Source organism: Sturnira hondurensis, unplaced genomic scaffold (assembly GCF_014824575.4).
Source record: "Sturnira hondurensis isolate 20B ecotype Veracruz unplaced genomic scaffold, ASM1482457v3 Scaffold0013515, whole genome shotgun sequence".
Taxonomy (NCBI): Eukaryota; Metazoa; Chordata; class Mammalia; order Chiroptera; family Phyllostomidae; genus Sturnira; species Sturnira hondurensis.
Window position 1 is genome coordinate 1 of NW_028086146.1, and position 56,574 is coordinate 56,574.

Below are 56,574 nucleotides of genomic sequence, written 5' to 3' on the forward strand. Positions count from 1 at the left end.
AGAGGTGTTTCCAATTGGCGGCGGACAGAAGAACCCTATAGATATTAGAGTACCGTCCTTGGGAGGGGCCCCTGTTTTCTGCAGCAGTTTTTGGCATCCCTCGGTGGGCCAAGTATTGCCCCCCCCCCGGACCCTTTGTTCGGCAACAGCCTCACTTGGGGAATTCTTTAATTTCCGCAGTCCCCAGTGATATGGCATGTAATTTTGCCTTTCAGCTCCAGAGTCCATTAGATATTATTATAATTGATCTATTTTGTCTGAGTTCTATCATGTTATATTATGTTAAATGCATATATATATATATATATATGATGTTTTCTTGAACTATTTTTTGACAATTCTTCAGATATTTTGGAGAGTTTGTATTTTCTAGTCAATTCAAATGTTACCTTCCCAGAGAGGACATGTCTAACCTAGCTAAAACCCTCTATGACAACATTCTCAATAGTTTCATTCCTTTTTAAGTTTCTTCAGGGAAATATGTGTAAAATAATATCATATTACAAGTAGATTAGCACTACCTTAATAATTGTGCTATGCCTTTACTATTGTGTCTTAACTGCAATTCTAAACTTCTTTATTGCATTCAAACTCTTTTGAGTGCATGGATTTTTTTAAGTCCGTACGGTGCATGGAAGGGTGTTAAATTAATAGTCACAAAAATAGTAGCTTGTGTTTACCTAGCTCTTACTACGTGCTCTGCATTTTTCTTAGGGATTTAAAGACATTAACACATTTAGTTCTTACAACAATGGTTGCTACTATTGTTCTTATTCTCTACATGAAAAGTTACAGCTCAAATATAGTATCTTTCTTGAGGTCACAGAGTTTGTAAACAGCAAAGCCAGAATTCGAACCAACCGGGTCCAGAGTCAGTGATTTCTCCCACCATGCTCTACTGCTTACTGAGTGCTTCTGAGAAATCAAACAATCTAATTATATACATACGTGTGTGTGTATAATTTTATCACAGTATGATATGATTTGAGGTACATTTCTCCATGTGCTTCTATATCTAAGTTCTAGATCTACACTCTTGAATGAACCACATGAGAACACAGACTGGGTATTAGTGAATCCTACCAGATGAATTAAGAAGTGCATTTGCAAAAATATATAATCCCAGAGCCTATAATTCCTCCTGAGATAACACTAATCATTAACTAAGATCATATTTTAAATAATTTTTGAGAATCACAGCCAAGTTTTGTGCTTGTTGAATATTTTTATTTAAATGTTCTCTTCTATATGCAATGTATAGTGGATGCTAGGAAAAATACTTGTGAATTTAGAAGCATTCTCATGTTTAAATGCATAGTTGCCAAAATAAACTTCTCAGACCAGGAATGACTATTTTATCAAAAGAGATAATTATTCCTCTTCAGACATATTATTTTTAAACAAATATAAATTTCTTTTATTTCCTACAGGGTATTAATTTCATATTTCAAAAAGAGAGAAAACAAGAGCTAAGTACAAATTTTAAGACAAAACCTGCCATTTCTTCCATATTCTTGACTACAACTATATCATGAAACAAAAGTAATATTTTCTAAAGAAGGAAAAAACAAATGTTTAACAACAATAACTACAATTAGCAACTACTGTTGAACCAAGCATGTATATGCATCACTAAGAGCTATCTTTAGATCCCTTTGTTAGATAAGTCCATTCATGAGAGAAAATGCATAATAGTCACCAGAATAGATACTGCATTAAGAGTTACTGAATAATTACAAACAGATCTATTAGCAAGGCATTGGAATTTCATGAGGACATGAAGTACTACTTTTTAAATTAAAAAGGAGTAGTTTCTTACCCAAAGCATATGCAGGAAATACTATATATATTTCCTGCATAGAAATTGATAATAATCACAGAGTATAAAAGAGAGATATCAAAAACTGTCACAAGTGACTCAGAAGGACATTTTATTGTGATAAAAAGGTTGAGAAAGAGTTAAAAACCATTGAATGCTAAGAATGCCGAAGGATAAATGTCCTTTGTGATTTTTATTTTCTCATGTCTTCTAGAATCAGCAGATATTCCATTTAAGTCATTTTAAAATGTTACAAAATTCTATCAAAATTTGGGAAATAATTCTTTATTGGAGAGGATTAGCAATTTAAATAGGAAACATATAACCTGAAAACCATAACTCTTGTCATTTCAAGGTTTGTGGTTTTTAGCATTAAATAGCAGCATTCAGTTCAGCACCTCAGTGAAATAAATAGTAAGTTCATGGTGCCTCTATTAAAATGTGTCTATGAAGTTCAAAAATGTTTCAAATCATGTCTCCAATGACACCAGAATACAGCACTGTTTCTATAATCTGCTACAACAATAACAACAGTGAGGAGTGGTCAGAATTCACCTGACCCACACAGACATTCACATTTATTCAAAACTGACCCGAATAACATCATTTACCCACAGAAACAATTGCAGATATTCTATAAGAAAGAATAATTCAAACAAGAGAAACCTGACTTCTCAAAGACTAAAACCCCAAGTGTTTTCCATTTTAACTAAACTTACCTAAAAATTTTGGGTAGGTAACAAAGATTCCCTCCTGGGTCTAAATCCAATTACATATTTCCAGGCCCACAATGATCACATTCTTTCATGTTTCCTCAAAAACAGGTAGAATAAGTACATGCATTTGGAAAAATAGATACAAATCAATGCATAGATGTGAGCATCATTACCCATGCTTGCCTTCTCATCCTTGCCAGTCTTATGTCAGAGAACAGGATGTTCTTCTGGGTCATTTTTTTCTCCATCAGGAAATCAAGGCTTAAATTTCTTTAGCTCATGCTGGAGGAGGAACCCCAGCTAACAATTTTTGATCATTTCCTTAAAATTCCAGAACTTTCACTTGACCAGACTCATTACGTAGAAAATAACATATCCTTGTCTTCAACAAACTCCATTTCAAAGCAGTTGTTTTGGGGGGAAACAGATGAACAAACAAACAAAAATTTCAGGCAGAACTGATGTTTGGGCAGAGAGGAAAAGAGATCATCTGAATTTAAATGGTACGTTTCCAAGAGCAAGAACACAGGCACGCCTTCTCATCCTCTTCCTGCTCCTCAGGCTGATACTGAGATGAGGATGGGACTCCTTCTTCCCAGTTAGTAGACTCTAGCCATGGAATTCTGTCTTCTGAATATGGGTATGGGCTCCTAACCTCTGCATGTTGAGGCAGTTCTCTCATTTCATTTGTGAGTACCTTCACAGAATGGAAAAGGATACATTTTAGCTCCGTGACTATATCTGATTTGGGGATGGGTGAGTTGAGGTATAAGGGTTCACATTTCAAAAGAAAGACAAAACAGCTTACAGACAATTTTACCCTTATTGGGGACCATTTGGGACTCCCTACAAACTCCTCCTGAAATAGCTGATACTGACCTACTTCCTTTTGGGACACATTTATTGTGGCCATTTTTTTATGGCACTTAATTGAGAGATCTTAAATTAGCAATGTTGCTTGGCAACACAATGGCAACCCCCACCCCCCAACCTCCATCCCGACTTTTTCACTTTGACTTACTTACATTGAAATTCTAAACTTTCAGAAAGAGTACAGATGGTTTTAAGATTTAGCATTTAATATTTGCAAAGAGAAAACACTCAATTCTAATTTATTCTTCTAGCACAAAAAAACCTAAGTTTTTTGTGCTAAGCAATTCCATTTATAACTATGTGAAAAGTCCCTGCCATTTCCTCCAGTCTCCATCCCAGCTGTTCTCATCACCACCCACACTCAAAAATCCTCTCCCTGCATTCATTTTTGAATGTGCAGTAATCCAAGTAATGCTCAGCCTAACACCATAACATGATTGCCAAAAAGAGAAAGAAGGAGAGAGAAAAAAAAGAGACAGGGAGGAAGGGAGGCAGGGAGGAAAGAAAGAAACAAGGAATGAAGTCTGCACCTGACCTGTCATTGAAGAAATTGCCTTACTACATGTGACAAACCCTATTTTTAAAGGGACTTACATATATAAGGAATGTGTGTTTCTCCAAAACATAGCATATCAAAAAATTGTGAATCATTTAAAAGCTATTTATCATAGTGTTGACTCATTAATATAAGTTATCCAAAATGAGGGAATGTTTTATAATAGTATATGCAACAAAGATATACTAACATCCCATGTGAACAATAACATTGATTTGTGGATTATTTAATGACAAATAAATGTGCTAACAGTACATTAGAGTGTTAAGTGTAAAAGCAAGTTTCAAAAATTGCATGGAGAACATGATCCCATGTTTTGCAAAGACAAAAATGTGTTTGTGCATGCGTAACAAGTGCAGAAGAGGTACCAACATTTTTCTATAAAGGGCAAGATAATAAGTGACTTTCACTTTATTATTTTTATATATTTTATTCAATAAAGGCATACTACTTTTATTGTAAACAAAATAAGCCAGTTCAAGTTGCTTTTCCACATACCGTTCAGTAGACGAAACTATGATCAGTTTCATACAGGGCGGGTTGGTTACTGGCCTAAGGCATAACCTCTCCAAACCCATCCTCCTGTGTTCTGCTTGGTGGTGCTGAAGATCCTAGTATTCAAATACTCCTTCTCTTTTCCAGCTGGATTCCTGTTAGGTCCTACCTCTAGGGGAACAAGAAGAAACTGAAAGGCAAACATGGGGAAGGAACATGCCCTTTCTATGTGCTTGTTTCTGTGGGTGTCATCATCCCAGCGGTGGCCTGTCACACTGTGGGCAACCGCAATTTGTTTCTCTCACGAGCTACCTTCAGCACTCCTTTGGTAATACCATCATAAAGTAGGCAGTGTTCTCTTCCAGAGACTACAGAGTCACCTGTACGACCATAAAGTTTGGGCAGGACTGAACAAGAGAAGGCCCTGCAGCAAGTCCAGCCTGCAGGGCAAAGTGTCCTTCCACTTACAGAACCGCAGCTGCAGAGCTTAAGGTCCTAAGTGTCTAAGACGGGAGGGGCACGGCAAGGGATCGCCATGGGCTGCAATAGGAAGATCACAGTGTGGACCTCTGGGGTTTGGGGCAGACCTCTGTTCTCTGACATACTCTTTTCTTCTGTGGAGTCATAGAGACTGAACTCCTGAGCTGCAATATGAAAAGAATCATTCCACTTGAACTGGCCCTTGGGAAGGGGGGGGGGGTCAAATGGCTCACCAAAACATGGGTTTGGGCAAGCGGTTAATTACCAAGTGCATAGGCTTTTAAAAGATGCATGTGAGACGGTGACTTGATCCCTTCATTTGTCCTTCAGTGTCCTTCTTTGACACCTACTGCTGCTTTATTGTTTCCTTTCCCTCAATCCAAGGGACTTCCCGTGACTCAAAGAGAAAAACTGGAGCTCAATTTACAGAGAGATGGTTAGAACTCAAGGAAGAAATAAAACTTTCACTTGGCCACTTTGAGCTCCTTACGGCACTGAACCAACACAAAGAAAGACATGGCTTCATGGGCTGGGGAAATTAGTGTCCATGCAGGTTTCTGAGGATTCAGATCCTTCATTAATAAAAATTTAGATAAGCCCAATAGTAAAGAAACCCAGTCAACTGAGGACAAATGGCACACCTTCAGACTGGCATATTCTATTCGCTATGTAAGATGAATTAGATGGTGGCTGTATTACAATTTACACCTTCAGGTTTATCTCCAGGTAAAACTAACAAAATTTGAGGAGTAATGCACATCACCTAGAGGGGGATGCTATGACTCTTCCTAAAGAGGGACACTCTGTATCTCCCCTTATCCAGAGAGAGGGGAGACCAAAAGATAATTGAACAATTGTATCATCTATCTAAGCAAGAGCATACCTTTTGCTTTATGAAAGTTTAAAAATATGTACAGATGTGTATAGATGCAGAGTAATAAAAGGGGGAAATATACCAGCTTATTAAGCTATTTCTTCTCAGTTCCTAACTCTTCATTCTATAGTCAGCTGAGATTCTGAGATTTACATTTCCCCTCTGCTAGACTGTTTTTCTAGGTTCTTCTTGTGGGAGGCACTAGAAGGAGAATGGAAGGCAGGAGGGAGGAAAAACACTCCATCCTACCTGCCTGCTGGTCCCTCGGCAGGTCCTACGGCAACAGCCTTTTCCCCTGGCAGCAACAGAAACAGCCCCCCTACCAGATAACAGTGCATGATGAGCTGAACCCTCTCCCAGCTCAGTGGGCCCTCCTCCAGGGCTCTGATAAACCTTTCCCTCACCTTCCTGTGTTCTCGCAGACCTACAGGTATAGCTGCTTCCCACAGTCAATTTCTCTGTTCTGTTGATGTTCCCTTTCTACTGCCTTTTCAGTCATTCCCCATGTTCATTTCTTTCTGTTAAAATGATGTGTGGTTTCTGATTTCCTGGCTAGACTCTGGTAATGATAGTTCTTATCAGGTACTGTGTTTTAGACACATTGTTTTCCTTACTCCTCACAACAAACCTGTCAAGAATGTGCTAGAATCCCGTGTATTGTGGCTAAAGAATGGAAATTTAAGCCTTATTTCTCTCAATTTAGCAATGGTCACAAAGGAAATGACTATCACAACCTGGATTTAAACCCAGATCATAATGACCTGAAAGTCCATCAACTGATGAATGGAGAAATAAAGTGTAGTGTATCCACACAGTGGAATATTATTCAGTAATAAAACAGAATGAAATACTTATACTCTTACAACAGAGATGAACTGGTGAAATCATTATGTGAGAGAAACCAGACAAAATAGGCAACATATTGTTTGATTCCATTTATATGAAATGTCCACATTAGGCAAATCTATATATACATAAATACGTGTATGAATATACTGTGTATAAATTGCATAAAGATGCATAATGAATTTAACCAAAATGTTACAAACGGATATATAAAAGTAGCAGAACTTGAGAAATTTTTTCATCCTTTCTTATAATTTGATATGTGGGGGAAAGCCCCAAAAGTCTAAATTCAGGATGGATTAAAACGAACTGCCTTGTAGCCTCATTCAAATTCATAATAACTGTAATTAAAGAAACTCACATGCAAAGCAGCTGTTCACTCCCAGTGGTGGCTTGCCAGGGAGAATCCACAACCCCTCCCAGGACCAGGTCCCTTTTTAAAAGGGGTTAATAGTAAAACCATATGGTGGGTAGTCTCATAGCTCACTAGAAAAAAAAATGCATTTCTAAGCTTACAGATAACATCAGGCAGTAGTTGCATGCTATACATTCATTAACCTCCCTGACCACTTATCTCTGGGGGGCATTCCAGTTTTCTGGGTAATCAGCAAAGCCCAGGGCAATGGAGAGTTCAAAATCCAAAATTTCCTGGACACTCTTGCTGCTGGAGCCATATTGCAGCTCAGTGAGTTTCCCTACAAATAAATTCTGTAAAGTTTTATAAAAATTGTGCCTTACAATTCAGAACAATTGATTAGACTCTTTTCAATGGAGAAAATAGATAATAACATAAACAATATTTTTACTATTTTTTTAGAAGCATCGAACATAGAATACCTCTGTTAATTTGTAGGTTCAGAAATAATGGTACTTTGAGAGTAGCTGTGTTGGAAGATGACCTCTGCTAAACTGGAAATAAAAGTTTCCACCTAATGAAGAGTATAAATCCCGCATTGAGTAAGGGCCGTGTGTTGCTCACAGAATGGACAACAGTTTTTGAAATCCCTAGACTCCCTCAATCTGAGGGTGTGGCCTCTTGAAAATGGAACTGCTAAAATCCAATATATGGTCCTTGCTCTAGTATTAATACTTAATGTTTAATGTTTAAGACCCTTTTCTGGGTTTCTGATCTGAAAAGTGGCTTGGACTAGATTTTCTCCAGACTGTCGGTGAATAGACTTACCTAGGGTGAGATCAAACACAATGAATCAGAATGTTTAAAGCTGGGACTTAGAATGCTGTATTTTTAAAAATTCCCAATGTCTAAAATGTTGAAAAACACATGGAACTTCATGTCACATCGGCCATAATTGTTTTAAATTTCTGCTTTTTTTTTCCTGTTGACCAATACTCATGACATGCACTAGTCTTGCTATAGTTTCTCAAGGTCTAGAGAAGAGAGGTGATGGCTTTTCTTTCAGTGTTACGTGGAGTTAAGGTTAATGAGGGTTAGCAGGTAACACCTGGTACAAGAGAAATCTTTTAAAGAAAGATTCTTTAAGAGAAACTTTTAGAGAAACTTGCTGTTGTTTCCTGCTCTTAGTGGCAAAAACTCTCTTTCCTTGAGAAGAAATGAATTGGATTTTTTATATTAGTTGATCTGCCCCTAACAATTAATGAGATTTTTTGAAGTACAAACAAAATGTAGAAAACAAAAGAGGTGAAATTTTATTTTTTGTTGCAAAAATAACATTCTGAAATAAATCAAGTTAAACCACTCTTATTAAGGATCTGAAGGATTCAGTACATTGTGTGTTTCAAAAAGGGAGAAGATAGGTGTGCTAACTGCTTCCTATATTCTAAATAGCATATAGAGGTAAAACTTCATTATATATTTCATAGAGGGTGCTTTCCAATGTTATTACATAATATCTTTTTGTTACCTTCTCTCATATAGCTGAAAATTTAATGTGATCAATTGAACATTTATTACTAGGGATGAACCCTTAGAGATATACCTTTTCATATACTTTATGCTTCTATGACTAGTTTCTTTTTTATATCTTTATTATTTTTATTATTTTCCTCAAGGAACTTTATTTCATTTTTCATAAAATATATTTTATTGATTATACTATTATAGTTGTCCCCCCTTTGCCCTCCTCCACACAACAGCCCCCACTCCCTCAGGCCATAAGCACACCATTGTTCATGTCCATGAATCACGCATATAAGCTCTTTGGCTGCTCCATTTCCTATACTGTAATTTACATCCCCATGGCTATTCTTCAACTACCTATTTGTACTTCTTCATCCCTTCAACCATTCCCCCACATCCTCCTCCCATCTGGCAACCATCAAAACACTCTCCATATCCATGATTCTGTCTCTGTTTTTATTATTTGCTTAGGGTTTTTTTAGATTCAACTGTTGATAAATATGTATTTATTGCCATTTTATTGTTTGTAGATTTGACCTTCTTCTTTTTCTTAAATAAGTCCTTTTAACATTTTATATAATAATGGTTTGGTGATAATGAACTCCTTTAGTTTTTTTCTTGTCTGGGAAGCTCTTTATCTGCCCTTTGATTCTAAATAATAGCTTTGCTGGGTAGAGCAATCTCAGCTATAGGTCCCTGCTTTTCATGACTTTGATTATTTCTTGCCAATTCCTTCTAGCCTTAAAAAGTTTCTTTTGAGAAATCAGCTGAAAGTCTTATGGGGATGCCTCTGTAGGTAACTAACTGCTTTTGTCTTGCTGCATTTAAGATTCTCACTTTATCTTTAAACTTTGGCATTTTAATTATTATGTGTGTTGGCATGGGACTGTCTGCATCCATCTTGTTTGGGACCCTCTGTGCTTCCTAGACTTGCATGTCTATTTCCTTCAACAAATTAGGGAAGCTTTCTTTCATTATATTTTCAAATAGATTTCCAATTTCTTGCTCTTTCTCTTCTCCTTCTGACACTCCTATAATGTGAATGTCAGACCTCTTGAAGTCATCTCAGTGGCTGCGTACACTATCCTTGTTTATTTGGATTATTTTTTCTTCTTGTTGTTCTGATTGGTTGGGTTTTTTTTTTTTTTTTTGGTGTTTTGATTTGGTTCCTTATGTTCCAAATCTTTGATTTGATTCTCAGCTTCATCGACTCTACTGTTTTCCTGTAACTTGTTTTTGACCTCAGTTAGTGTATCCTGTTTCTGACTGAATCTTTTTTATGCTACTGAGGTCCTTACTAAGTTCCTTGAGCAACCTTATAACCAGTATTTTGAACTCTGCATCTGATACATTATTTATCTCCATTTTGTTTAGTTCTTTTTCTGAAGCTTTGATATGTTCCTTCATTTGGGCCACATTTCATTGTCTCCTCATTTTGGCAGCCTCCCTGTGTTTGCTTCTGTGTATTAGGTAGACCTGCTTTGACACTATGTCTTGGTAGGATGGCCTAATGTAGTAAGTGTATTATAGGGTCCAGTGGCATGGCCTCCCCTATCACCCAAGCTGGGTACTTGAGGAGTGCTCTTTGTGTGGGCTAAGTACACCCTCATCTTGTAGTTGCGCTTGATTGCTGTTGGCAGATCAATGGGAGGGATTTATCCAAGCCAGTCATCTACAATGACTGGCTTTGACCACTTATCACCACCCTCCACCTTCCATGGAGGATCAGCTCTGCGGGAGCAGGGTGGTGCTGCTCCAACATGGTCTGCAGCTGTCCACTGGGTGTGCAGGCTCTAGGGTTTCCTGGGTGGTGAAGACAAAGGTCTTCCCCAACCTGTGTTCTGCCCGGGGCCACCCTCCATAAGCTATAAAGCAACCTGAGATGGCTGCTACTTGTGCTGAACTTGGACATTCTCAGGAGAAGCCAAGATGTGAATCTAGGCTGGCTGCTGCTAGCACTGGTCCTGGATCATTTAGCAAGAGGTACAGGGGCTGGGGCTTGTTGAAGCCAGCTGTTTTGTTTGATAGGATCTAGGAAGTTATGAAGCATGAGCCAAGATCAGCCTTTCATATGGAGAAGCCAAAGTTAACAATTTAGGTGGACCTATAAGTTTCATGGGATGAAGTCTCAGGGGATCTCCAGGGTGGGGCAAACCGTGTTAGCTAGATTAATGGAGCATCAGATATGACACCCACTTGCCAGTTCTGTGGCTCTGGGTGGGGGAGGACTCAGCAAAGGGATAATGATCTTTGCCAGCCATTCTGTCTGAGAGAAAGCTGTTCTCCAGCTCTCATCTTGATGCCAGACACCTCAGTTCTTCCCCATTTGCCACCGGTGCCTTTCAAGCTGCAACCCCAGTGCTGCAGCTCAGAGGGAGTGAATCTCAGTAGGTGAGTCCATGTGTGGGTTCTTTAAAGGGTTTTGCTTGGGACTTCAGAGGTTTCTTCCACTGACTCAATCCCTGATGGTTTTTGTGGCCAGAAGTTGTGTTGACTTATCTTCCTGGCACTGGAATCTTGGGCTGGGAGGCCTGGGGTGGCATTGGAACTGCTCACTCCTGAGATATCTCTCCTTATTTTCTATCCATTACATGTGGATGTGGGATCAGCCTGTTCCATGTCTCCAATGTTTATGCCTGTCTAGATCTGCCCCTCCTACCAGTCTGGCTGGTAATTGTCAGACTTCCACTCAACTCAGTTTCTGATGGCTCTGAGTGATGATTTTACTATATTTTAGTTGTAATTTTGACATAGTTGTGTGAGGAGGTGAGCCATGTTTACCTATGCCACCACCTTGACCAGAAATCTGGTTTGTATAACTAATTTCAATCTGTGAAAAAGAAGTCTATGCTGTCTGTTAAAAAAATGTATTGCTACCATTCTAAAACATATCGCCAAGACAAATGGTTTTATATGTGTGAAGCCTTAATTCTATTCATCTTTTAATTCATTAAATATTTTTAATGAAGAAATTAGTATGCTTCAAGGATTTTGTGAGATGTTGAAAACATTTCCTAGACCTTTGATTCAGCTGTATCACTGGTCACTTAAACAAAAAACTCTGATAAAATGTGATAAAATGGCCACAATAAAAGCATATAAAAAGGCATAGAAAACATTTTACTTCATTTATAACTTTCAATATTTATATTTCCAATAATATAATAAAGTACAATGATATATTTAAATGCTTTGATATGTTTGTATACCTTTAGTCACCAAATACAATGTATTTTAATTTAACTTTTAATCCTGTTATTTTAAGAAAAGGTCACTTATAAAAATGACAAGCTTTAGATGAATTGCTTGCTAATTTATAAATATTAATATTTTAAAATGAGAAAAATATATAATTAAATATATATATTTAATAATATGATCAAAGAATAAGATATGTTTAAATGTAAAATTACATATTTTTCTATTGGAAAACTTTTTAAATACTCTCTGAAATATTATTTTCTTTTTCTCTTTCTTCATTCCTTTTTTTACTTTTTTTCTTTCTTTGGGGTCAGAATTATATGACAGCAGGTGAGGTATTAAAAATGTTTTTAAAGAAATAATAACAACAATAACAAAAAGGGGGAAAAAGAAAGTCAGAAAAACAACATTAACAAAATGTATATTTAACCAAGTCTGGGAGCTCAAGCCAGACAGCACTTGGTAAATACTCTTTGAAGACAGTAATGCTAAAAGGTTGTGTTTGCTGTTGTGCTTGAAGTTTGCTTTGCGTGGGATCTAAAACAGCAGATGACCAGTAATCTCACTTGCCCTTTCTTTTTCCACTCTCTAAGGGCTCTGTATACACCTCCTTTCCCCTGCAGCTTTGCCTGCCCCTGGCCATCTCCCAGCTCACTTGTTCTTCTAAAGATGTCTGGGATGGTTAGGATTCAGCAGGTCACACCTTAGCCTGTCAGGACCTGGCGCCTCCTGTGCCCAGCATTAGTTCATCGCTTCATTTCCCCTCCAAAGGGCCTAGTGACAAGCCTGCCCTGTTAAGACACAAATCCCAGTGAGCCCTAGGCAGCCAGCAGTTTCTCATTTGGTTACCTGTCACATCTCCTTAGGTTTTGGCAGTCTGAAACACCCCCAGTTCTCAAGCTCAGCAAGGGCCATGCCAAGGAGGGTGCACAGTAAAAGACAACTTCATTCAAGGCTTTTAGATTTAATCTGCACAAGGTCAGCATTTACAAACTGCATATGGTTAGGCACAGATTCATGACAAATACTTTAAAATTTTAGTTTAATTTAACTTACCAATCATTTCTTAAAGCTATGCAAGCAGAGGGAAATAGTATGTGGTAGTTAAGTTTAAAAAGTTTAACTTATTGCACATTACCAGTTTTAATCTTCACAACAATCTGCAAGATAGATGAGTAAACATTTCTTTCACTCCATTGCATTCCATTCTTTTAGGTATTCATTCATTTATTGAACTTTTTTTTTTTAGTATCTACCCTGTAACTAGCACTGCTCTTGCAGTGGCTGCAAAGACTAATAAAATACTGTCCTTATTTTCTGTGGACTACCTGTGTTATGAGAGAGGCATAAAATTAGGCAAGATACTACATATAGTAAATGCAATGACAGAGCTAAGCTAAGGACCGTACATCCAATAAGGTGAGTTAAGAGGGTATACGCAAGGGCTGGATGCTTAAAAGAGGGAATGCCTGAGTTGAACCAACCATGAAGAAGACTTTGCCAGAAAAACAGAAACACTGGCATATTTACCCTTATTTGATACTTCTATAAAACCCTATAAGGTTCTCAGTCTCATTATTGCCTCTCCTCAGATGTTTCATTCCAGATTTAATAGAATCTAGGCAAAGTGAATTAGCAAATAGTGGGCAGAAATAAGACAAATCAAATTCATTCTGTCTGACTCATATGTAGAGTTTTTTTTTCCATGGAGCAATACTATTTTTTGTGGGAGAGCTAATTTTGTTTTGAAGAAAATATTGATAGTGGAGAAGTGAATTATAATTGTGATTTTTTTATAACTGTTAGCCAAAGAACGAAAATAAATTTAAGAATTTTGTCTGAATTACTTCAATTTTCTAACTTGCCCAAAATAAACAGACAAAAATTCCCATTTATACTATCAATGGGCCTATTATATGGTAAATGTTTTATGATTTTTGAGAAGCACAGGCTACCATTCAACTTCTGCTAAATAAAAATAGAATTCAATTCACAGTTAAATTCCATCTTGAAGAAGTTGGGTTTTTTGTTTGTTTGTTTTCAGGAATCATCAGAGAACTTAAAAGCATACTCTTACCCAGCCAAAGAGAATGCTTTGAAATCGTTTGAACAATTTGAATGTTTTGAACGTTTTTATTGAGTAATTAGAGGAGGTAAACCAGGTAAAGGAGTACAAGTTCATTCTTGTAACTTTCCTGGAAAAACAGCAGGAGAAATATTAAAAGAGATTGCTTAGAAAATTTGCACAATAGAAAACCACAATACTAGAAAGGCCAGCTGTGCCAAGATTTGCTATGTGACTCTGAATACTTCTCTTTACCAAGGTGAGCCCTTCTGCTTTCTTTTATATAATGGAGATAATGGCCACTATTGTATTCTAATTTACAAAGTTTCAGTGGATTAATTAAATGATATATGGGAAATAATTAGAAACAAAACACTATTCATAAGGTACTAAAGGGAAGAATGCTTGTGTTTATTACAACAAAATAAATACAGGGTGGAGAAAAGTAAGTTTACAGTTGTTTGTGTGGAGAATAATACAATAATTAATAAGTAAGAATGCAAGAATACACTGTGTTTCATGTACTCACAACAGTAAACCTACTTTTGTCTCACCCTGTATTTTGTGCATGTTAGTACAGAAGAATTTTGCATTAGTATATATTCAATGGAAAGACATCTTAGGAAAGCATGAGTCTTCTTATGAGTAGCTTATGACAATTCCTGTAAGGTTCCTGCAGTTTACTTTAAATACTTCAGCATAGACAGTATGATATGTGGGTGAATATATTAACTATAATCTACATGCTAGAATAGACTATTAGCATTAGAAGTACTTTAGTTGGGTAATTAGATGGTATTTGAAAGACCCAAATCAGTACTGTATGACTTCCAATAACAATGACTTCTAATATCGCCATCTCCGTCCTCAATAGAACAGAAGAGACGTTTGAAATACTTTCTCCCATTGTAAAGAAGATATGAGAACCTGGGAACCAGCCCCCTAATATCCTTCAAAGCAGTGCCCTATTCCTAGGACCCCTGTTCTTTCCTGTGGAACATGGACAAAATAGAAGACTCATCTAATTTTAACCAGATTCTCAATATAATTGTCACAGGGGCCTCTAGAAGACTAGAGAGCCATAATTTCACCTGGGTTAAGGAACTGGTTGTTTGAATGTTTTTGTACTTTCTTGGTAATGAATCTACTTCTGCTTGCTTGTACCTGTGGGTTGCTTTTGGCATAATGTACACTTGGTATGTTGGGGAGGGAACCTAGAGCTCAGTGCTACATCGTGGGTGAAGGAGAGAGAGGGGCAGGGATTAGAAGCTAACCAAAAAGAGCCTCATGATTGTGAATGAATGGATTGGTATAAGGGAGTCCCTACACCAAAACTCTTGTTTTAAAAGTATTATTTAGAGTATCAGTCCACGATTTTCTTACAAATGTACCGCACATCTACTACAAACTGAAGACTGGTTGAGGAGATCATTACGTGGTGAGCTACAATATAAGTTCCCATTCTGAAAACTTCAAAAGTTTATTTCTTGAAAACATTGCTTCCTCTGAAGAGGTAATGTGATTCCACCTTTGTTAATAATGAGAGTCATGCAGCCTACTTTATCTCCCTTTTTGGTTTGCAGAAAACACTAAGTGATATGTTTGATTATCTGTCCTCTGGTCTGATCCAAACAGCCTTCATTTTAGTTTTCTTCCCTTATGTGGTTTTGATTTTTAAAAATTTTAATCACATAGCTCTATAATTTATATAATAATTTTTTATTTTGTTCTTTGTTATTTTATATCTATATAACAAGGATTAGAATTGTACATTTATACTTATCATATCTTTATCATATTTTGGATTTCAAACCACATGACTGCTATAGGAAAATCTGCTATAAGAAAAGATTATCTTTTCTCTATATCCTATTTCCATGGTAAACAATTGAGAATTCAAAGAAATTAGTGAACTAGAAGCAACAGTATAAAAAAGTAACATTTTTAGTGAGTTGTAAATTATAGAAAAATAGGAAATGTGTGCATTTTTCAATGCATTCATTAATGCACACTTATAATAAATGGTTTCCTCAAACAATACAAGCAATATTCAAGTTCTCATATATCTTCTAAAATGTCTTTAGTAATATGTTGTAATTGTCAGTCTTTTTAAATTTTCTAACTTTCAAAAATATGCCAAGTGATTATGAAATTTGGGCTATTATCCTTTAGGTGCTAAAATCCTTCCTTGAGGCCTGTCAGGAACATGCATTCAAATAGGTTAAAGCCATTGACTGGTTACTGCTAACTTCTAACATCTGTAGTTAGTGGCCAATTTGCTCCTTTAACATCTATTTCCTTGTTTCCAACATCTTTGAGGTTTACAATTAGGATTAATTTTTTAGTCTTCATGTTGTGGTATTTGTCCTCTCTCTCATTAGTGTAATTTGAGTTAATTAGAATCTGTAGTTACTTCTGAATCTGTGTTATAGTAGAACGATTGAAAAGAGGAGCATAGACACAATTATGTCGTTTTATTGTCTGGAGGAGACGGAAAGTCAGTGGGGCTTCCCTTATCAGGTTAACAGCGACCTGACTTCAAAATGTCCCAGTGACACAAGTAGCAGTGGGAGTCACTGCACATTCCAAATCCCTCCCTGTTTCCCTTGCCGGCCCTTCTACAATCCAATTAATTCAAAGGTGATGGAAGAAGAGAAATGTTCTACATGTCAAAACGACAATGTCCATTATGTGACTTACAGAATGACTAGTATGTGTGATAGATTTTTGGGAATTCATGTTTTTTAAAAATAAATTCCCTCTTGTCATGTTTTATTAGAATTTGGCTCAAATCAGTGCAGACAAAATATGTGCCTGAATATTCTCATTTGAGGACCACAATTTGATAAACGTGAGAATGAAATAAATATAAAATATTTTGAGTTCATTATCTCCAATTCCTTCATAATCTGGCAGTTGTGGTGGTTTGATACTCCAAAAAGGAACTTTGCTTTTGAGCGTACGTAGCGGTGCCAACTTTTGTTTAAAGGTAGGACATTGCAGTCTTCAAAATCTAAGTGGTTTATTATGTGAAATGAAAGAAGTCAGGCAGAGAAAGACAAATATCATGGGATTTCACTTGCATGTGTAATCTGAAAAACAAAATAAACAAACAAAATTGCAACAGACTCATACACACAGAACAGACTGATGGTTGTTCGAGGGGACTGAGTGAAAAAGGTGAAGGGATTAGGAGGTACAGGTTGGTAGTTACTAAATAGTCATGGGGATGTAAAGAACAGCATAAGGAAATATAGTCAATAATAGTGTAGTAACTATGTATGGCGCCAGGAGGGTACTTGAAATGTTGGGGGGCCACTCTGTAATGTATATGATTGTCTAGCAACTATGCTGTACACCTGAAACTAATACAAAATAATACTGAATGCAAACTGTAATTGAAAAATACAATTTAGAGTTCTTTTCAAAAAAAAGTCTATGTGGTTTAAGCCTGGCCTGAATTTCAATGAACAAATATACTATTTATGGTACCATTAAAAGAGAGGCATAATATTTCATATAATTAAATATACATACCACTTACTGTATTCACGGGAACTGTAAGCCAATTCAGTAGCTGAAATTAGTAACAGTTAAGAATATAGTCAATATGAATGAGTCATTACTATTTAACAAATATAAATTTTTAAAAACAACATAGATACAAACAATGTTCATATATATATATATATACACATATATATATATAGACATAGACATATATAAAGGTCTTAAAATCACTCCTTAGGAAAATGCTAGTTGAAAATCACTAGGAGCCATTAAAACATGAATAAATGTAAAACAAATGAAAAACAGATTTTAAGGTACCAAGATCAGGTGGTAAGAAACAAAATAAATGTCAGCTACTTAAGAAATCTACATTGAATAAGAAATGACTAAGACTCTGCCAAAAGGGATATTAAGGAATTATCTTAAAGATATTTTCCTTAGAGCCCTTTTGAGTTATAAAAACATTAGCTAAGTTGTTTCTTCTTATGTTTAAATAAAAGATAGCATGAAAACAGTGTTTATTTTTAACTAAGAATTGATTTTAATTGACTATAATGTAAAGTTGCCCCTCATGGGTGCTCTAATTTTCAGGAGTATTTTCAAGGGAGGACTTTTTTTCAGAGGCTTTACTGAGGCAAGTTCATTATAATGAACTGATCATTATAATACACAAATTAGATTTTGGTGGGGGAGGTACTACATTGCCATATGAAATTTCATCGCAAAACATGATTAAATATTTTCATTAGAAATCACAATTCTGGTTGAATTTTAGAAACCAAAAAAGATAGTTGCATTATTTCCTTGTATTATCATCTGTTCTTAGCCTATAGGTATAAGATTCATTTTCAGTTGCAGTATTTATGCCTGTGAGGCTGTCTTGCAAATGATGAGTTATAACTTTATTTGCAAAGGGAAGATGTGTTGATTCTGTGTTCTATGTCAATCCAAAGAGGAAATTTGGTTCCACTTTTTTGGCTGTAAAATGAAGAAAATACCTGTTTTACTTTTCTCCTAGCAGTACTACAGTACTATGAAACTACTGATAGAATGTATGTGAAAGTTGAGAGAATAATAAAGCCCTTGACAAATATGGAATGATAGTAGTATTCTTCCTGCATATCACTTAGGAAGATCAATGCACTCTACCTATATGATTCTAGCAGGAGACAATTTTCTAAGATTGCATTCTATGGTATTGCAATATTGCATTTTCATGCAAAATGCAGGGCTAGCTAGCTTAGGTTGTCTTTGTTCCACTTCAAGAGGAGCCCTGATCCCCAGACAAATGCAGGCCCTTGCCAGGGCTGTGGCTTAGTAAGTGAAGTGCAGGTTGGGTCATTTGTTTAGGTGCCCTTGTGTTGTCAACAACTTTTATAGTTATACGCTGGGACCCAGGAAATATCCTTTAATGTAAAAACTCAGATTTGCCCTTTTAAAAAATTAACCTAATATGAGGCTATGAACACTCACTAAAAATGAAAATGACCTCACCAGTAAGGGGAAGCTTAATCCTTATGTGATTATATTAGTTGTGGTTATACAAAATGGATATGCTCAAAACATGTAGTGATACTTGGCCACAAACTACGTAAACTGCAAAAATTAAGTTTTTGTTGCTATGTACTATGTAGATCAGTGCTGCTCCATTGAGAATATATTGTGAGCTATGCATGTCATTTAATTTTTTCAAGTACCGACATTAAAAATATTAGAAGAGGTGAATTTTAAAAGTTTTAGTAATGTAATTTATTTAACCCAATATATTCAAAATATTACTTTTTAAATTTATTTATTTCAATCGTTGTTCAAGTACAGTTTTCTGTCTTTTACTCCCATCCCAGCCCACCCCCCCAGTGCTCCCCACTTCCCTCCCATTTCCACCCCCCTTAGTTTTTGTCCATGTGTCCTTTATACTTGTTCTTGTAAATCCTTCCCCTTTTCCCCTGAAATCCCCTCCCCTCTCCCCTCAGACTGTTCTGTATTTCAGTGTCTTTGGTCATATCTTGCTTGCTTGTTTGTTTTGTTGTTTAGGTTCCTGTTAAAGGTGAGATCATATGGTATTTGTCTTTCACTGTTTGGCTTATTTCACTCAGCATAATGCTTTCCAGTTCCATCCATGCTCTTGCAAAGGGTAGGAACTCCTTCTTTCTTTCTGCCACATAGAATTCCATTGTGTAAATGTACCATAGTTTTTGGATCCATTCACTTACTGATGGACACTTAGGTTGCTCCTATCTCTTAGCTATTGTAAATTGTGCTGCTCTGAACATTGGGGTGCATAGGTTCTTTTGAATTGGTGTTTCAGTGTTCTTAGGATATAATCCTAGCAGTGGAATTGCTGGGTCAAAAGGCAGATCCATTTTTAGTTTTCTGAGAAAATTCCATGAGGTTTTCCATAGTGGTTGTACCAGTCTGCAGTCCCACCAACAGTGAACTAGGGTCCCCTTTTCTCTACAACCTCTCCACATTTGTTGTTTATTGCTTTGTTTATGATGGCCATTCTCAATGGTGTAAAGTGGTATCTCATTGTGGTTTTAATTTGCATCTCTTTGATAGCTAGTGATATTGAACATCTTTTCATGTGTCTCTGGATCCTCTGTATGTCCTCCTTAGAGAAGTGTCTGTTCAAGTCCTTTGCCCACTTTTTAATTAGGTTGCTTGTCTTCTTAGAGTGGAGTCGTGTAAGTTCTTTATATATTTTGGAGAGTAAACCCTTGTCTGAGGTATCATTGGCAAATATGTTTTCCCATACATTTGGTTGTCTTTCTATTTTTTATTTATTTTTTAAAGAACTTTTAAAAAAAAGATTTTATTTATTTATCTTTAGAGAGGAAGGGAAGGAGAGAAGGAGAGAAATATCAATGTATGGTTGCCTCTTGTGTGTCCCCTCCTGGGAACTGGCCTGCAACCCTGGCATGTGCCCTGACTGGGAATCGAACTGAGATTGTGTGGTTTGCAGGCCCACGCTCAATCCACTGAGCTACACCAACCAGGGTGGTTGTCTTTTTATTTTAATACTGTTTTCTTTAGCCATGCAAAAGCTTTTAATTTTGATGAGATCCCATTTGTTTACTCTTTTCTTTATGTCCCTTGCTCTAGGGGACATATCAGTAAAAATGTTGCTTCGTGAAATACCTGAGATTTTCCTGCCTGTGTTCTCCTCTAGGACTTTAATAGTGTCACAGCTTATGTTTAAGTCTTTTATTCACCTTGAATTTATTTTGGTATATGGTGTAAGTTGGTGCTCAATTTTTTTTTTTTTTTTTTTTTGCATGTAGCTGTCCAGTTCTCCCAACACCATTTGTTGAAGAGGCTATCTTTACTCCATTTTATGTTACTGCCCCCTCTGTCGAATATTAATTAACCATAGAGACTTGGATTTATTTCTGGGCTCTCTGTTCTGTTCCATTGGTCTATATGCCTATTTTTATGCCAGTACCAGGCTGTTTGATTACAGTGGCCTTGAAATACAGTTTGATATCAGGTATTGTGATCTCTCCTACTTTGCTCTTCTCTCTCAAAATTGCAGCTGCTACTCGGGGTTGTTTATGGTTTCATGTAAATTTTTGAAATGTTTGTTCTATGTCTGTGAAATATGCCATTGGTACTTTAATAGGTATTGCATTGAATCTGTAAATTGCTTTGGGTAGTATGGACATTTTGATGATGTTAATTCTTCCAATCCATGAACACGGTATATGTTTCCATTTGTTTGTGTCTTCCTTGATTTCTTTCTTCAGTGTTGTGTAGTTTTCTGTATATAGGTCTTTTACCTCCTTGGTTAGGTTTATTCCTGGGTATTTTATTTTTCTTTTTGTTATATCAAATGGGATTTTTTTCTTGATTTCTGCTTCTGCTGTTTCATTATTGGTATACAAAACTGCCTTTGATTTCTGGATATTGACTTTGTATCCTGCTGTTTTGCCAAATTTATTTATTAGGTTGAGCAGTTTTTGGGGTGGAGTCTATAGGGTTTTCAATGTACACTGCCATGTCAACTGCAAACAGTGACAGTTTTGTTTCCTTCTTTCCAATTTGGACACCTTTTATTTCCTTTTCTCGTCTGATCGCTGTGGCTAAAACTTCCAATACTATATTGAACAGAAGTGGTGAAAGTGGACAACCTTGTCTTGTTCCTGATGTTAGTGGAAGAGCTTTTAGTTTTCGCCCATTGAGTATGATGTTGGCTGTGGTCTCTTATATATGGCTTTTATTATATTGAGGAATGCTCCCTCTATTCCTACTTTGCTGAGTGTTTTTATCATAAATGGGTGATGTACCTTATCAAAAGCTTTTTCCACATCTATTGGTATGATCATGTGATTTTTGTCTTTGCTTTTGTTTATGTGGTGTATTACATTTACTGATTTGCAAATATTGAACCATCCTTGCATCCCTTGGATGAATCCCACTTGGAAATGGTGTATGATCTTTTTAATGTATTGTTGGATGTGGCTTGCCAATATTTTGTTGAGGATTTTAGCATCTATGTTCATCAGTGATATTGGCCTAAAGTTTTCTTTTTTTGTTGTGTCTTTATCTGGTTTTGGAATTAGGATGATGCTGGCTTCATAAAAAGAGTTTGGGAGTCTTCCATCATTTTGAATTTTTTGGAATAGTCTGTGAAGGATAGGGGTTAGCTCTTCCTTCAACACTTTGTAGAATTCTCCTGTGAAACCATCTGGTCCAGGGCTTTTGTGTGACGGGAGTTTGTTTATTACTGCTTCAATTTCATCTGCTGTTATTTGTCTGTTCAGGCCTTCTGCTTCTTCTTCATTGAGTTTTGGAAGATTATATTTTTCTAGAAATTTGTCCATTTTGCCTAGGTTTTCAAATTGCCTTGCATACACTTCCTCATAGTAATTTCTTACAATCCTTTGTATTTCTGTGGTGTCAGTTGTAATATCTCCTCTTTTATTTATGATTGTATTTATTTGGGTCCTCTCTCTTTTTTTCTAGATGAGCCTGCTTAAAGGCTTGTCGATTTTGTTTATTTTTTCAAAGAACCAGCTCCTGAATTCACTGATCCTTAGAATTGTGCTTTTAGTCTCTATGTCATTTAATTCTGCTCTGATCTTGGTTATTTCCTTCCTTCTACTTGCTCTTGGCTGTCTTTGTTGTTGTTTCTCAAGTTTTTGTAGGTGTAGGGTTAGGTTATTTATTTGAAATGTTTCTATCTTATTTGGATAGGCCTGTATCACTATGAACTTCTCTCTCAGGACTGCCTTGGCTGTGTCCCATTAGTTAAGGGTTGTCATGAGTTCATTTTCATTTGTTTCCGGAAACTTTTTGATTTCTTCCCTAATTTCATTCTTGACCTATTTGTTGTTTAGTAGCATGCTATTCAATCTCCATGATTTTGAGTGTTTGGGTTTTTTTTCCCTTGGGGTTGGTTTCTAGTTTCAGTCCCTTGTGGTCACAGAAAATGCTTGGTATGATTTCAATTTTCTTGAATTTGTTGAGGCTCATTTTGTGTCCTATTATGTGGTCTATCTTTGAAAATCTTCCATGTGCATTTGAAAAGAATGTGTATTTAGCTTCTTTGGGATGAAGGGCACTATATACATATCAGTTAAGTCCATTTCATCTAGAGAGTTGTTCAATGCCACAATATCTTTGTTGATATTTTGTTGGAAGATCTCTCCATTTTTGACAGTGAAGTGTTAAAATCCCCTACTATAATTGTGTTGCTGTCAATATCTTTCTTGAAGTCCGCTAAGATTTTCTTTATGTATTTGGGTGCTCCTATGTTGGACGCATATATATTTACTATGTTTATGCTTTCTTGGGGGATTCTTTCCTTGAGTATTATGATGTGACCTTCTGGCTCTTTATGGCCTTTTTTTTTAAAGTCTATTTTGTCTGATATGAGTATTGCTACCCTAGCTTTTTTCCTGCCTGTTTGCTTGGGAAATTTGTTTCCAGCCTTTCACTTTTAGTCTGTGTAGATCTTTTGTCCTGAGGTGGGTCTCTTGTAGGCACCATATGTGTGGGTCATGCTTTCTTATCCATTCAGCCATTCTATGTCTTTTATTAGAGCTTTTAATCCATTTACATTTAAGGTTATTATTGATAGCTACTTATTCATTGCTGTTTTTTTTACCTGTGTTTCTCTCTCTCTCCCTCTCTCTCTTTCCTTTCCTTAGAGCGGTCCCTTTAGCACCTCTTGCAGAGCTGGTTTGGTGGAGGTGTTTTCTTTTAGACTTCTTTTGCCTTGGAAGCTCTTTATGTGGCCTTTTATTTTGATTGAGAGCCTTGCTGGGTAAAGTAGCCTTGGTTGCAGGCCTCTGGTTCTCATTACTTGAAACATTTCTTGCCATTCTCTTCTTGCTTGGAGCATTTCCATTGAGAAGTCAGCAGCTAACCTTATTGGGGCTCCCTTTTATGTTACTTCCTTTTTCTCCCTTGCTGCCTGTAAGATTTTCTCCTTGTATTGGAATTTTGCCGTTTTAATTATGATGTTTTTGAAATGGGCCTCTTTGGGTTCCTCTTCATTGGGACTTTCTGTGTTTCCTAAATTTGTGTGACTTTTTCTCTCATCAAATTAGGGAAGTTTTCCATCATTACTTTTTCAAATAGGTTTTCTATCCCTTGTTCTTCTTCTCCTTCTGGTATCCCTGTTGTATGAATATTACTACATTTCATATTGTCTTGTGTTTCTCTTAATCCTTCCTCATTCTTCCTGAGCCTCTTTTCCTTTTCTTGCTCTTTCTGTGTTTTTTTCTACTTTATCCTCCAATTTGCTGATCCAATCTTCTGCTTCATTGATCCTGCTTTTGATTCCTTCTGCTGTGTTCTTCAGTTCAGAAATTGTATTCTTCATTTCCTCCTGGTCCTTGTTGATAGTTTCTATTTTCTTTTTCATGTTGATATAGTTTTCAGTGAGTTCATTGTAGCTCCCCTGTAGTTTCTGGTAGCTCATTGTAAGCTCTTTGAGTTTCCTGATAACCAGTGCTTTGAATTCAATATCTGATAGTTAAATTGCCTCTATTTCATCTAGCATTCTTTCTGAGGCTTCCTCCTTTCCTTTCATTTGGGGACTGTTTCTTTGTCTTCCCATTGTTTGTGAGACTCTTCTTGTTACCTTCAGCTTCTTAGATTAATTTGTTCTGGCTTCCTGGGTTTATGGTGTGAACTTCTGTGTTATAATACCTGTGAGATTGAGTGTGTGGTCTCCTTGATCTCCCAAGGTCACTGGTCTTGAGCTGCCCTTTAAGTTGGCTCTGTGTTTGTCTTTGGGTTTTGATTGTTTTAGGGTCTTTCTTTTGTGGGTCCTTCCCACCAGCTAGTTAACTGAGGGTCTCACTGCTCACAACCTCTTTTAGTTTGTTGTACTGGTGGGGGCCAGTTGTGCTGAAGCTAGTTCTTCTGTGTGTACAAGGTTTTGAGGATTCTCTTTTGCTCTTATTCAGTTGTTTGTACTGGGTAGTTTCTCCACTATTTCGTTGTATTTCCAAATAGATCCTGGATTGAGGTTTGTGTGGTTTCCACTCCCTCCTTCACCTTCTTCTGTTATTTGTTGGTGGTTTCTTTGTTGTTGGGTTTTCTCTTCCAGTGGGTATCCTGGTGTTCACTGCTTCCGCCTACTCTTTTTTTGTAATTAGTTGGAGGGGAAGGCAAAATGGTTTATGACAGCAGGAGAGTATTCTATGATATTTACAGTAGCAGCCAGTAGGGAAAAGATAGGAGATCCTTTGGCTATGTATAGTGTTAACCATGATCTTCAACCCAACTAGCCACTTTTAAGAAAGGATGGAAAGAAGATAAGACTTTTTTGGGAGAGGGAAGGATTGTGAGTTGGATCTAGAAAGCAGTGAGGTTGTGGAAGGTCAGATTCTGAGGTAAGGTGATAGTAAAGGATAGTAAATAGGTGTAGTGTGTGAGGGAATAGAGTTAACCACTATAGTAATAGAGTTCAGGAAACTGTGAAGTGGGCTAAGATCTGGGGGGTGTGATGTGAAGTGTTTACAATTGTATGGAACAGCTATTATTTACAACAGTATTAGAGCAACAATCATATGACAGAATCGATGTGATCTGGATAACATAAATAGAGGGTATAGAACTTTGAGTAGTGTGCTAACGGAACACAAGTGACGTGAAGGACAGTAAATTAGCAATACACTGTGGAAGAGAGAGCAGCGGAAACCTGTCAAATGATACAATATAACCAGCCAAGCAAAGAAGACTATATAGAAAGAAGAGGAGTACAAAAATACTATTAAAATAAAAGATGTAAGAATAATGAAAAAATACAAATATGCAGTAGCTTGTAGTTTCTCTGGAATAGAAAAGTGAAATTTGTCTCACTGTCTCAACTGTTGAGATGCCCCCTCTTTGGGTCCAACTCTGGTCCTTTCGCAGTTCCAAGTTTTTTGTCTCACTTGTGGGTATTTTTTAAAAAATGCAGGAGAAGGGAGGAAGAAGAGATAAGATTGAAAAGAAAGAAAGAAAGAATAAAACAAGACAGAAGGAAAGAGAAGAAACAGGTATTGAAAGATAAAACAATAATAAAAATTAGAAAAATAAAAGATTACTAAAAAAAAACACCTCTTGTTGGTTTCAAACTGGCAAAACTGTTTTTTCTGGTCTTGCTGGCTGCGGCTGACTGAGGGACAATGGGTGTGGCCTTTCTCCCTTCCCATGTGTACTTAGGCAGTCTTCGAAGCACTCTCCCAAAAGTTAGTCTGGCACCTCTACCCAGCGCCCCAGGCAGGGGATCCAGGTCTTCTTTAGAGCGCTCTTTCCCTGGCGGTCATTGCTGGTGGCTGGGGTGTAGACTCACCAGGCCAGGCTGTCTCAATCCCTCGGGTTTGGGTGGGAACCTTTCCCAGTGCTATGGGGGAACTCAGGTCCTTCCGCCCAACCTCAAGATCACTGCCACCTGGCTGGGTGGGGAGTAGGCCAAGTGGCTGTCACAGGAGAATCCCCCAAACAGTTTTACTTTTTGAGAAATTTCTCCTACTCAAGCCTGCCACTCAGTACAGCCCAATTCTCCAGCCAGACCGGTGACTATCAGGGTCAGTGCATGTCACTGCAGGGCTCTCAACAATCCCAAGCTGGCAACCACAGACTCCGTGGGTAATCACAGCCTTTGTGTGTTTACCTCTTTGTCCGTATTCCCCTCTCTTTGACTTCAAGCAACCAGGTCTCTCCTGGTGCTGCTCAAACCCTGCTTGGCCGAGGAGGGAGAGAGCAGTTGACCAGGCTCTCTCCCAAGGACTCCGTGGCAGGCCCGCTGTCAAGAAGTCTGTGGTAGACCCAGTGACGGACGCGGGCCAAAGCCACAGCCACCCCTGTCCCGCGCTGGTCCCCGGAACCTTATTGTCCTGGAGTAGTCTCCTTACCATCCGGTTTTTCAGTGTCTGCTACACTTTCTGGTCTCTTATTTTCATATATGCTGGGGTACTGTTGGCTGTTTGCTCTGTTCCTATGCAGATTGGCCAAGTTTTTCTCCTGTGTGTGGGGGGAAGTGGAATCTGCTCCCTCCTACTCTGTCGCCATCTTCCAGCCCTATACAAAATATTATTAATCCAACATGTAAACAATATAAAAATTATTACTTTTTCTGTTTTCTCCATTATTTTTACTGTTTTCGAAATCCAGTGCATATCTTATACTTACATCTCAATTCAGCGTTTTCACCAGAAATACTTTATCTGTATATCTAGATTTCATAAAATTTAGTTGATAAAGTTGTTCCAAATATATGTAACATTTTTTAACATTAAATTTAAAAATTACTTCTTCAGTCATGCTAGCAATATTTTAAGTTCTTGGTAGCCACGTGTAACCAATGGCCACTATGTTAGGCAGATTCTTCTTATTAAATTTTTAAGTATGTGTTCACTAATCATCAGGTGTGCTTTTGGACATTTTTAAGGTATAGCACCTGAAAATGTAACCAGCTTTTAAAAAATAATACTCAAGCAAAAAACTAGATCATTCATCAAATTCAAAAAAGGCGACATTTTTATAAAACATGAAGGTTCATGTTAAAGAGTTTGTAGAGTAATGCACATCTACTTTGTTGAAATACTAGTTTCCTTGGCTTGCTTGTTAACTTTGTTGACTGTCATATTTTTTCATAAAATGACTTTTATACCTGCAATAGCCACATTTGTAATTTTCTGCTTAAAAATTAAAGTATCAAATTGCCTCAATTAAAAGATAAAATCATCTTCTCTTATGTATTTTCTAACTTGATTGGACTTTGTATATTTTTACTTTCAAAGAAGGAAGGGAAAACTCAGTTCATTTCATTGTTAATAAGAGTGTCCTTTCAATATATAGAAAGGACTAGGAGAAAACAAGTTTGATAATTTGTGTCATTTTGAAGTTGCAATTTGGAAAATGAAATTATGAGCAAAATTCTGGATATTCATACACAACTACTTACTTTCCTAGTTTCTTGAATGATGTAAGAATTGCAAAGCTCTATCAAGCATTAAAAACATTAATTTACCACATTTTATTGCACTATTTTAAAAATATTTTTATTTTTTATTGTTGGTCTATCTTTTAAAATATTCCTCCTGTATGTTCGGGAAAATGTTCACTCTTTAGAGATATGCTTTATTATCTTGATGGGTGAAAAATGACAAACTTGTTCTAGGTTCACAAATTTTTCTCCCTTGCATTGAAAATTAGAGTGCCCATATAATTTTCTTCAAAGAAAGCAGATGTCTTGTTATATTCCTGTTCCTGAGGTCCTCTGACTAGAGAAGCATTGTAATATTTATTTCAGCAGTGTAATTAATAGCCCTATAAATATGCTGAATGATCTAGTAACTCCATGAAGGAGCAATGAATTGTAGCAACAAAGGAATGTTCTATTCAGAGAACGATGTGCCAATAAGAAAAGCATGGAGCCTCATCTCTTAAAAAAAAAAAATAGCTTTTACGAGACAAATCCCGTCACAGAAGTTTGTTAAGACACCTGGCAATTTTTATAGAGGCATGTAATTCTGCTTGTTATAAGTAATAAGGCATAGAAAAGTATTCTGTTTCACATGTTTTAATTTTAATAGCAGTCATTTTAATGCGATTTAAGTTTCAGAACATGAAAAGGATGCTTCATCTTGATATTCTTCCCAAGTTTATGAGCTAACTAAGTATTTTTCATTTTAGTGCTCCTACTGGAAAATGTTCTTTAACAATGTATAATTCCACATTTATCCATATAGATGTGTAAATTCATTCAGATGTATCACAAAGAACATGTCTACTCCTGTTTAAATCTTAACATATTCTACTTAAAGCATAATAATTCTTCATAACTCTTTATTGAAGAGATACATTCAACATTGTTTTTTTTCTTTCTCTGAACGTAAAGCTGCTGAGAGTTGTCACTTTGTATCTAAGGAAAAATCTTCATGTTTTTAACCAGCAGAATAACTGCAGATTAACTTTGTGTCATTACACCTGTATATGATGTTGGAATTTTTAGCCCCAGGATAAAGTATGGGCGAGGGCAAAGACAGAGAGCTAGAGAATATATTGGACTTTTCTGGTACATTCTTCACTCGTTCCTAGACTACTCTGTGTTTTTTTTTCTCTGCAAATTCTAGGCTCATCTCCTTGGTTCATGGAATAATGAAAGTGAGAATATTGGGTGCTAGCTCCAAGTGTGTGCTTCTTCCTCCCTCCTTTTCTGCTTCCATTCCTACAGATGTACACTACTCCCCCAGTGTCATCTAAAGACCATAACCTATTTGGCCATGATGCAAATCGTAACCCTTCTACTTCCCTCCCAACTAAAGGGAAGCAGAAGGGGAGATGCGTGCATTGCAGGGGTTTGCAAAGCCTGTAGAAGCTTTAGGAATATCTGGGAGCTGGGTAGGAAACACAAATTCTTGGGACCTACCCCAACCTCTTAAATTAGAAACCCTGGGATTCAGGAGGAGCAATTTGTGACTCAAGAAGCCCCCAGGCAGTTCTGAGTTTGAGAACCTTTGGTGTAGGGAAAGGCAACACAGAACTGCTCAAACTCAAATAATCAGAGGCAGAACCAGCATAAAAATCATGTGCCCTTCCTAACTCCCAGCTCTAACTCCTAATTTGCTCAAGACTCTACATATATGTGAATATTCACCTTCACTTGCACCTGTATTTAAGGTTTATTTAGGTAATTCTTGAAACGCAACTTCTCTGGGACTTTACTTAAATTGAGAAAAATAGCATGGATTTTATATTTTAATGATGAAAAATGAAATGAGTAATGCATATTTTTATTAACTATTTCCTTTGTTTTTATTTTTTAGTAATTTTCCCATTTTTCAGTTATAGTTGACATACAATATTAGATTATTTTCAGGTATACAACATATCAATAGGCATTTATATAACTTACAAAGTGATCATTCCATTTATTAACTATTATTTGACTTTGAAGATCATGTTAGAAATAAAGGGTTTCTGATTAGACACAATTGTTTCTGTTTCTAGGAAGATACACCTACAAATGGGAAAATCTGAATGCTTCAAAGTACAGTCGATCTTTGAACAGCACAGGTTTTAACTGCACAGGTCCAGTTATAAATGGATTTTTTCAATAAGTATGCAGTTGGCCCTCTGTATGTGTGGATGCAGAGGGCCAACTGTTTGCTTCATCCTGCACCATATTATATGAGGGACCGGAGCATCTGCAGATTTTGGTATTCGCATGGGTCCTGGATCCAATGCTCTGTGGATACTGAGGCGTGACTGACATTTTGGGGGAGTCAAATGTTACATGCAAGATTTCAACTGTGCAGAGTGTTGGCACCCCTCACCCCCATGTTGTTCAAGGGTCAACTGTACTCAACAAAACCTTTGTGAGGTCTGCTTTGGTGCTCCTGTATGAGAAGTAAAAAGTCTCTTGTAGAGCGATTACACCACTCGATGTACTAATGCCAATCTTACTTCTCTTCATCTTGGTAAAGAAAATTTATTTAGAGCACACCCATGAAATGGTATTCAGTTCTCTTGACACTTTCACACATTCTAATGTTTGAGTACTGAATTATTTTATTAAGCTATAAGTTTGTCAATACATAAATGAACTATGGCCACCATCATACTTATTTTACTGTATTCACTAACATTTACTCTTTATCCCTTGACTCATAAATAGCTTCTTTCTCCATTCACTTCTGGTAATATCTGTGTACATTTATTTTATATATTTTAAAATGTTAATATGGTGACCCATATTATCCTTTAAAATATTTAGAGATCTAACAAACTCCATAATTTTAGGGAAAAATGTGAGCTATCTTTCCTCTCAAAGTTAACATTTCACAAATGAGCAAATATGATAGTTTGACATGAGTACAAAGTTTTTAAAGTGAGTGGCACTGGAATTGTTTGATTATAACACAGTTTTGAGTACCCTGTGTGGTAATGCACTTCTCAAGTCACAAATTATGGAAAGAAGACAAGCTATCAAGGGTGATTATGCTTAATAGGCTTCATTTCCTTGAACCTCAGGTATCCCCCCCCCCCCCCCTTCTAGGGAAACGTTGTGTTAAGTACAAAGAAATGATCACTACTTGGGGACTAGCAACCAGACATAATCCAGGTAAAACACATTTGTGCAAGGCAGCCAACTATATGACTTAGGACGCTTAGATGGGATTCCTTTTGGTCTGTAAATTGATCAGTACAGCCAGAGAGATTACATAAATAATCAAGGGCATGAAATGCAATGCAGAGGGTGTAACTCTATCCCATGCTGCAAAGCAAGAGACAGCATGTACCTGGCAGCACCCTGGACTTAAGCTAGGTGTCTAAAAATGGAAGCAGATACTTTTTATAGTCATGTTTGTAAGGGGAGCTATGCTACAGAGTTATGTTAAACAATCTCCTCACACTCCCAATGTTATTGTGGGAAACTCTAAATTGTTCTGGAGTTTGATGTTCATAGCTATCTTGGAACAAACTTTAGACTTCTGAATTTTAAAGTGCTCTGCATTAATAAATTTTTTAAAAAAATCTGTTGTATGTCTAGTATACAACATATTTTTTATCATCCCCTTAGGATTATGGTAATTGTTTATTCATGTAATTAATAATTATTTATTTAATGTACCTACTTTAGGCCATGTACTGTATTCATTTCTGGTAATATAAGGCTAACAAGACACAGTTATAAGTTCTGTTATAACTGGGTGGGTGGATGAATTCACACACACCCTAGCATGGCTGGAAGGCATTAAGTCCTTGCTGTAAGAGCCCAAACAGTCTTAAGGGGTCTAGAATAGTTTCTTAGAATAAAGTCATAGTAAGGTTAACCAAGTGAAGAGACAGAGGGAAGATGAGAAAGAAAAAAGAAAGAAAGAGAGAGAGACAAGGAAGAGAAAAAAGAAGAGAGGGAGGGAGGGAAAGGAAAGAAGGAAGGAAGGAGGGAAGGAAGGAAGGAGGGAAGAAAGGAAGAAAAGTAGGGAGGCAGGGCTTTATAACAGAGCATTTTAATATTCTAATTTTTCGAAGCAAGAGACCAAGTTCTGTTTAGAGAAATAAAGTAACATGATGAAGCTCAGTGACACAGGGAAGCGGGAGGTGAGGCTGGGAAGTAAAAGGGTCTACACCATCGAGCACATTCACGATCCATACTAAAGACCTTGAATTTTAACATCCAACTTGCAAAGGGGAGCCACTGACCAGGGTTTAGCAGTGAGGTGACAACTAGATTTGTATTTCAGAAAGATTTGTCTGGCTCTGTGGAGAAAGGAATAGGAGAGCCATGACTGGCAAGATACTTCAGAAGGACAAACCTTGAGTCAGCCTTGTCTGTCTGTATTTCTAGTTCCTTTGCTAATAAGGAAATGCTTTGAGTGCTTATTTATTCAACTTTGATGGGGGCTTTTTCTTCAAAAACTTACCATAGGAACATAGACCTAGCTCAAATTATATGGCAGCAAATTACTAAAGTCATTAAGGTCTAATCCCCACCTTCAGAACGAATCAAGGTCTTAACAGTCGAGAACTTTTACCTCCTCATCATTTCTCTCTAGTATTTTGCAATCTCTGTGTGACTTATTTTAGTATTTTATTGATGTTATAAATTACTTCACACAAGAGTGCCTGGAAAATTCTACATGCTCAATAAATATTTAATAAAGTATTGTTTGAAATAATCTCCTCTTGTATCATGTAGTCTAGTATGAATATAGAAAAACGATTGAACACATTTTCTAACAAATTTGATGTACATAACTTATCTTAAGCTTTTTCTTAAGGCTTTGGAAAGTCAGTCATATTGATAATAACATATCTCCAAGCATTCAATAAAGGTGTGGATGGGGAAGCACAATCGAGGATGCCAGGGAGGAAGTCTTTTAAAGAATAACCTTGATCTTAACTGTGAACTTTAGCATCAAACTAATCTAATGCCAGTCATTGTATAATGACTAAGCACTTTGGATATGGCCTATCTCAAATTATTACCTATCATATATTACTATATTATGGAATCAGTCCTCTCTATATGTTCCAAAATGTATTGTTATTAATGTGATTCCTAATTGTGAAAATGTCTATCTACAGCTTCACTGTCTATGTGTGAAACATATAAAAATCAAGAGACTTTGAAACTGAGATTGCTGCAGGGAAACTAGAAAGCTGCCTAACTCCAAATGCTTTTTGCAATAGGTGCTGATGATAAATGACTTAATTTGCAACCTGGCATAGAGATGAGGATCTATTTGTCTGCTCACTTTATATTTAGTAGAGAAAAGTTTCGTCAGTTATTCCTTAAACGCTTGCATACAAAATTTTATTTTTTGAAGTAGGAAACACTCATGTTAATGTTTAATTTGCTTTATTTAGTTATGTCATTTAAATCAGATGGTTATCACCGAAGGCAAATAAGCACCTTAATGAGCAACTTAAGAGTATAAAATGCACATGAAATCATGTGTTGAAAGGCAGGCCCATGTAGTCCCAACATTGTTTCCCAGCGGGGAACACAGAGAGGACTTGAGAGGCCAAATGCCTTTACCTGTCCAGCTCACATGGCTGTGTGGGGGGCTGGAAACAGGGCCCTCCATAGACTCCCAACTCAAATCAGGACTCTCCTCATTGATCCAGTATCTCAATTTCATGTTAGAATTTTCCAAATTGGAATGATTTATAATAGATTGTGAACTACTGATGAAAAAAGTCAGAGGTAAGAAACAGCTTTACATTTTGATCATCTATTAGAATCATTGGTTTGTGTGAGAGATATTTTACTTTTTAGCCTGCTTTTTGCTTCTCACTGACAGTTAGTAGCTAAATTTTACAAGTATATGCAAATTTTATACATAATTTGTGTTTCTTAGTAGGTACATATACTTAAATTAACACTTTTTGGAAAGTTTTTGAGGATAATTCTTAAGTAATCATTGACTAGCTTTCACAGTCCATTTGATTAATTGGTAACTCCTATGATATATCAACCTAACTTGCCTATTCGATCATTTGCTGACTCACAAAAGATATCTAAATTAGAGATGAATTATTATTTTTTTTCTCAAAGCCTTTTTCTTTTAATAGGTTGACTTGGTCCAGAACATGTTTAAGTAATGTAACAGAACAAACAGAGAGCAAAAGATGCTCCAATGGATGTTCTAATATCATATAGGAGCCTGGGGAAAAGATATGTAAGAGTGGATTCTCTACTACAACACTGTGAAGTGCATCTGAATACAGAATTGAAAAGGTCTTGTGATTCTGAGCTTGGGAGTCTTTCTAAGAAACCAGACTTGTAAATTGTTTTCATGAAGTGCTTTCATCATAAGAATGCTGGACCCAATGGCTCATAATCCAACCATGACCATGGCAGTCAGATTTGGAAAGATGCCCAGGAAGAGCACCCTGCTGATAACAGAGCCCTGGCATTCTTCCTCAAAAGTTTTTTTTTTTATCTGATTTATTGGGCTTCTTCAAGAACCTAATATTAGGATGTCTATCCCTGTGACAATTATTTCTCAGGAATAATTACTTTGAGCAACTTTCATTTTTTGAGCAAATACTTGAACTAATGTGTGATGTGATATGATATGCCATATTTAATATAATATATGCTATCTCATATATCTTATAAGCATAATTGAATTTTTTCAAATAATATTTATTACCCTTACTACACACATTTTATATTCTATGGCATTTTATTTTTTGACATGCTGGTTTCAGCACACTAAATTTATAACATTATGTTTTAGTTGACAGTTAATTTGATTATTTGATTTCATTTGAAAATTATTTTATTCCATAGTAAAAGTATTTCTTTTAAAAAGCTATGTTAAAATAATTTTAAGCCTTATTAGTGATTTTGAGCTTTATAAGTACCAAAGAGCTGTTGCATAGTTTTAGGCAAAGAAATGGAGTAATCCTTTTTGCAGTTTATTTTATTTTATACTCAATTAAGATTTTAATTAGGAATAAAAACAATAATTAAACACGTGGCATTTTAACTAATTACCTCAACTATAAATAGCTTGGTGGAAATTATTATTAAATCTGATTTAAACATTTCTCCATGCAGAAATAGTAACTTCAAACCAGCCATGATCAGAAGTTCTCCATCTTCTTTTCTATCTTTATTGAAATATTATTGACTGTAATATTGTGTAAGTTTAAGATGAATAAAAGACTCTCCACTATTCATAAATATCTCCCTACATGTATTTTAGCTATTAGTGAGTAATGCTGGCAGCAGCTGAACAGGTTTACAAAATACTAAGGCACATAAGATAAAGATCTGAGCAGTAACATAGAACAGAAGTAGGGTTATTCAAAGCACACTTTCCCCAAACTCCAGTGCACACAATAACTCCCTCTGTGAGTAGCAGGCCTCGGTGAAAGATCAAAGAAGTAACACTTGAAACTATATCAAGAAATCTGGTCCTTAAAGAGCCAAAAATGTAGATCAGAATCTTCTTTCAGATTAATTTAGAATATGAAGCAGAAGAAAATGGGCAAAATATCCTTCCAGTGAAGTGAAGAAAATAATAATAATAATAAAAGTAGTAATCTGTAGTTCAAAGTGAACCCCTAAAATATGGGCACTCAACTATTTAGTGTTCAAAAAAATAGGTATCTATTTTGGATACCTATAGACTAGCTCAGTCCACAACCAGATGCTGATTATTTATCCCACATTTCTGAAGATCAAAAAACCACTATAGAAAATTTAAAGTGCCAACTAAGAAACAAGGGAGACCTGAAAACTGCTTAACAATCCTGATAATTCTTCCTGAAGGGGGATTGGGTTCAGAGGCAAACCACTCTTGGGTTCCCACTTAGTCCAAATAATGGGTATTCAGTATTTTAATAGAGTTTGTACTACCTCCTGATTTTTTCCCTACTCCTTTAGCTTGCAAAATAGGATAGTAAAACAAAATGATCTCTAAGGCACCTTCCAGCATTGAGATCTTATACATTCAAACATCTTGGAAGGGATATACTCACTTGGTTGGAATACATATACTAAAAAGAAAGATTTTGTCAGTAGAGAACACATCTGAACTATGACATTTCTGATAGATGGCTCTGTAGGTCTCGTGGAGCCCTGAATGCTACCACCCTCTTGATGGATAATTTCATATGTTAAATAAAAGCCCCAAATGGCATTTGACTTCATATAAATTTGTTGACAAAAAACATGTCTTTGATCTGAGGAAACTGGATTCAATTTATTTTTTAGGGTGTGTCCTTTAATTTCTTGCACAGTGACTTTGCATTATCTGGTGCTAGTTAAGAATATAAACTAATTTCCACACTTCCTGTTATATAATTCATAAACATAAAGTCTAGAGCTTTACCTTTTCCCATGGCATTTTCATAACATTGCACCACATGATAACTCCAGGAGTACTTATGTATGGTCTTTTGCAATAGAGCATACACCTTGTGTATACAGTTGAGGTCTTGTTTATATTTGGTTGCTGTGGTGGTATCCACAAGAGCATTTTTGTGGTAGGTGTTGCTGTTTGCACCAAAACTCTAATCCAAGGTCAAGTTATAGACACCAGAACCTGGTTGATATAAGCAATTTCTGTGTAAATACATTGTTTCTGTGTGATTGTTGTCTCCTAGAATTCTCTGACTTCTGTACCTGATACTTCGGGAACATTATCACCTCTTTGGTTTATGGAATTGAGGGGCCCAGTAGGGACTTTGAGAAACAAAACACACAGTAAAAAGTTTCTGAATGTACTTGATTATAATAGTTGAAGTCTTGATAAAAATGGTCATCTTCTGTTCCTTAATAATCATTTTATGGCTCTTCATGACATGAAAACATTTATGAAAGAGATTAGAATTTTATTTCAAACATATTATTTTATAAGCACATAATACCTTAGTTCATTTAAAATGTGTGTGTCATAAAGCAACCATTTGCCCATAAATAGGTAGAAATATACACTATTGAATGAGAGCCAGGGGATCCAAGTCCCAGAAGGAAATACTTTTAGTATATTGCATGATTCAGGCCTATAATCTCTTGAATTGTTATATAACACTTTACTCCACCATTTGGAAATGCCTCTAAACCACACAATGTCTTTAGCTTCCAAACCACAGAAAGTCTTCAGCATTGCAAATAAGTTACTGTGCCAACGTACTTATGCCACCCTGTTGGGTCACATTATTAGATGAGTTCCCTTAGCACAAATTGTTCTTAAGGATCTAAATTCACTTGGTTGTGAACATTAGACTTTCAACAACCTTTTACCACAAAGATCTGGGATCTTGTTTCATATATCCATTCAATCAATAAAACATACCTTTGTTCTAGCATTTGCTTTGAGCTCCAGGACAGTGTATGGTGAAGAAAACAAAGACAACTAAGAAATGGTTCTTATCCTCAAGCTGCTTAAAATCTAGAATAAGAAACAAACATAATGACAATTATGAAACACGCTGATTAAGGCTGTAAGCAAGACCAGTGCCCAGTGCTATAGAAATAGAGGGGAGAGCAACTGACTGATGGAGCCTAGAAAGATTTGAAAAGGTAAAATTGAAACTGGGAATTGAAGGCAATATTTAAGCTGTTTTCAGAGATGAGGGATTAAGGCTTTTATGGAAGAGAATACAGCATTATTAGTCATAGATATTTAAAAGAGTAAGTATATTAAGAATATTAAGGTAATGATGATTTACACGGCAATGGTGTCAATGACAGGGAAGGAAGGATGAGTCCTTAGTCTTGCATACCCACTGCCAGGCTGGAGGGTTGGACTTCATGCCATGAGAAATTGGAAGTCATTGAAGGTTTTGTTTTTTAAGCAGGAAACTAGAGACATAATTATAGCTTTAGTTTTTAAAAGATAACTATAACTGCCATATTAAGTGAAATTCTATTAATTTTCTGTTGGCTCCACCACCCTTTGTTTTGAATACCACTCCTTCATTGCTTCTTGTGGTTCTGCTGGAGCTGAAAAACAAGAATCTCTACCTCTCCCCCATGCAGGTGGGCACACAAGTTTGCTTATCAAACTGGTCCAAGACTAGACCCTGACAGAAAGAGAGCTTACTAAGGGCCTTTGGGGGTGGTGTGGGTAGAGGATACGTGTGCTAGGAGAGAACAGCATCATGTTTTTGTTTCTGTCTTTGCTTTTCCTCTGGGATTTCTGACTGAAAGCTTCATGCAAGCCTGTGACTCCTTGGCCAAAGTGACTCCTTGTCACTTTGTGGACGGAACCTGTCCCAAGGAAACCAGTGGTGAAAAAGTGGAGCTGAGAGATGAAGAAAGAGTTATAATTTTGATGGCATCATTTTAACCCATAACCCTAGCTATAGTTGAAGCCAACTCTCTTCTCCAATTCTTTTTTTTTTCACTTTTTAAAATTTATTTATTTTAATTGTTGTTCAAGTACAGTTTTCTGCCTTTTACTCCCATCCCAGCCCACCCCCACCAGTACTCCCCACCTCCCTCCCATTTCCACCCCCCTTAGTTTTTGTCCATGTGTCCTTTATACTTGTTCCTGCAAACCCTTCCCTTTTTCCCCTGAAATTCTCTCCCCTCTCCTCTCCGGTCACTGTCAGCCTGTTCTCTATTTCAGCATCTTTGATTATATTTTCCTTGCAATTCTTTAATTTGATAGAATATTTTTGGTTTTGTTTTATTAACATAGTGTGAGTTTTTGTTTTTACAATTGAAATATTCTCACTAATGTAGGGAGTAAAAGACAGGTAATAGTGGTAGTAGAAAGATGCACTAAGAAGGATTAAAATTATCTTCTAGATGAGTGATAATAAGAGCCCAAACAAAGAAAACACAACAATCCAAATATATGAATCCAGAACGGACAAGTGACTTATTAGATGCGTGAGAGAGGAAGGGAAAAGGGAGAATGAAGAGTGACAAATGTTATCTATAAGACACTTTCCACCATATCATGGGGGCGAGTGAAAAGGTTGCACTCTTAACAAAATGAATCAATGAAGAAGCAGTATATGTTTTAGCTCTCCTTGGGGAGAGGGGTTCTGTACAAGAGAATCTATATGGTTTATTGCACCCTAGTGAATAGGCAATGTAAAGAAATAGCTAAGTGTGCATCTCCTCTCTGGTAGTCTAGAAGTCAGGTGCCAAGGTTGGTAATTAGCTAACGTAGCACATGATGTTCCTTCATCTAATAGCTGAGCACTGTCAGATGTGACATGCAGCTAGGCGGAGTGCCCACGAAAGGATGAGAATGACTTACTGTGTTCTGCTTCTGTGCCTACCACTGCTTTGAATGGGATAGAAACTTAAACCATCATCTTTGAAGCTGGTGTTTGTGGGTTACCCCAAGCAGAGCAGTCATTCAATCTCCAATTCCCAGAGGTATAAGTGATAGTGGCTTCAGAGAGATGATGCCACAACTGTGCCAGAACACAGCTAAAAAGGGGCACAGCTGCCTTTATTCAAGAGTTCAAGATTCATCTTGTGTGATTTTTCCAATATGGTGAAATTTTAAAAAGCTAAGCAAGGGTTTAAAATAGATGTTAGTTCATTCAAAAAAGAAATGAAGTTATGCAGCATCTAGTACAAATCCAAAATCTACATAAAGAGTCCATTGAAATCTGCATGTAAAACATCAAAACTTCAATCTGAAGAGAATGAGCAGGAGGGCAGCTCGTGAAGGGTCATGCAAATTGAAACAGACTCATGAAAACTTGTTTAGCTCCTTGGGCAATTAAATCAGTGTTTATTAAAACTAAGCCAAAGTATTATTTCATTATTAATAACCAGAGGCAGAAAATTTAAATATTATTGTGAAATCATGGCTTTGGAATTGAGTATGGCAGTATTAATTCGTGGTCTTTAAAATCATAAAATGTCCTTACTCTTACTCAATAATGTTGTTCCTAGGATTAATTATATCCTGAAGTTGTAACTCAGCAGAAAAAAGTATGTGCATAGATGCTTATTATAGCATTCTTTGTAATATCAAATTCATTGGAAAAAAGTAACTGACCAAATAATAAGGAATTTATAAATGAAAAATGCTACAAAATGTATACATGAATAACTATTATAGTTATAAAACAGTGAGAAAATATGGATAATAAGACAACTTTTAAAATTGAGAATCAGTATGAAATTGTGTATATATTGTGTAAACAAAAAGTATACATTTGAACAAAGGGTTGAGTTGAAGAAAATAGAAAAAAAGTAATGCATGTATTGAAGCAATTTATGAATGATATTAAAAGAAGGACAAAAGAAGACCTATTCAATAGATAGTTCTGAATGACACATAGATAAAATCAATTCCAAGTAGATGTAAAACTTTAATGTGAAAAGTAAAACTGTCAAACTTTTATAAGATAATCTAGGAGAAAGTTTTTCTAGCTTTGGGACAAGGAATAACTCCTTAAATTATACAGTAAAAGCATTTACTATAAAAAGAAAAATGGCACTTTGGCCTCAGGAAAATAAGAAATTTCTGTTCACCAAAGACAACTTAAAAAGAGTAAAACTACAAGCCACAAATTGAGAGGGGTATTTGTAATACATATAACTGACAATGGACAAGTATACAGACTATAACAAAAAAATTGAAAATTGGGTCAAAGTCATGAATATATACCTCATAGATGAAAAATATAAGTACCCATTAAACAAGTGAAAAGATTCTCAAAATCATTAATAATCAAGCATAAATAATAATTTTAAGTTAAAATCACAGATGTGTTTCATACTAAGGTTGCAGTTGTTCTATATAGCTGCATGGTGTGTACACTGCTCAGTCCCACAATGTGACATTGTTATGCATTTAGGAGTGTCCCCTTTCTGAAGGTGTGGAATGCACTGGCCCTGTTTCACAGTGCCCAAAATGCCAAAAATTCAAAAGTCTGCTATATTGGTAATGATGTCAAACAACGAGGATCACAGTTACTGCTTAATGAAGTGTAAATTGGCTCAACCATTTGCAGAACATTTGGTAATTAGCTAGGATGATTAGTAACAGGTTTAGAAGAGGAATAGGAGAGAGTGTTGACTGGTGGTGAACACAAAAATGAGCAGATATTCCAAATAAAATTGTGAAATGGCATGATTCAGCATAAATTTTCCCAGATGTACTTAGAAACCTGACAACAAAAGTGAAGAAAGCAGATCATGACAGGAAATAAAAACTGTCAGAATGGATGGAATTACAGTTTAGGAGGGTGTAGCTAAAGGTGTCAAGATAATTATTCACAGTATCTATGTTAGTCCATGGACAAAGACATAAATCCAGTCTGCTACCTATTTTTGTAAATAAAGTTTTATTGACACACAGTCGCATCCATTCACTTATGTATAATTTAAGGCTGCTTTTGTTCTACAACAGTAGTGACAGAAGATGGGTAGTTGTGACAGAGACCATATGGTGTGCTAAGCCTAGGCTATTTCTACTCTCACCATTGCGGAAAGTTTGCTGACCTTTGGACTAAGACATTTGGAAAAGTAAAAAAAAAAAAAAATAGACTGCTCAGTAAAATTTTTTTAAATATGAAGTAAAAATTTTACTGAGCAATTTTTTATACTTCGTGTGTTTAAAAAACTTTACTAACCCATCTATTTTTTTTTTTACTTTTCCAAATGTCTTAGTCCAAAGGTCAGCAAACTTTCTGCAATGGTGAGAGTGTAAATAGTCTAGGCTTAGCAGGCCATATGGTCTCCGTCACAACTACCCATTTTCACTGTTGCAAAGCAGTGAAGGATGGAGGGTGGGACATGGGGGTGAGAAGGGAGGGGGAAAGTGGTTGTGTAAAAATGGAGACAACTGTATTTGAACTACAATAAAAAATAATTAAAAATTGTTTAAGATATTTTTTCATTAAATACTCTTGATTACTCTCATGGAGAGAAGTTACAGAATTCATGTATGCTAAGTTAGAGCTGAACTAGAAGATACAAGGTCCAGAGAATGTTCATGCCAGTAGTCTGTGAAACTGATAATCAAGTTGTGCCTAAATAGAGTGGACTCTGATATCTAGTAAGCAGAGTGGAAAATGTGAAACAGAAGACCAAATACTTCATGTGGAATGACAAATTCCTATACCACATGGATATGGACATTGTTAACCCACTTTAAAAGATCAAAAAATGAATGGCGAAAGGTTGTATTTTACTACTAGATTTTCTGGGTGTTCTATTGCTTCTTATGACTCCTGCCCCTACGACAGTCTACAACGGTATCTACTCACAGACCTGGTATACGTGTCAGGGCAAGACTAAACTGCTACAAATCCAATCATCCAGTGGCCTAGAGATAAAGGTGGCCCACGTCTCCCTCCCATAGAGGTCCCTATGAGTTCACCTTCAGTTTTCAGGGAAGCCCTGCTCCTTGATGTCACTTAGGCACTGTCACTATTTGTATGATGGGAACTGAACTTCCACTTCATCCAGCTTAATGCTGGTAGAAAAGGGAAAGAGAACATGGAGGAGGTATCCTTGATGTCTGAATTCCTGGATCAAGAAATTGCACACATCACTTCTGCACCTGTGTTGTGCAGACACATGCTAGCCTAAACTCTGATATTGTGGAGGATGAGGATAATGGATTTTGGCAAACAGGTAGCAGTCTCTCTATCACCAGGAGTAATAGTTTTCTACCTAGCAGAAGAATGCCAGCCCAATCCATGCTCAAGAAAGATGTAGAGAATATGACTCCAAATGTGGAAAGGAGAGAGTAACCTGTCAATGCTTATTTGCTTGAAAGAAAGATCCATACATTTTTTCAGGGTTTCCTAGATTCAGAATGAATTATGAGAGCTATGCAGAGATCTTCTCTCTCTTTTGCTGGAAGATAAAAAAAGAGGAAATGTAATATATTTTTAGTCACTGAAGCCTCTGTATATTTAGTTATTTGGAATATGAGAACAAAGTTGGCCAAATGACAATGTGATCACAGAAAAAATTAATGTCAACTTAAGATAACAACAACTGACAACACAAAGCTGCCACAAATTAAGAATACTGGCCAAGTGACATGGTTACAGTCTCCTTGCCTCTCAAGGCAAAAAACATAAAGTTTCATGGGAAGTGCCCTTATACACTAACCAAAGTGCAACACCAAGTCTCTTGCTTTATTAACTAAGTCGACCACAGTATCATGAAGGCAAACAATGGAGCTAAAGACTTTCTGAAAATTCTTTGGACTAAGGGTGCTGGCTGGAAATCCTGGTTCTTAACTATAATATGAGTATTTTATTCATACCAACTCAAAGTGAACAATTAGTCAGAAAGTCTGGAAGCCATAAACCATTTACAAATGAATAAAACTTAAATAGAATTATGGATGATTCGATTTCATGAAAGGTACTACCTTTTAAATTGCATTTGGTAAAAACACTGAGTGAAAAGGCTATTTTTTTCAATTTATAAATTGCTGGAAGAATGAGCAAGGGTATATATATGGGAACTAGACTAAGATATCAAGATAAAACTAACACATCTCTGTGGGGGGTGGCAAGTCAAAGGACAGAGGGACTAAATTGATTGGCAATGATGGTTTAGAAAGATGGTAGGACTCTAAGGTTATTATAACCTCACCAAACCTTAGTTTTCTCATCTGTATAATAGAAAAATAAGTTATATTTTCAATTTAGATTTATAATATACTTAGATCAGAATAATCAGATTCATTATAATTATAAATAACTGTCAGTTGTTGTTTTGGCTTTGGTTTATGTAATTCTTTGAAAGTTTGCTTTTGAATGACACTAGAGTGTAGAATTCCAGGCAGATGAAATGGTATCCCAGCTGCTGGATACGGCAATGGTAAGTAAGAATCCAGAACGCAGCAGGATTTAGTATGGATTTACTAAGCAAAGTTCCTTTCCTAAGCCAGATGCCTGAAAGAGACTCTGAAGAACTAAGGTTTTTCCACCCTTGATTCTATATTTACAAAGAATGATTTTATTTACCCTATTTTATGAATTTCCTAGTTCATACAAAAGTACTTTATATGTTTGTACTAGGGTAAAAGGGCTTGGCCATGCACAATCAGTGCCAACCCCGATATGAGGCACATAAAAAACATTTCTATAGGATTGGTCTTCACTGAACTGATAGCTGAAATAAGAATAGTTACATAATGTCAACTGCTATTACAGTGCCAGCCTTGAGTTAAATAGTGAGGAATGAGTAATTTAATTCTATGGAGCAGAGTCGAATCTCTGTACATGGGTGTAGCTTAAAAACTAAAGTAACTATTTTTTGCATCAGTTGTATGTTTCTTGAAATTTTTCAGTTCGAGGGTGGAATTGGAAACCTAACTTCATGTTTGAGGGGGGAAAAACTTTCTCATGGAAAATCAACTAGTTAATACACAATGAAGCCTCCAAAGCCCCTCTAAGATTTTGAACTATTAAAGTACATCTTCTTAAAGAAACAAGCAATTGGGATGGTCTGCAGATAATGCAAAGAGATTATACAGGGTGGGACAAAAGGAGGTTTACAGTTGTGAGTGAAACAGAGTTTATTCTTGTATTATTTTTATTATTTTCCATGGGAATGACGGTAAACCTACTTTTGCCCCACTCCATATGCATGTATGGAATTCATAACCCTCTTATTTAAGACCTAAGTTTGATACAGAAACATGAGGAAAATAAATGTGCCATTTCTTTTTTTTTTTTCGTCTAGAAAGTTATATCCTGGGAAAACCACTTCCCCATAGTTTAGAGGGGAGATTTTGAAATCTGGGTCCAAGACAAACCATGAGACTATCACCTGAGGGAAAACATTTCCTATTTTCACCCACCATTTGTTTTTAAAGTGTTTGGATCCCACATGCTAAATTGCTGTTCTTTGCTTTAAAGCTGTAGTCCTCTGACTTCAGAGAGGAAGAAATTCCTGATTATCAGGAATGTTGTACAAACACTTCCCAAAACTAATCAGGATGATTTACAAATGATTTTGGATTAATATCTACCTCTGTGTTAGTCTTTGAAAGAGGGGAAATGTGAGAGAAATTGCCTTTTAAGTTTCAGAAAATGATCAGAAGCAACAAGAAAAACATACAGAAGTTACCCTTTTAGAATATTCTTGAAGCGTTATCCAATACATGCTAATCATTATTTATGTTGTCACAATATCTAAGAATTGAGACTGAAACAATAGGACATGGGAACAAAATATTTTAAATGGCACGAAACTCACATTTCCCCAGGGTAACTGTTCCTGGATCAGTTAGAAAGTAATAAAAACTATGGTTCTTAGGCTTTCAGTATCCATGATGTTGCAAAATCTACAGCCCTTGTCAAAGAGTCATCTGTTATTTTGGGTAGTCACATGTGGATGGGAGGAGGTTCTATTTGCTTCCCCTTTATATTTTTGAGCAATTTATTAAGATGAAATTGCATAACACAAAATGAATTATTTTAAAGTGAACACTTCAGTGCCATTTAGTCCCATTACAATACAATATGCCATTACAATATGGTGTAGCCACCACCGTATCTAGTTCCAAAACATCCCCATTGTTCCAAAATAAAACTCTTTATCCATCAACAAATTTCTTTCCTTTCCTGCTCTCTCCAGGTCCTGCATTATAAGACATCTGCTTCTCTTTGCTTGACCTATTCTTCTTAGTGAGGTTTATTACCAGGGCTTTTGCTGTCCACTGTCACCTGAGGGCACCTCACTCTTTGCAACTAAAGAAAGCTGATGTTATAGCCAAGGTCACAGTCTCTTTTTTAGTGGCCCTTCTACTGCCCAAATCCTGCCTGGTCTCTCTGGTGACCCTGTCTCCTGGGTATTGCTGTGGGCCCTCCATCTGCTGCCAAGCTGATACAATGGGGTCCCCCAAATGCCAGTGGTAATGTATTTATGCATTTTCTTTCTTCACGAATGCCTTTAAACTACTGTGGGGAGAATGAAAGTTCTGTCCAGAAGGTCAGCCATGTAATCTGAAAAATAGAAACATTTACTGAAGAAGATACAAGAAGCATTGTACATAGGACAATGATACCTCAGTCCCCTTCAAAGTAGGTACCTTGGAACTTCACACAGTTTTCCCAATCTCTAGCAGCTGCCCTATTGTATTTCTCTGAATCTCATTGACTGAAATGAGATTGAGTCTGAAATCTCTTCCCTTTCAAAGGTGATTTTAGTTTGGGGAAAAGCCGGAAGTCTTAGAGTGCCAAATCTGGGCTGTAGCAGGGCTGAGTTACCAGGGTGATTTGATGTTTCACCAAAAACTCCGCAGGAGATGTGATGCATGAGCATGTTGTCGTGATGAAGCTGCCAACCACCAGTTGCCCAAAGCTGTGGCCTTCTGAGTCATCAGAATAGTTTCCATGGAGGAATGTTCAAGTTTAATTAAAAAATTGATACAGACTCATTGCTCTACTCATTCAGTCATTCTAAATGAATGAGTATACATGCTGACACAGTACACATGCTCACTCAATGGCATCTACCACCCCAATGAGTAGTACAGTAAACTCATCATTGTTCACGAATGAGCATTCCAGTCCACTCTACTTGGCCACCAGGTTACAATGATGTTGCACAAACCATTCTAGTTATATCAATAATAGCTCAACTTTTTCCAGACAGACCTTGTAAACCTCACTTCCCTTTTACATTTCTGTATATCATGTGAGTAGCTGAGATAAATCAAGTACTCCTACAATATCTCCATGCATATGGAAGAAGGACTTTTTATTAATTGATGACTCTTTCTTTAATCAATTTCAGCCTACTGTCTCTATCATTATCATGAGAGACAGTACAATGTCTGGGAGAGGGAGTGATCAATCAGAAGCCAATCTCAATAGTAAATGGCAAGTTATGATCAGATTTAAACCTCATCACTGACAGCCAAAACATTATTATATATACAGGCTTACTTGTCTGTTGTATCTTTACTTACGAAGTTATTCCCAGGTATATCTTAGTCTCGCCTTTAAAAATTCTCCTGTTAAGCCAAAGATGATAACTCCAGACACATTAAAAAACATCTGAATACTGTGGTATTTTAGCTTGAATTTAGACTCTACTTGGGACTCTGCATATGCAAGTACAAGACAATGCTTGAGTAGTAACAAATTGATATGACTTTGTAACTTTAACCTAAGTTGACCAAGACTTTCCCTAAAAGGGAAAAGCCAGAAAAGAATGGCTCCAATGCCAGAAAGATATTTCTATATACATACACCTCTATAATTATACCACATGTAAGTAAAAATTAATTTAAAAATTCTATAAAAGGGTAAAAAGGGTTTTCTGATATTGATTGTCATTTATAAGAAAAAGCTTTTAAAAAATATGTGCAAACTAAAAATGAACAAACCATAAATATTTATCAGTCCTATAAACCAACTACACTTTGAAAATAATGTGACTTGCTCTTTTTGGAAAAATATTTCTATTTCCCCCGTTATAGCAGGCTACATCATGGGGAAATCCTTCCTCTAAAGCACAACTGAAAATGCAAGATAAAAATATAATAAGTAGCTATCAAATGCCTACTTGGCCCAGTAAGAAAGCAAAAGAAATCTCCAGAAGCCAAAAGAACAAAGAGGAAACTAAAAATTGAGAGGAAAACAAACTGTTCCTGCCTTAAGAATTTGCAGCCTTGATACCCACAGTGTTCAATAACCAAGGAAGGAGATCAGTGAAGGTTTCACAGGGAAGTAGGAACTGAGGCTCCACATTTGGAATGGCTTATACTCCCTAAGAATGTAATAGAAAAAAGAGGCCCTCTGAATCACTGGGTAGGGAGGCAACAGCCCAGTCGCAGCTCCTTAGCTCAGGCAGTGAGTGTGAACATTTGTTTCCTTTGCTAAGATTTCATAAGCACGGGCTTATACTTTTTGTGTTTTATTACATAGACTGAAAACTGTCATCCTTTCCAAAGGCTGATGAAAGAAATATCAGAAAGATAACAATAAAGTGTTCCTTCTTCCCTTACACTACAGAGCAAAGACATAATTTCATGTCTTAAATTTGGTTCTGATAAAGTAGTGAATTGAGAACTTTTGCAAAAACATCTCAGAATGATTTTCCTTTGCAGTATGGAGACTTTTATAAAAATGAATAATTCTGCTCTACTTCATAACACATTTTTGGAAGAATTGTTGATGCAAATGAGCCTTTTAAAACATTCTAATTTTGGAGATTGCTACTGTGTATTGTGAAATGCAACTTCAATGAACTTCTATGTGATTTACTGAATACTATTTAGATTGACATATTATTTTGAGGTTTCATTCTTAGCCCAAGAAAACTTTAAGCTTTCTTTTGTACCATTTATGCATAAAGATATAATATGGCTGTGGTTCTGTTGAATTCTTTAGTTAAATAATAATTTGAGACTATTAGTCTTATTTAAAAATCAACACAATACCAAAAAACATAATTTTAAAAACAAACAAGTAAAGCTCCAGAAAGAAAAAAGTCCTTGAAATTAAAAACTCAATGGAGCCCTGGCTGGTATAGCTCAGTGGATTGAGCGCGGGCCTGTGAACCAGACGATTGCAGTTCAATTCCCAGTCAGGGCACATGCCTGGGTTGCAGGCCAGTTCCCGGCTGGGAATGCACGAGAAGCAAGCATACATTGATATTCCTCTCCCTCTCTCCTTCCCTTCTCCTCTAAAGAAATAAATAAAATCTTTTAAAAAAATAAAATAAAAACTCAATGGATGTTCTAAACAGCAGATTGAAGTAGCTGACTTGAGACTAAGTCAAGTAGAAATTTGAGGAAATTCTCTGGGATGCAGCACAGAGGAGTCAAAATGTGGGAATTAGAAAACAGCCACTCAAGAATTCAGAGGATAGAATGAGGAGGTATTCCATGTCTACCAGAAATAACACTCAGCAATCTCTAAAACTAATGAGCTCCCAAAACTCAGGTTTAGATATCAAAATGAATCTCAAAAAGATAATAAAATTTGCCTTTAGACACATCATAGTAAAAATGAGAATATCAGAAAAAAAGCAAAACCAGAGAGAAAAGAGCACTTCTAAATGTCTGCTTGAAAAAATAAGCTGCCAGCATAGACTTATCATTTAACCTAAATTTTCAACCAAGAAAATTCCATTAAGAAAACTAACTATGTTTCCTCAATCTTTGATTCTGGAAACGGCAAAACAAATCATTTGAACTGAACCTCCTATTGAAGAACAATTAGAATATCTAGAAGAACATTTATTTAAACAAATCTCTTTAAGACATAAAATTGCTAACCAGATAGTGAGGCCGGATAAAAGTCCTGGGAAGAAAGGACTTTTCTCCCAGTGTTTGGACAATCTTCATTTGGGGGACAGTTTCTCATTTCAGATACATGAACATCTGAGAGGCTCTGCTACACGTTTGACAATGTCATGGTCTTTGTGGTCATTAGCCCAGAGCATGTAGAGAAGGGAAGGCTCATCCTGATGAAAGCCACTCGCTTTGACCCCAGTATACTGTAGTCCATAGTGGGTCTGGAGGACCTGGATGTACCAGGAGCCTGGCAATAGCAAATACACATACTCTTTGGAAGAACAGAACATTATCATAGGTATCCCAAAATGTCTACAAAAATATTTTAAATCCAAACCTAGCGTATAATGTCTAGCAGAATCAGATGAACAGACATGAATAAAAGTCAGAAGAAATGACAGACAAAATATATTTTTTAATGTAGAAGCTTTGGATATCAGAATTATCAGACACAAACTTTTAATATCTGTATTTAGTTAGATTAACAGTACTGCTACACAACAGTGTGCTGATATACACAACCTCTGTAAAAAACAAAGTAAAGAGCCCTGGTTTGTGCCGTTTGACTTCCTGTGATGCAAATGTTTCATCCATTTCATCCATTCAGTTCATCCAAGAAACTAAAGTAATCTGCCTCTCAAAGTCCTAAAAAATTAACAGGCAGGGTTTCTGAGCTAGTATGAACTGCTAGAGCACACAGCTAAACTTTACTTCGCACCATACACACAAAAATATTTCTAAATGAGCTTCAAAGGGAAAAAATAAAATATCTAAGTTCTTTGTAGGAGAAATTGACAAAATACGTTTGATCTTTGATACCAGTATAGTTTTCTTTAGAAAGACACACAAAGTATTGACTGTAAAAATAAAACATTAATAAATATATAGTATTAAAATTAAGAACATTTTGCCCATTTAAAAAATTCTACAAGTAAAGTGAAATGTATACATTACAAATTGAGAGAAAACATTATAATACTACTAAAGTTTAGAATCTGGAGATTTAAAAACATCACAAACAGATAACCTAATAAACCTGTGTAAAACATGTGAATAGGGATTTTATAAAACAAAACTAATCAATAAACACGTGATGAGGTATGCAATATAACCAGTGATCAAAGATGAATAAACCAAGATTGCAGCAGGATACTGTTTTGCATCTCTTTGATTAGTAACAGCTAAAAAGTGTGCCACTGTGGAATGTCGCAGGGTCATTTTCCCATTGAAGGTGGACCTGAAAACTGACACAATCACTTTGTCATTATATCCCAAAATTTAAGATTCATTATCCTTTTAACAACTACCAAATTTGATTTCAATTATAGAGCCAAGAGAAATATTTAGAGAGATGTTTATTGAAGCACCATTTACAGTAGCAAAGCCCTAAAACTCATTATTGAAAGACTAGATGAACAGACTATTATCAGAAAGGTGTATTACACAGCAAACTAAAGAAATTACTGTGATATGCAACAATATGAATAAATTCTATTATACATGTTAAAGGGACTTATCTAAGAAAAAGATGATCAAAACTGTGAGCAGTAAAATAACAGCAAACAACTAGAACAGGAAGAGAATCCCAGGAATGGAGATAAATGGAGGGTTATCAGCAGAGGTGGGGAGAATGAGCGAGAAAAGTACAGAGAATAAAAGGCATAATTGGTTGGTACAAAATAGGGGGAGGTTAAGAGTAGTATAGGAAATGGAGAAGCCAAAGTACGTGTATCTACCACCCATGGACATGAACTAACACAGTGAGGGAGATCCTGGAGGGAGGAGGGGTGCAGGACAGAGGGGGAGAAAGGGGAGAAAAAATGGGACAACTGTAATAGCATAATCAATAAAATATACTAAAAATAAAATTAAAAATAAAATAATAAAAAACTCAAAGAAAGTAGGTCCACTTTTATAAAGTTAGAAATTACTAAAATTTATACACACACATGTATGTGCCTACCACTTCTTGAATATGTAGAAATAACAATGGAAGTCAATCAAGACAATAACACAGTTTTCATAATTGCCTTATTTAGGAGCGAGAGAGGGGGCAGAGCAAAAAGATGAAGGAGCACAAGTGTACATGTAGGTTATTTTCAAAGTACTTTATTGCATAGTGGCTTACTAGTACTTACTACAGTATTATACATAACTAAAGATAGAAAACCTCTTCTCCAAAAGGATGCATCTGGAATTCTAAAGGAATACCATCAAGGTCACAACAAAAAAGAAGGCATGCTTGGCTAAAATTTTGAGATGATTTAACGAAGAAAATTTTTACAGAAGTGTGGGCAAGCCATAAGGGGCCCTAAGAACCCAGAGCTTGCCCAGGTAAGAAGCGGTTACCACTCCTGGAAGCCTGGGGAGTCCAGTGAGTACCGGAAGTTGCAGGAGCCAACAGCTGCAGTGAGGGGCACACAACAGGGCCTGCAGTCACTGAGGAAAGATGCAGCTCTCGAAACCCTCCCAAATGCAAGCGAGACATGAAAGAAGAAAGGGAAGAAGTATCCTGGCCTTTCTCCCTCACACTCCAGTCTCCTATCAGCACCTCCCTCCCTTTCTTACTGGTTGAACCAAACCAAAAGCAGGAGAGCAACAGAGCCCAGGTCATGAGGCAAAAGGATAGAATGGATCTGGGGTGGCAAGCGGAACATCCAGTGATATTAACATGCACACAGACATTTAAGTAAACATCTACCAATAACAACACCTGCGTTGGGAGGAGTGTCGGTGGAGTTTAAAGTGTTCTAAGGTGCTTGGATTAGCTGAGGAAAACTGTAAAAGTACCAGTTTATGCTAGATTTCTTTAAGTGAAAAGAATTCATGTAATTTTTAGAACCACGATTAAAATAACAATTAAAGCAACATATATTTTCCAAGCTAATAGAGAAAATAAAGAATTGAATTTTAATTAGCGCCCTGGCTGGTGTAGCTCAGTGGATTGAGCGCGAACCAGAGGATTGCGGTTTGATTCCCAGTCAGGGCCAGTTTCCAGCAGGGGCCAGTTCCCTGCAGGGGATGTACTAGAAGCAACCATACATTGATGTTTCCTTCCTCTCTCCTTCCCTTCCCCTCTAAAGATAAATAAATAAAATGTTTAAAAATTTTTTTAATTAGTTTAAATTTATTTACACACATGCAAAATTAAACTTTAGTTCAATTTTAAAATTAAAATCTTAACTAATGTAAAATCAATGGTAAAAGATAAGAAAAGACAGAAAAATGGAACCATTAAAACATAAAATATTTAATAAGATGGTAGAATTTTTATACATAAATATATCAATACATTATATTAGGTGTCAATAAAGTAAATAACCTAATTAAAAGACAAAATTTGTTAGACTGAATAAATAAATATTAAAACCCAACTATGTGTCATTTAAAGACACATATGAAGCATACAGAGATTGAAAAGAAGAACATGGAAAAAGATATATTAGTAAATCCCAATACAAAGAAGCTACTGTAGGTATAATTTATTAGACAAAAGACACATTAAGGCAAAATCATAGAAATAGCCAGGGACATTTAACAACAATGAAAGTTTGATTCATTGAGAAGATATAGCAAAGCTAAATTTGTAATAACATACAAATATAGCTGTATTAATGCAAGTTACAAGGATTTGGGGGTTTTTATTGCTTACCAATAGAGAAATTTAAAAATACGCATCAAAATGATCCATGAGCCAAGGTAGGAACCCTAATGAAAATTAGAAAGTGTTTTGAAATGAGTAAGTGAAAATACTATCTATATTCAAATGGTACATGATGCTAAAGATTTCTTTAGAGGGAAACTTAGAACTTTAAATGAAAGAAGAAAGACAGAAAAGCAAATGATCTAAGTATCAAGAAGTTGGAAAAAGAACAGAAGACCAAACCTAAAGGAAACAGAATGAAAGAAACAGGAAGTCTTAAAATACAAACTAAAGAACTAGGTTGTTAAACTGAGTGAAAACTAGCTGGACTAAATGACAAAAATAGGTTGGTCTATGAAGCAGTGCGAAATCTGCATGGTTCACATGAAACAAACATGCAGGCTCTCAAGTTTGTAAGACCAGCTACATAAATATGCCATGTAGTTCAGGGACCACAGCAGCTGAAATGTAAAGCCATTGCCTGGAAGATCGATTTGGGTTGTGATTATAGCTCTGGGTATACATGTGTGACCTTAAAATGTGGGAAGAAATCCAAGCAAGCAAATGCAAACCAAGCTTGATATCGTCCAAATAAAATACTTATTTTAAAAATGAGTAGCTTTCACAATGTCACTACCTATTGCATGTAAGTTTTGCAACTGAATAAATGCCCATTTATACAGCAACTAAAACTGGAAGATTTTCAAGATGTCAAATGCCTGAGGAGTTTTATTCCAAAGTATAGGTCAAATTTTTTTCTTGACCTGAACATGGATATTTAAATAGTAACAACAAATTTGAACAAGATGCAAAAAGGGTGGTGTGTAATTAAGAACAGCTAGTACTTTTGACATCTCTGAACTTGTGTTTTTATTTATTAGTGTATTCAGTTCTCATGGCTCTTGTAAGAAATTACCACAGACTTGGTGGCTTGAAAGTACACATTTGTTCCCTTAAATTTTGTAAAAGTTATTTTGTCAATCACGGTTTACTTTGAATATTATTTTGCATTAGTTTCAGGAATGCAACATAGTTATTAGATAAGTATTATATTCTTTACAAAGTATTCCCCCAGATATTTCCAGCACCCACCTGGCACCATACCTAGTTATTACCGTAATGCTGACTACATTTCCTACACTGTACTTTACATCTCCATGGACTGGTTTGTAACTATCAACCTGTGCAGAGGTCTGAAGTCAGTTGCGCTGGCCAATATCTAAGGGATGGGCAGGACCTGCTCCCTCCAGAAGCCCTTGGAAAGAATCCATTTCCTCATATTCTCCAGCTTTCAGAGCTGCATTTCTTGCTTTCCTTGGCTCCTTGCCCCTTCCATCATGCTCAAAACTAGCAGCTTTAGTGTTCTCATTTATTTTTCTGCTTCTGTGTAGTCAAATCTCTTCCCCTCTAATGGGGACTCTGATGATTGCATTGAAGGCCCACCCTGATAATCTAGGAAAGTGATTTTTAACCAGTGAGCTGCAATAATTTTTAAAACATGCAATACCTGATTATTTAGTCGGGGACACTGACCTTTTTTTTCTTAGATTGTCAAATACACATGATATTAGCCAAAAGGTTGAGAAGCAATAGTCGAATGTTAAAAAAATGACAACGGCCAATACAATAGCTGTCCTTTGTGAATGAATCAAAATTATACCTATTTTTTCCAGATCAGCAAAAAATATATATTTTGGGTTGTGCCACAGAATTTTAGTCATTAGTTTACATGTGTCATGATATGAAAAAGGTTGAAAAGCATTGATCTAGGATAAACTCTCGTCTCAAAACCCTTAATTTAATCACAGCTGCAAACCTTCCTTTGCCACATAAAGTAACCTGCACAGTTTCCAGGGACATCTTTGGTGGCCACTATTCAGCCTGGGGGAATTATGTAAAATATGGTCGAGATGCCTTGGCTGGTGTGGCTCAGTTGGTGGGCGGGTCCTCCCGTGCACCAAAAGGTTGGGAGGCCCATTCCCAGGCAGGGCACGTACCTAGGGTGCAGTTTTGATCACTGGCCGAAGTGCATGTGGGAGACAACCAATTAAAGTTTCTCTCTCACATCAATGTCTCTCTCTCTCTCTCATCTCCTGTCCCCTTCCTTTCTCTCTAAAACCAATAACTATATCTATAAAAATATATAATTGTGGTTATCACATTAATTTTGATCATATGAAAATTCAGTATGCCAGAAATGATACTGAAGTCAAAATTCAGTTATTTCACTTTCTAAATGCTAAGGCTGAGAGGTCAAAGCCAAATGGCAGATTTTGGCCAAATAGAAAGAGTGGGACAGAATTTATTAGCATGACTATACACAGTTTTATGAGCTACTTTAAAAAAATTAACTGTATATCACAATGATTTATCAGGTCCTTCCTTAAGTATTTGTTAACATTTTCCCCTGAATCATGATTTACCTAACCCTTTTTTCTGTTTTATAAATAACATATGAAAGATACTGGTTCATAACATATATATTTGGTTATTTCTTTAACATCAATTTCTAAAAGGAGAATAACTGGATTAAGGGTTTGAACGTTTATGATATTTTAATACCACCTGTCAAGTGCGATTAGGCTCCGACCAACACTGTAGGGTAAGGGTGTTGCACTGTGACAGCACCCTGCAGCCCTCTGCACGCTGCGTGGACTGAGATTGGGGTGGAGAAGGGCCCCCCTGCTCATTAAAATGCTGACTCCTTGCTACTTATTTTGCATTTATTACTTACATTTACCAGGATGTATTTGACTGGGGAGACCTCCCTGTGAAACTTTCTTTGTCTTCAACCACACTTTAATCCCCTTGCTAGATTAACTTGTGCCTCTGAATTCCCTTTGTAAAAATATTCTGACTGCATGATTTGCTTATGTCAAGTTCAAAATTAGAGAAGAGTGTGTGGTATTAGAAGTTAGGATGTAGGTAATTCGGGGTGAGGAAGAAGGACAGCGATGGGGAGGACATGCACAATGGGTATGGGGTGCTGATGTGCTTTATACCGGGGGGGCTATTTTCTTTTGCTCATTTTATGAGTACTTAGATGTCCACAGTTTTCTAAACATGGTGTATTTAACTTTGAAAATTTTTTCAAAATAAAAATTGCATTAAAAGCCATAAATCATTAGTACTGATACTCATGTCTATGGCTCAGCTTAGGACAGTGTCCAGGAACCTCGTATTTCAATGCCATGATTGACTTAATGCTGTCTAAATTGTAGATTTATTAGGAGGAAAGGGAGAGTTATTTCTATACAAACTAAACTGAGTACTGCGTAAACATTCAGTCTTGTCAAGCTGCGAAGCACCTTGCTGTGTAGTCTGTGCATGAAACAATGATTAGAGAATAGGGGGGAAATTGTAAAAACCTCCAAGTGGTCTACATTCAGACTGTCTCCAAGATGCTTTTGGCGTCTTTAATCTCTCTCTCCACTTCCAGGAGACAAACACCCTGTGAACACTATTCATGCAAGGTTATTTCAAACTCCAGCACCAGATCAGTTCTGAGAAATGGCTTTGGCCCATACATTTTAGCAAAACTATATTTACAGTAAAACAAGCGACTGTGTCTTTAGCAGCCTCACTAATTCACATCCTAATTGTATCAGATTGGAGGGGCATCTGCCATAGCTAAACAGTGAAAGACAAAGAGAAAACAATGATAAAATATGTGAGAAGCAGGAGGAATTAGAGGTGAGGAAATACTGCTAAGTAGAGAAGAAGGGCAGATCAACAGAAATGAGCCCACAGACACCTGTGTTCATAAACTCCAATGCTGCCTTTCCCCTCTATTTGTAACACCAGCTTGCCCACCAACTAACTGCAGAGCCTCTCACTGCACATGAGATCTACATTTTCCAAATTATTAAAACCTAAGCAAGCACACAAACAATGCAGTATCTGCTGAAACTGCCAGGATTGAAAGCAAAGGGATGTACCATGGCCAAGTTACT

At 36.4% G+C, this 56,574-nt stretch overlaps 1 long non-coding RNA gene across 1 annotated transcript; it reads right to left on the reverse strand.

Annotated features, from left to right (window-relative positions):
- Nucleotides 1–2,787: 2,787 nt before the first annotated feature.
- On the reverse strand, nucleotides 2,788–7,328 carry LOC118997812 (uncharacterized). Its single transcript, XR_005068728.1, has 2 exons — nucleotides 4,463–7,328; nucleotides 2,788–3,232 (listed from the first exon to the last, which is right to left on the reverse strand). It is a non-coding gene; the product is annotated as an uncharacterized LOC118997812 (long non-coding RNA).
- Between the last annotated feature and the right edge of the window lie 49,246 nt (nucleotides 7,329–56,574).